This window comes from Coturnix japonica, chromosome 1, assembly GCF_054131305.1.
Source record: "Coturnix japonica strain WE chromosome 1, WE-NBRP24, whole genome shotgun sequence".
NCBI classification, from domain to species: domain Eukaryota; kingdom Metazoa; phylum Chordata; class Aves; order Galliformes; family Phasianidae; genus Coturnix; species Coturnix japonica.
Window position 1 is genome coordinate 100373858 of NC_140663.1, and position 70530 is coordinate 100444387.

The 70530-nt window shown below is 43.3% G+C and overlaps 3 protein-coding genes across 10 annotated transcripts in view; 1 reads left to right on the forward strand and 2 right to left on the reverse strand.

The window, feature by feature from the left end:
- The first annotated feature begins 4887 nt into the window (after positions 1 to 4887).
- Positions 4888 to 40827, forward strand: PKNOX1 (PBX/knotted 1 homeobox 1). 7 transcript variants are annotated; one of them, XM_085529719.1, is made up of 14 exons: positions 4888 to 4958; positions 14719 to 14802; positions 15542 to 15635; positions 19731 to 19832; positions 20434 to 20552; positions 22462 to 22589; positions 23794 to 23965; positions 33076 to 33246; positions 34033 to 34132; positions 34706 to 34803; positions 36110 to 36238; positions 37102 to 37178; positions 38523 to 38695; positions 39655 to 40827. In XM_085529719.1, the coding sequence occupies exons 6-14, from the start codon at positions 22462 to 22464 to the stop codon at positions 39864 to 39866; spliced, it is 1260 nt and encodes a 419-aa protein (XP_085385845.1). In that variant the 5' UTR covers positions 4888 to 4958; positions 14719 to 14802; positions 15542 to 15635; positions 19731 to 19832; positions 20434 to 20552; the 3' UTR covers positions 39867 to 40827. The 7 variants fall into 7 exon arrangements, with proteins under 7 accessions (XP_085385845.1, XP_085385824.1, XP_085385840.1 ...); XM_085529698.1 differs by lacking the exon at positions 20434 to 20552; XM_085529714.1 differs by lacking the exon at positions 15542 to 15635.
- A 9562-nt stretch (positions 40828 to 50389) lies between these two features.
- On the reverse strand, positions 50390 to 51895 carry LOC107323914 (fibulin-2-like). Its single transcript, XM_015883437.3, has 2 exons — positions 51826 to 51895; positions 50390 to 51394 (listed from the first exon to the last, which is right to left on the reverse strand). The coding sequence occupies exon 2, from the start codon at positions 51389 to 51391 to the stop codon at positions 50912 to 50914; it is 480 nt and encodes a 159-aa protein (XP_015738923.2). The 5' UTR covers positions 51392 to 51394; positions 51826 to 51895; the 3' UTR covers positions 50390 to 50911.
- Positions 51896 to 53688: 1793 nt separating this feature from the next.
- LOC107323903 (cystathionine beta-synthase-like) overlaps positions 53689 to 70530 on the reverse strand; it is a 17675-nt gene continuing 833 nt past the window's right edge. The window contains exons 3-16 of one of the 2 annotated variants that reach the window (XM_015883416.3): positions 67171 to 67277; positions 66276 to 66410; positions 65261 to 65340; positions 63692 to 63823; positions 62665 to 62734; positions 61350 to 61441; positions 60220 to 60345; positions 59841 to 59925; positions 58396 to 58501; positions 57943 to 58014; positions 57362 to 57496; positions 56769 to 56877; positions 56125 to 56209; positions 53689 to 54050 (exon numbers count right to left, since the gene is read on the reverse strand). In XM_015883416.3, the coding sequence (XP_015738902.1) occupies positions 53953 to 54050; positions 56125 to 56209; positions 56769 to 56877; positions 57362 to 57496; positions 57943 to 58014; positions 58396 to 58501; positions 59841 to 59925; positions 60220 to 60345; positions 61350 to 61441; positions 62665 to 62734; positions 63692 to 63823; positions 65261 to 65340; positions 66276 to 66410; positions 67171 to 67277 (1432 nt within the window). In that variant the 3' untranslated portion in view covers positions 53689 to 53952. Of the gene's footprint in view, positions 54051 to 56124; positions 56210 to 56768; positions 56878 to 57361; positions 57497 to 57942; positions 58015 to 58395; positions 58502 to 59840; positions 59926 to 60219; positions 60346 to 61349; positions 61442 to 62664; positions 62735 to 63691; positions 63824 to 65260; positions 65341 to 66275; positions 66411 to 67130; positions 67278 to 70530 lie in introns of both variants that reach the window. The other variant, XM_015883424.2, reaches the window with a different exon arrangement.

Consider the following 70530-nt stretch of genomic DNA (forward strand, 5'->3'; position numbering starts at 1 on the left):
TCCTCACAGTTCATGCCCTTCTCTGAACATGCTCCAGGGCCACATCGTCATTCTTGTAGTGAGGGGCCCAAAACTGAACACAGCACTCAAGATGTGCTCACCAGTGCCAAATACAGGGAGATGATCACCTCTCTAGTCCTGCTGGCACCACTATTTTTGATACAAGCCAGGATGGCATAGGCCCTCTTGTGGGTTCAAACAAGGGCACAAAGCCATTAGTGGTAGAGAAGTCTGCCTGTGTCCATTAAATATGATAGTCTGATTGCAATTTGTGGTTCAGAAAGGTGCTAAGCTTCTGATCCCCGGGAACAACTAAGAGACACAAGAGGAAGCCTCAGCCAATTGTTTCTCACCAAGCACTGACAACTGACCACAGTTGGACTCAGTGTGGAGGAAGAGCAGGACGACATCAGTGCAAGTGCTTGCTAACCCAGTCCTCATGGACCACATAATGGGACTGCTCCAAAGAGGCCCCATGTGGCAGTAGCAGCATGTGTCCCACCTGGCATGGCTCTGCGGCCTGCTGTGAGTACCATGGTGTGGACTAGCAGAGGAGGGTCTGTCTGCTTTCAGCCCAGGGGCAGGTGTGTGCAACAGCTTCCAAAAATCAATCTGTGGCAGAGCAGGGAAGGGGAATGTTTGTGGAACACTTCTGTCCTTGGCATTTCCTATCTGCTTTTCGGTCAGTGCAGATGTTTGTGAAGCTCAGCTTTTCTTCTGCTTTGTGCTCGGAGCTCAGGTATCTGGTTAGACAGTGGCATTAGGCAGCAAGACACCTAATCCTCACCAAAGGCCAACTAATCCTCTCAACTGAATGGCCTTCTGCTCCTTCAGACACTCTGTCTTTATATATATTTTTTCTCTCTATTATTTACTAAGCAATTGATTTCTTTCCTCTTCCACTTGCAAAACAGTGTCAAGAGCAAGCTGGCTGGCTGGCTGGCCATTCCCATTCCCCACTGCTAACACCTCTCGGTTCTCCTAGGCTCCAGAATGCAGAAACCCATAAAAGCAGCTGGAAGTAAATGAGTAATGGAGAGGAAAGACAGGTCTCTACGGACTAAAGAAAGTGCTCTGTAGACCACTGTTTGAAAACCTCTCATTAATGCTTCCTGGTTATTTTTTCTGCATTTCACTTTGCTGAATCCAAATCCTGCTCAAGCCAGTGGGAATTGTTCCACTGACTTCTGTCAGAGTTGGATCTAGCCCCTGGTCTGGAAGGTAAAACTAGTCTCACTGGTTTTCTTTTATTTCAGTTGGTTTTCACTCTGCTTCTCAACTCCCAGAGTAATGTGAATGCATTCCCTGCCCTCCACGGTGGGACTCATACCAAATGTTCTCTTTTCACATTTTTCTTAAGGACGTGTATCATCAGTTCCACATCAGTCCTTTGGATTTTGCTTTTCTGTTCTTTTTTTTCTGCTTTTGGGGGTATTTTTTGTTTCGTTGGTTTTTGTCCCCCCCGTGCCCTGAACCCTTTTCATAAATGGAAAAAGGTCTTTTTGAGTGTAACACATTTGGGAAGAAACTTTGCAGTCCGGCGATGATGAGATGCTGTCAACTTTTGGCATCGTTAAAAGCAGTCCCTTTGCCCTCAGAAGGTAATCTGTTCATAGCATCTCAAGTGGAAAAAAAGATATGCTGCATGGTGAGAGATGTTTGTTCCATCACCATGGAACCCCTGGTGCAATTCCCAGAGCAAAGCATTGCTTGAGGGGTGGCAATAGTGTTTTTCTACACCTCGATTCATTCTTCAGCTTTTAAGCATATGCCGTACTTCAGCAATAAGCTCTTTTTCTTAAAATAGCATTGTGTGCAAATTAACATCGCTGATAGCAGAAAGTGAACGGAGTAGAGCATGGCACTACAGAACGTACAGAAGGGAGCATTATCTTAGAGAGCTTTGGGGTTTTATCCTCCAGATCGCCTCAAATTCTTTCCAAGCAACGTGTTAGATATTGGTAATGCAGTGACTCAACCATATAAACAGATGGAGTGAGTAGTATGAAGCCAGTGATTCAGTTAATGTACAGATCTGGAAACTCAGATTAGATTTAAGAAGAGGATAAATGTTGAATAAGATATAAATAAGATACAGGCTTTATCACTTATCCCTTTTTGAAGGAAGCAGAAGGGAAACATCACACAATAACTCCTAAAGGGACGGACGGCATCATGATCCCGACACAGAAACTCCTCAGAGTAGAGCTGCACTGCAGTGCCAGCTCTTGGTCTGAGCCCAAGCCCTGCTGTGGGACGTGAGCTCTTAATTTCTCCAGAGGGAGTGTTCCCAGCTGAGTTACGCAGATCTCCATGATCTAGTTCAAGCGAAGCTTGACGTTTATTTAGACTGAGTTAACTCATTAATTTCAGCTTTAAAATCTTAAAAGCCATATCCACCATAAAATAAGTTGCACATTTTTCCCAGGCTCCTCCTATACCACGTAAAGTTGTGGCTGCAGATGTGAATGTGCTGTGCTTGCAAACAGGGCACACAAAGTTTGCTTTTTGGAATGCTCTCCGAACAGCCAAAGGACATCTAAGTAGCTGACATGTCTTATTACATACTTTTTCCCTGAGAGTGTTGAAAGAAGAAACTGGTTTGCTGTAGAGATCTCCTATTGTAAAGAGATTACCACCTAAAAACTCACCTGATTTTTATGGAAATCTGGCCAAAACTCTGCTCTGCTTAGATTATTCCAACTTTATCACTGCAACCCTGGTCTTCATTCAATGAGTGCAGATTGCTTTCTCCTACATAGGAGCCCATCCCTCCGCCTCTATGTGAATATTTCCCTTGAAAGCTTAATTAGGAAAGAGTTGCAAAGGGCACAATCAGGAATAATGTTGTGTATCTAAAAAGAGAAACCTCCTTTTTCTGAAGAAGTTTAATGCATATAAATATTGTTTTGTGCACACAGTTGTAATAGGACTTGGAAATGAGTAAAGGATGCCACAGTAATCTCAACCTGCCGAGCAGCTGTATATGGGATCCAGTTTTGCCTTCTGATACACGTATGCATTCCTGCTATCCGTAAACTGCAACTGAAAGGGTGTTTCAGAGAAGAGATTTGGAGAGTGCTTTTCTCATTCAGTGAGACAGGACCTTAACAGCTTAGTGTCTGCAAATATTTGGTCTGAGAGTGGGGATCTGGTACTGTTCTCAATAACCAAGTAAGGCTACAACCCTACAGACATATCCGTACTTGCTTTAAGTAATGAGTTGTACTTAGAGAGTGCATTTAATATGTCAAATAAGAAGAAAGTAACAGCAATTTGAGAAGCTGAGTGTTCTGTTACTTGCAGTTTCCACCCTGAATAATACTCAACCTAATATTTATGTACTTGTAATTTGTAGTTACAAAGGATTTAAATGATATTTTATTCAATTTTACATGTAGATTTTGTTTTTATGACTAGAAATTAAAAAGGCCACCTATCCTTTCCTCTGATTCATTTTCTCTTTTGTTTGTTTTTTGTTCACCTTTGAATTACTCTTCTCAGTTACTTCTTCATTCCTTTCCCTTGCTCCTGTCCTCCCAGTTCCTCCTGTTTGCCAAATGTTGCCTTGTCATTCATAGTGCCTTTCTTAAATCCTCATCTTCTGGAATCGTTTCGGCTGACATGTTTTTTAACAACAAGCTCCTTAGCTTCTGAGTCTTCGAGGGCTGTACCAGAGAGACCTGAAAGCAAAATGGAAAACAGGGACCTCTTAACAGCAGCTGTGAACAGAGAACTTAGAGATGGTCAATGGGGAAGCATGAGTTAGATCAAGGGTGACTTTTAGGTTAATTTTGTGTGGAAATGAAATTCATATGGCCATGTCATGCCCCATCCCTGGAGGCATTCAAAGCCAGGCTGGATGTGGCTCTGGGCAGCCTGGTCTGGTGGTTGGCGACCCTACACATAGCAGGGGGGTTGAAACTAGATGAGCCTTGTGGTCCTTTTCAACCCAGGCCATTCTATGATTCTATGATAAAGCTAGCTGACTTTAAGGCATACACATGTAGGCAATGAGTTTGGTATCATCATAGCATCATAGTATCATAGTCTCGTGCAGGTTGGAAGGGACCTTAGAGATCATCGAGTCCAAACCCTGGGATTCAAGCCCTGTGTAGCAGAGCGGCACTTCTACCACTTGCGCCACAGGGGGGGATTCGAACCCGGTGATTGAGAAAGGCCATGATTTTGGGATTGAAGGAGTTAGAATGTATATTTGTACTGCAGAAAATGTTAGCGACTGAGGAGAATACAACACAGAATAAACTTTATCACAAAGGAGACCATGAGACCATGCTGGGGCCCTGAGCAATATGATGTAGTTTGTTTAAGTCATTCCCATGAAGGCTGAGGCCCGATTCACACATGTGAGCACTGTGGATGGGCACTATGACACCAAGTACAGCTCCCTGGAACAGGCTGCCCAGGGAGGTTGTGGATGCCCCGTCCTTGGAGGTGTTCAAGACCAGGTTGGACGGGGCCCTGGGCAACCTGATCTAGTAAATGTGTATGTTTGGTGGCCCTGCCAGGCAGGGGGGTTGGAACTACATGATCCTTGAGGTCCCTTCCAACCCGGGTCATTCTGTGATTCAAAAGACACCTCTATTTCTCCGTCTCTCCGACCCTTACAACACTCCACCTCCATGTTACAACACTCCCCACCCCCACGTGCTGTACTCCCCCTCCCGCCCCCTCATTGCATATTCATGAGCAGTGCTCATGGCACGCTGTGTCCCCGCCTCCCTCCCCGTCGGCCGCCTCGGTGGGCGTGTCCCTCCCCGCCCTAAGCCCCGCCCCCTTCGCTGCATATTGATGAGGCGCGATGCGCTGCGTGCTGTCGTGTCGTGCAGCGCGGGCTCCCATTGGCCGAGCGTGTGTGTGCGCGGTGACGCGCGTCGCGGCGGTGCGGGTCCCGATTGCTGCAGCCGCTTGTCAGTGTGACGAAGATTGGCACCCAGGTAAGCGCTGTCACTCAAACCCGCTCCCAGCCAGCCAGCCCGCCAGCCATCCATCACGGCGCACCCGCCGCCGCCGCCCGCCGGGCCCGGCCGCTCTGCCGCCTCGCCGCGGGGCTGAGGGGGTCGAGGGGGGCGGCGGGCCCGGCAGAGCGGCACGGCGGGGAGGGGGAGCCCGCATCGCCGCTCGCCCCGAGGGGGGTCAGGGGCGGCGGCGGCGGGCAGGCGCGGGCGGGAGGGAGGGAGGGAAGGAGGGGGGAGCGAGGAAGTTTCTGGAAGCGCCAACGCTGCGGCTACGGCCGTTGTGTGGAGGCGGCGGGAGCGCGCCGGCGGGGGCGCGCCAGGGACGGGAGCGCGCGGGGAGGGGACAGGCGGGGGAGGGGGGGCGCGCGGCGGGGGGCGGAGGAGGAGGGGAAGGAGGGAAGGGGGAGGTGGCGGCTGCGGGGTCCTTAAAGGGGCAGCGCCGTGTGGGTGTGTAGGGAGAGCAGGCAGCGGGAGCAGCTGCAGAGCGGGGCGCTCACGGGCTTGTGCGAGTGGTGCGGAGCCATCGTGGCATCCGTCCATCGGGCCTTTGACAGCCCGGCCCCGTGGTGATGATGAAGATGATCAGGGGGATGGAGATGATCACAAAGATGATCAGGGGGCTGGAGCACCTCCCCTGTGAGGACAGGCTGAGGGAGTTGGGTTTGTTCAGCCTGGAGAAGAGAAGGTTGCGGGGTGACCTCATTGCAGCCTTTCAATACCTGAAGGGAACTTACTCCCAGGTGGGGAGTAAACTCTTGGAAAGGGCTGACAATAGCAGGACACGGGGAAATGGTTTTAAGTTGAAAGAGGGAAGATTTAGGTTGGCTGTTAGGGGGAAGGTCTTCACTAGGAGAGTGGTTAGGGCCTGGAACAGGCTGCCCAGGGAGGTTGTGGATGCCCCGTCCTTGGAGGTGTTCAAGGCCAGGTTGGACGGGGCCCTGGGCAACCTGATCTAGTAAAGGTGTATGTTTGGTGGCCCTGCCAGGCAGGGGGGTTGGAACTACATGATCCTTGAGGTCCCTTCCAACCCGGGTAATTCTGTGATTCTGTGAGCTCATTGCCTCCTCGTGTGTTTCTTCGCTGTCTGACGTGTGTGGTTTTTGGGGTGCTGTGGTGGTGTTGTGCCCAGGTGCATGAGGGGTGTGGGATGGCAGTCAGGTGCTGGGCCTGCCCCAGCCAGCCAGGCTTTGTGCTTCCACACAGATGTAATGCGGGCCCTGCCGCGGGGTGAGCTCCCAGCACTGGCTGCATCCTGCTGTGCGCCAATGGGGGCTGTATCACTAACAGTATGGCCAGGCCTTGATGGTGCTGGAGTATCAAACAGCAAGAAATGCAGCGAGTGCGTTTTCTAAATGACTGTAAAAGCAAATTGCACAATTATCCTTTTCTGGGTCTGTGTGTAACCATATATAGTCATTAAGTTTAGCAGTTCATGGTTATTCCATCTGAAGACTCAGTTTTCACTTTTCTTGGTATGACAATGTTTTAATTCTGGGGGTTATTCTGAATTTCTTCACATGTGCCCCGTTGGTTTGTTTTGTGTAGCGTATGGTGTGTACTCTCAGCAGACTGCTTGCTGCTCTGCATCAATCCGTGGCATCTTATGATGAAAATAACCCCATGAAAGCTTCAGTGTAGGTTCACACTGCTTTCCTCACGTAAACTTCAGTAAATGGTGGATAGAATGGTGCTGTCGTAGCCTACAGCTCCTCACAGGGAGCGGAGGGGCAGCGCTGAGCTCTGCTCTGTGTGACAGCGACAGGGCCCGAGGGAACGGCATGGAGCTGTGCCAGGGGAGGGGCAGCTGGGGGTCAGGGAAAGGGGCTGCACCACAGGGCGGTAGGCATGGAACGGGATGCACAGGGCTGTGGGCGCGGCCCCCAGTGCTGGGAGCATATGCACTCTCATTCCTGGTTTGATATTTGGTTGGTGGTGTGTGGAACTGGGAGTTGGACTTGATGATCCTTATGGGTATATTCTAGCTTGAGATATTCTGTGATGTTGTTTGTTGGGTATTGTAGGGGTCCTTACATTTTGTATTACTGCTAAAGCTGCTTTATTTATGTGTATATAAATGCATATTATGTATACACACACACATATACAAACTTCACTTTGTCATATTAGCTACAGTTGCTGCTGCAGCAAATGTGGGAGTGTTTGAGATGCAGTTCAGTTCATGGAGGGGTGTGATTCTCCTCCTGTTATTGAGCACACACCAGAAGTGAACAATCTGCAGGGCCTGTGGTAGCGAGGTGCTGGTGGCACCATTATGTCCCAAACAGAGAGAGGTGCGGCCCAAGCTGTATTTCATAACGTCGTGTAGTGCTGCGAGAGCCAAATGACACCTCTGCAATAGCAGCGCATGTGGAAGCTTGCAATAAAGCAGATGAATATTTGGACGTGAGGCCGGCTCATTTTTAGCGTGTGAAATTTACAATTCCGTGGCTGTGATTCCTCTCTCTCGCAGCAGCTGGTTGTTTCAGCGGCGCTTGTTGCAAGGTTGTAGGCTAACAAATGCGAAGTCTCACGGGAGGTTGTTTTACCACAGCTCAGCGCTGTACGAAATGTAAAACAACGTATTGTTCTTCTAAGCAGGGGAGTCCAGGAGCAAGAAGAAAGCTGAGAATGGAGTGCCTTCCTTGGCTTGTTTGCTGCCAGATGTTATCCAAGTGTTTTATTCTGCCCATTACGGCTCTCCATCAGATAATTAAATGCTAAAGGATGCACGTTTGTTGGCTGATTCTTCACTAAGGCTGTTTCGTATCATAGCTTTGTAACACCACAGTCGCAAATAGAGCTGGAAATAGGGTAAAAAACAGACAGTCTGGAAATATCAGTCTTTTTCATAGTGGCGCTTTACTGTTTGTTTATCAAGATAATAAATGGGGATAACTTTGTTTCTTTCCTTCATCTAGTTTCTTATCATCTGTATGTGAGCATGGGTCGTTGTTCTTAATATAGTAACTACTCCAGGCTGTAATCTCCTTTTTCTTCCTATATACATGTGTAAAAAGGAATATTTAGTATTAAAGAGGGAGGCTATTTCAGTGCTTACACACTAAAAAGAGATAATCATACCCTTAGCTGGCTACTGAGACAAAAAGGGTGTCTGTGATTCACTGTGAATATGATGACTTTTTGCTGAGAATGAGGGATACATTTTTCTCTGTACCACTCAACTTTAATTTATATTGTACTTGGGAGCCCTTTGAATTCCATGCATTTTATTTTGGGTACGGAGGGAATACGGAAATCTGGCTGTACTTCATATCCTGCTTAGGTTTTTTGAAGCAAACAGAACAACGGAAAAGGGTATTACTATACTTAGCACTGAAAAAAGTAAACTCCGAGTCTTTTATATTCAAAAGAAGCAGGTTTATAAGACGTAAATTGGAGTTTCATACGTATTTAACGTGCTTAGGGAATGGAGAAATGAATATGTTGTGTGATTTCATAGAGTCATTGAGGTAGGAAAAGATCTCTAGGTTCACCCAGTCCAACCGCAAACCCATCCCACCATGCCCACTGCCCACGTCCCTCAGTGCCACATCCACACGGCTCTTGAACACCTCCAGGGATGGTGACTGCACCACCTCCCTGGGCAGCCTGTGCCACTGCAGTACTGCTCTGAGAAGATTTTTTTCCTAATATCCAGCCCCTCTGGTACCACTTGAGGCCTATTCTCTATTACTGTTACCTGGGATAATAAGCCGACCCCCACCTTGCTACAGCCTTTTTTCAGGTGGTTGTAGGGAGCAATAAGGTCTCCTCTCAGCTTCCTGCTCTCTGGACTGAAGAACTTTATAACTAAAGAACCACCAGATCTGTCTATGGTCGCATAGTTCATGTGTTCTGGCCCACTTGGGTGTCTGTGGGTCATGACACCAGCAGTGGCAGCAGATCTATCCTGTGCGTTGTTTTTTCTTTTGTTTTCAGTAGATTATTTCTTAGTCATACTGAAATTTGCCATTATGAGTATGTTTACTCCGGAAAGTTTAGGTTAAAATGAATCAGCATTTTGAAAAAGACATTAGGAGAAAGTAAACATGTTAATGAAAACAGGAGGGAAAGTGCTTTTTTGGCTTATCTAAGAGCAACTCAGCACTTGGGTTCTAGAGCTTAGAATAGCAGAGGAGGGGGAAAGGGAGCATATGCATTGACATAGCACATATGGCTGCACCTAGAGGAACTTTCAGCCAATGACAAGCTCTCGGAAAACTGGATGAAGTACATAACTTGGCAAATGTTGATTAAATTGCTTTAATATTCCATGTATCTTGAGTGTCACCCTGTGTGTTGGTGGCTGTGCGTCACCTGACTGTGCAGTCATCATCTGGACTAAGCAGTTAAGCATGATGCCTCCTGCAGCGTTAGGCAATGGGTAAGTTTAATCCTATGTAGCCTTTCTCATTTGTGCTGCTTCTTCAACCCCAGAGTGTAGATGCAGCGGTAATGATGGAGTAGTGAAGGCTGGTCTTTGGGGAGGGTGGGAAGCAGAGGCTGGAGCCTGGAGGGAATGAAATAAGTCCAGGAGCCTGAAGAAATTACAAGTAGTCATAACTGGAGGGAATGAGAAGTCAGTTGGGTGAGGAAGAAAAGTGAATGAGGAATAAGTATGGTAGGTGGCTGGGGAGCCCAACGGGTGTGGATGGGAGAGCCAGGTTGCTCATGTTCAACCAGATGTTGGAGTTAAAAAAGAGAAGTTGGTGGAAAACTTGCTGGTCAGATTGTTTGGCAGATACAGGACTGGGATTTCATGTTGCTTTAGTTTATTCAGCTGGCCCAAGTCGGTGTTTCATTGAAGGGCTCCAAAATCTATTGAAAACCATTATTTACACGCAGTGGTGAGGTGCTGACACAGGCTGCCCAGAGGGGCTGTGGATGCCCCATCCCTGGAGGTGTTTCAAGGCCAGGTAGGATGGGGCCCTGGGCAAAATACTACTTGTCCTAGCGGCTGGCAACACTGCCTGTGGCAGGGAGGTTGGAAATTGATGATCCTTGAGGTCCCTTCCAACCCAAGCTGAGGACATAAAGATAAAACTATTGATACTGGAACATTCTAATCTTAAGCATTTTAAGTGTTCAAAATGTGTTCAAAGTGTTCAAATAGAGGGGTTTTTGCTTACATATTCAACATCTCAAGTCCATTTTAATGGCAGTTGTTAGTTTAATAAAACTCATCATCTTCAATCGTATGTCAGTATCATTATGGTTTGTCTGTCATGGAATCATTAGAAACATTTAAGAGTTTTGTGATAAGAACATTAGAAAACATCCGTGCCTATGAAATGACTTCCTACATAAATGTCTTGCTATTACTGTAAATATTTAATAGAAATAAAGACGTAGTAAGATTGGTGCTTATTTTGTGTCTTCTTTATGAAAATATCTATAAACACAAAACACGATTAATTTCAGTCACTGGGTGCTGATAGAAATCACAACTAAAAGAGCTTGCCAATGCTTTTTGTTTAGGTGAAAGGAGATGCTGCAGTGAGCATCTCCAGAAGTAAGAGCCATGACAAGCTTGTGGGGTTATCCCACAGGCTGCAGTGGCAGAGACACAGAGCTGGGTATAGCGCATGGGCAAAGATGGTGTTTGTCCACTCAGGGAGGTGGGGAGGGTGGGCTTCTGCTTTATTAATAAAATTGTGTTTGAAAAAGTGGTTAAGTATCATTAGTTAGGAGAGTTGTACCAGAATCAGTTCTGGCTGTGTAACTGCTGACTCAAACCCTCTGGTCTTCAAGGGTTCTTCATTAGTCTTTCTAATGCAGTACTCTTAATGCTATAGCAGCAAGTCAGATGCTGCGCTATCAATTTGATAGTAGGAAGTCTAAAATACTACGATGGCAGCTTGAAGGGGAAAAATAATTCTTTGCCATCCTGTGATAAGTAGACAGGTGTGAGGAGTTCATGTGGTAGGATACACAAGCAAGGACCATGGAACTCCTTCAGTTTGCAGTGTTAAGAAGAAAAAGTAGCAAAAGAGTCATCCTTTACAGTGTGGACAATTGGGAATGAATGAGAGTGGTGGGAAATATTTTTGCTTCCTTGTGCTCTAATCCCTTAGGAGTCTCGGAGCAATTAGGGAAAGAAGCTTTCCTTTCCCTCACATTTTGTTTTCCTTTTATCAGGATTTCTTTCTAGTCCCCATAATTCTTTCCTACTACTTTATGGAGCTAATAAAGCAGCATCAAATTACAGTGTGTAATGGGTAGGAAAAAACTGAGATGCTGCAGGAAGTTTCTTGGATTGGAAAACCTTTTAACAGTTGGAAGTATGAGGTTTTTGTGCCTGTGAGGATTACCTTCTGCAATGCCAAGAGCTACCTGCAGCCAGGATACCCAGCATGCTGAGGTGGCATCATTTTATGACTAGATTGGAATAGAATTCTTTCCCATTGTTAAGAAGCACAATGGTAAATAGGCAGTACAGCCATGAACATGAGCCAAGATGATGCATGAATCCACAGAAACATGCTGGTGCAAACCCAAAAGGTGCAGGCAAAATGAAGGAGCTGGAGTTCTGGACAAGACCCATCTGCTTTCATTGTTGTGCATTGAGAAATGTATATTGCCTTATGCATCCTTAATATCTACTTAGTAAGTAATTGTGTGTGCTTGTAAAGTGGCACCATCTTTTATATATGTAGTATTTTTTCATATTTAGTACCTGAAAATAGGAGAATTTCCAGAATCCCTTCAAAATACAGAAAGCAGTGTGTCCAAAGGGGCACACATCTTTTCATGAGATGCTCTGTTGTTCGCAATAGTGGAAGTTGGAAGATAAAACCTGTGATACAAATACATTGTGTGCCTTCTATCAAATGGAATGATATGAAGAAAAGGATGCTGTGGAGAATTAATGGAACAACAAAGCAGTACATATAGCATTGAAGATGTCTTGCTGAATAAAGCCCATATCATAGGGTTGGAGGAGACCACTGAGATCGTCTAGTCCAAATATTGGCCCATCACCATCAGTATTTACATCCAAGGTTCAACATGCAAAAAATGGTAGGTTGAAGCCTCAATTTCTGAAAAACACATCACCCTTAGCAATGGATTTTAATGTCATTTTAATTTTCAGTTTCTTAAAGTGAACGGTGCACTCTTCTTTACGTTTCTTCTCATCTTCATCCAGATTAATATATAAATAACTTTATTACATCACCAAACAATAAAGGGAAAAAAGTGACACAAAGTAAATCTCATTTTACTGCAGCAGAAAATTGGTTTTGTGGCTTTTTTTAGGGCTCTTCTCCCAAAGAAATCGACAGCGTAGCTGTTGTGTAATAATCGTTGAGCTGTATTTGTGTATTGTAACTCCCCGAGGCAGGTATTATACTCCTGAACAGGAACATAATCTCTCTGAAAGTATAATATTTCTAAATAACGACTGTACTTTGTAAGTACAGAAGATGGAGGAAATGAAAGTCACCTCTCTGCTGAGTAAGGACTGCATTCTCATGGAGTGCACTTGTAATAAACTTGGGTGCATCAACTTCACATTGATTTGTTTGTCTTAATTTTACTTAATGTCTCTTTGTAGGCAGGTCGATGGAGATAAATAACCACTGCAGCAAAGGTAGAATGAACCCCTGCTGGCATGTTGCCGTATCTACTCTGTGTTTTACTTTGTTATTTTGGTTTGAATCTGCAATAATGTAAATGTGTCTTGCCCTTAATGTATGTTAATATCTGTAGATCTGAATGTACAGACAGGTCTTTGCTTCTTATTGGCTGGCATGCAAAGTGAAAGTGGCTGAAGACAGGGCTCGTTTGTGCTTGAATGAACAAGGTTGTATTTTACTTCATAATAAATACCTAAGTCTTTAAGTGGCAAAGCAAGTGGCAGTTTGTTCTGGTTTCATAGTTAACTGTCTTCTTTGTGTTGATAACATGATTTTAAAGCTTGTCTAAAAGAAGAGTAAAAGGGAAAAAACAAATGGACAACAGTAATTCAAAGTGTGGGCTCCACGGTGCCTTGTCTCCATCCTTTAACAGGTGAGCTGCTCCCTGTTCTTGCCTCCTCTGAGGTATGTGGGAGGACATAACATGCAAGCTCAGATCTCTATCATTTTCTCCTCTCCTATGTTTTAGGGTAGGCTTTGTAGTCGTAATTGCTCTCAGTTGTCTTCTGGAAGAAAGCAACATGACTGCAATGTCTTCTTGCTCCTCTGCCCAATTTTATCCTCTGCGGCATCTTTCAGCTGGCCCTGCATTTCTTCAGTACTTTCTTCATTCTGCTCTCAATATCTCATACTCAAGGTCCTGCCTATTTCTGGAGTTTCAGGGAAGGCTTTGAAAGCAAGGACTGCTTTCTTTTTTGTACATCATATTTTTTCAGTGATCAGATCTGTAAGCCGTGATGCTCTGGGTTCTTGGCTGCCGCTGTTTCTGGATGGAAGAAACAGGCTTTTCAGATTCATGATGGTAAACCAGACGTTTTAGACACAGAAAAAAACAGATAATCCCCATTTATTTGGCAGTGACCTACATTCAGAAGATTCTGCAGAGAATGGGAAATGATTATTTGCAAGTAGCTGAGGAAAGTGAAAAGGAGTACCAAAATTACAGAAGGTGAAAAGTGTGCGAAGAAGGGAATAAGACAGAAATGAAAGCTGTTCTTGGGGCACACAGGTCTTAGACAGCTGAGGACAAAGAGAGATCTTCAAGGCTTCGTGAACAGGCGTGTCAGTGTGGGCTGGGGCTCCTAGGTCGATATTCCATCTCTTAACAGTGGCTAAATCATATAATGCCTCACTGCTTCCTAGAGTGTCTTCTCAGCTCTTTCAGAGTTTTCATGAGCTGTGGATGGTGTCTGTGTTGGCTGGCCCTTAGTGTTTTGTGTGTCTGTGAACTGACTTGGAAAACAGTATGTTATACACTATACACTGATAAATGTTGGTTCAGAAACGTAGATACCAACTTCATCTCACTTTCAGAAATGTTGGAGTTACTTTTGTTTCAGCTCTTACACACTCAGCAAAACTGGGAACACAAGAACTTTTCCTGTGTGGGGAACAAAGATAATCTGGTTTAAGAGCCAAACTGTGCGATAGTCGTCATTTCAGATGGCCTTTGCACAAGGTTAGCATCAGTAACCTCCAGTGAGAGTTTTGTAGGCATTCTGGAGTACTTTTCAGCTAAATATTTTTACAGTCTTTGCTACTTTGCTTTCACGGTCATTACAAGTCTTCTAAAGTAGCTTTAATGTATCAAACAAGTGCTGTGAAATTAAATAAAATTAATTGTAAGTGGTAATTTTTGTGAAGCTTTTTTAAACTTGCTGAATAAATGTAGCAGAACCCGCCTTCTCTAACCCTTCAATACCGATGATGGCACACACTCCTTCGTATGCTGCTGGTGTTTATCATGTAGAAGATTGCTTGATTATAGCCATCGCTGGAACACATTCCACAATCAAATCAAAGTGTGATTATGAAAGAGATTTAAATTGGGAAATGAAAAGTCTTTGCCCTTTCTTGGCTTCATGCTGACTTTTGATGCGGAAGGGCTTCCTTTAAAACTCCGAGCTGAGCTGTTCCTATTAGTTTTACCTGGGGATGTGTCTTGTCTTGTCGAAGCAAACAGAGAGTAAAGTATAAAGGCTCAAAAGCAAGCGAGTCAACTGAATGAGTGTAGCATTCTGTATTTTCTTTAATCATCTTCAGTCTCAGAAAGCATTTTATATGTTGTTGTCTCCTCTGAACCTTTTTCTGTTGGTTCCCAGGTTTCTGTCGTGCACCTGGTACATCGGTGGGACTCACTCTGCTGGAATGAGATAATGGTGTCCTCAACCCACTGAAGGAGAAGGGTGAGCAGGTTTCTCCCAGCTTATGTTTGACTTAGAAAGCCATGCACCATGGTAGCTATACCATTGCATATTGTGATAAGAAGTGAAGCAGGTTCTAGATGCTTTTCATATGTCAAGCAAGCTCCCTGTTTTAATTTTGTTTCTATTGAACTTTGAACGTTAGCTGTAAGAATGCTTGTTATACTCTACATGCTGACTGAAGTTAAGAATGAACGAACAAATAGCCATACGGAATCTGCCAGTCCCCCATTTCTGTCTGAAGTACTTCAAAAGAACGTATGTTGTGGGAAATTAAAAGGAACAATTATGTGTTAACAAGTTGGTTGGGTAGTTTCTTCACAACCCTAAGACAGTTAGTGGTTGGCTTAGGCCCTGAAGCATAACTATTTATATCTCTTACAAACATCTGTTGTAGCTTGTATATGTTAAAAATGATATTACTGAGCTCCAAGAGCTTACTTGCACCTCATGTTAACATTACTGGGTGGTCCCTGTGCTCTTAATTATGAAGGAATGAGTAGAGCAAGTGAGGAGTGGTGGGCATGAACTAATCACTTTTTCTAAAGTGTTTCAGCTCACCTTTGAGCTTCTTTCTTAGATATACTCCCTAATTTGCACAAAGGCTGCACGCTTTGAATTATGATCACCCCTCTTAATTTAGCTTCCTTTTTAGCTTACGTTTTACCTCCATATTCATTTCTGTTAAAGGCTTGAATTTTTGTTCCTTTCACTTTTGTAGAACGCAGAGGTTTTGCAAACTCTCTTTCATCACGGATGTCAGTGGCGTTTCTGATTGCAGTTCATGTGTCAGCCTCCAGTTTACATGACCTTAGGTATTTCCTTGGGTTTTCCTCACACTTTGTTCTCAAAATAAATAAAATGAGAGTTAATCCAGTTCAGCGTGAAGCAGTCTGGCAGACCCCTCTCAGCCACCATATATTTATTATTTGTAACTCTTTAAAGTATAGCATAATTTAACTCTCAATTTCTTTAACAAAGAATAACTGGAATTTTTAGGTCTAATTTGTCTAGAAGTCATGTGTGCTTAGGCCCAATTCAGGTACCTTAGGGCATATAGCACTAGGTATAGCTGTGATGGTTAAAGATGGTCCTGCTGTGAGCTGATAATCACCACACATGAACCAGGAATTACCACACGTGAGCCAGAAATTACCACACTAAGAGGTCAGCCAAGAGCAGGGGTTGTGTGAGTGCACAGTAATGTGCCTCAGACGATATCAGCTGGTTTGCATCATAGCCACCTTTAACAGAGAGTGGAATTAGCCTGGCTCACTTTATGTAGAAGGGATCAGAAGTCATTCACATGTTGGTGAGCTCAGGGTAGGGCTGTGGAAATAATTAGCTCTGGCAGGGTGGCAGTGATAAACATCTGGGAGTGATACCAGCTTCATCCAGCATCACTGTTTGCAGAATGAACATCTGCTTAGGCTGTGTATCTGCTAACTGGGACTGGATGCTGTATCCTAAATGAGCTTATAAAAGTCAAATGTGTAAATACTTTTTAAGTTATTTTTCTTCAAGTCTAATGTAGTTTGTTTCTAACCACTACTGGATAATGAGATGTTTCTCTTTAGTGAACTCAAGTAATTCCTCAGTTAATTGCCTTAATTTAAGTGTGTCATTAGCTCAATTTGTTCTTCTTGATTTGCAGTAGTTTTCTTCACTAAATCTCATCAGTTGCTATCTTGCCTAATAGCTTAATCTTCCACTACTGTAATTATAAGTCAGAGGAGAAGCTCTTATGGGAAATAACAAATCTACCCATGTAGAATCATTTCCAGCCATTCCACAGAGAGAAAAGGGGGCTAGAGCCCTTTTTGGTGAGATTATCTATGGATCTAGCTCAAGCCTCTGCACTTCTTTTTTTCCTTTATTTGAACTAAGGGATTTCTTAGTGTGGAATATCTTTTCTGTATGGAAATGTGGAAGGAAGAGTCAATCTAGAAGTTCTTATCATATCCTATTGTATTCACCAGTTTGAATGTGTTATCTTCGTTGCTTCTCTCTTCCTGTTGTTCTTTGTGTCACTAATATTATCTCACATCTTTGCTAACTCTAGCCCATTCCAAAGGTACTTTTCTTAATCTGTTTTACCTTATTTCCTCATTTTTAAGAGCTTATCTGTCTCCCACAGCCAAACAGTTTATTTAGTGACATTTTGCAAGGAATTCTTCAACTTGTAAAATAATCTTGAAATAGCGTTTACTATTTACTGATTGATGAATGCGATCTGTTCAAATGTTTTGATTTTGAGGATAGCCTCATCTCTGCTTCTGGTGTCATGGTCAGTAATGGAATGTGCGTCTTTAGGGAAAGAAAACAGGACTTTATATGTGCCTTTTGACTCTGTCAAAGTAGTCAGTCATCAATGTTGTGGTTGTAAGCTGTTCTGAAAAACAAAATGTTTAAACACAAGGTAAATGCCTACATATTTTAGAATATGTTTCCTTCAAGTTCATTTGAAAAGGCATCTACGCTTAGGTATCTGTTTCAACTTTAATATTGAATGGTTCACAGCTATAAAGAAGCAGTTCCGAGGTATTTCTATCAGTGAGTGTGTTCATGCCTTTTCCGTGTTGTTGTGTTCCTCTTCTGATGAGAAATTAGTGGGTTTTTTTCAGAGCTTTGAAGTAATAGATACTGTTGTCCTATGAAAACTGAAAGCTCAGGTGAGATTTAAGCTATAAAACTAAGTAAAATGTAACAAGAAGTTTGAAGTGTTTCTTGTTCTCTTTGGTTCTACAGTGTAATAGTAAAGGGCTAAATAACATTCATGTTACTTGATGTTACTTAATGTTTGGTTTAGAAATATTAAAAGAACTCAAAGAGTTGTTGTTTCTTTGGTTGGTTTGTTTTTTTGTTGGTGGTACTTCATTGTGCTTTGGGGATTTTTAATCTAAATCTTAAAATAATAAGTGATGGCTCATTTGAGAAGGTCTCTGTTCTTTGTAATCCTTTTTTATTTCCTCTTTTATTGGATTTTTTTTTTCTTTCAGTGCAGTGTTTAAATAAAATCCAAACATTTTTTTCTGCCTTCTGTTTTGAAAAGGAATCGTATACAAGGAGGAAATGTTGATTTACTTTTCCTCTTCTGTCCAGAGCCTTCTTTGTGATTGGCCTTCTCATTGTTTAATTGTTCATATTAATGCCAGCTATGTATTCAAGTAGAGTACAGCTTGTGTAGTTGTATATGAGTAATTATCACTTGACTGAAGTTCAAATTTTAGTACTGCACGTAAAGTCTTATTTATGAACATGAAATACTAATAAGAATTCATGTGCTGTATATAATTGTACAATATGTTGTATTGCTGAGCTAAAGCATACATTAGCATTTGAGAAAGTAGATTAGTGCATTATTAAAATGGTAAAGTATTTTGTAATGTGGATTTAGCTAATAAAAAGTTGAAGTTTTTCCTAAGTTGTTCCTTATATAATGTTTCATGTTTTAGAAAGCAAATGTGTTAGAGAGGAAACTGTAAGTCAAATGGTTGCAAAAGAGCATTGCATATTAAGGTAGAAGAGCAAATGTTACTAGAAAATGCAAGAAAGATCACTCAGTTGTTTGGGTGAGTTAAAAGGAGCTTTGTAACTCAAAACTGTAAGATTATGATGTCTTTTGCTTGGTGTGTTGTGTGTTGAACCCTCTGCCACCCAAAAGCAGATGGTGTGGGGATGATACCAGTGGGCTGTTGTATTAGTCTAAGCAGAAAGCCTGATTTCATAATACTTCTATTAAAATCCAAAAATGTATTCTTTGTGTTAGTATCAAATTGAATTTAGGGGTCACAGGGATTGGAGACTTTGTTCTGTTGATGTTTTTTCATACTTCATTAATGATACAGTGAAGTATTTGTCATAGGGAAACACAGTGAAGCTGTACGAGAGAAAGTTAGTTTCTTCTCCAGTAGTATTTGTATAAACAAAAAGTAAAAGCAGTAGAATGGGAGTCATGCCCACTGGATTGCGATAAACTTCTCTGGTCTTCAGGGCTGGTTTTTAATAAATAAATAATCAAATTAATTCCAGTTTGATTAGAACTTTGTGCAAAGTAAGGATAGAGGTTAGTCCTGAGGAGTTATGATCCATCTCTGTGCCTGAAACCGTGAAGTAATTGAGGAAGGGAATGCTGAAACTTGCTCCGTGTTTCTAAATTAAACCTGTACTTGTGACTGTTGTGATCTACAGGGAAAAATATCTGAAACTGTAGAAATTACTCGTCAAAATGGTCGTATATTTTAGTACTGCAGCAAGGCGAAGGAAAGATTTGAAAACAGTTGAAAAGTTTGTAGTGATTGGATCCATTACAAAGGAAATAGTTTTCATTTCAGATCTTAAGCTGGAGAAAATTCTTATATCTCATTTTTCAAGACTGAGAGTAGTGGAAGAGAGCACAAAAACTAGAAGGAAAACCTGGATGAAATCTTCTTCAAGACATGAACTCTGGTTTTGTTTTTTCCTCTCTTATATCAATATTTTTATAGTAGCTAACCATTAAGACTCCTGCAGGTCAAGGAAAATGGAGTTCTGTGGTGATAGTTAATGTTAATGCCTTAATGGACTTTGTGATTTTTATTGTAGTGTCTGCTAATCTGACAAGGAAGTGAGAAGTAAACGAATAGTTTGATGGATAACTCTACCTGGTGTTGATGATATACTAAATATTGTCTTTCTAAAAATAATTTGAACTCCTCTGGGTAGCAGACTCCAACTAATGCTTAGAGCACATGACAGACATGAATTGATTTGTGTCATAAATCACATGGAAATGAATATTTCCCAAAGTATTAAATGATGAAGAAAATGATGCTTCTGAATTCTGAAGTCCCTTTTGAAAGTATCTTTTGCAATTGGATTCTAAATGGTCTCTTCTGTAACACTACTTTTTTCTTCTTTTTCTTTTTTAGAGTATTTGTTTGTATTGATGATGATTTGATGCAATTAACATTTTCTTAACCATGATGGCAACACAGACATTAAGTATAGACAACTATCAAGATGGACAACCGGTAAGATTGGTTTTCTTTCTCTATGAACTGACTGTTGGCAAGAGAAAGAAACCATGACTTTAATGCCTGTATTGGCATTACTTAAGTATTTATTTTTGTTTGTAAAACAAGATATTTGAAGAGATGAGCTAATATTCTGTAATACTTTTAAATAATTAATAAAGACTTTGTTGATCCTTGTGTGACTTTGTGTAACTTCTGTTGGATTGGTTAGATAAGGAATTTTATTCCAGTTCTGCTCTAGGCGATTTGTGCGCTTCATGTTCTTACTTTTAGGAAAGGCAAGTTGGGTATCCTTAATATTTTGTGTTTGTGATTCTTTGGTGTTCTTTCATGTATGCAATTATAATAGCCAGTTGACATTCAGGCACGTGTAGACAACTTGCTTTCAAGGAATCTAGAATTATATGCTAGTTTGAATTGAAGCAATTATGCAGGAGTCTGGTAAAAGACTTAGTTGCTGTAAGGAGGTTGTTGGTAAGAATGGATGATTCCGAAGCTGATCAACGATACTCTGTTTTTTTATTTCTGAAAACAGGCAGATGAAGTAACAAAGCATGGTGGGTTATGTTTGGTCACAATGTTTCTTTTTGTACAACAGGAAATGTATTGCAACAATTTGAATTTCTAAACTAAAATACTGTTAGCTGGAAACAAGTCATGCCAGTGGCCTGTAACCTGAAGACCCATCTTTATGTTACTACGTGTCAGCCCTAAGCAGTAAATACAAGTACTTCTGTCAGCAGATGGCAACAATGATGAACAGAAGGAAAAAAAAATGGCAACTTTTTCCATTTTACGACAGAAAAAAAATGTTTATCTGAATGCAGTCCTGTATTACTGCTTTCATTGTTGTTGTTGTCTGCTGCTTTTATTGCAGTTCTGATTTCTCTCTCCTCTCACCTGCCTTACCCCTTTCACTTTATTCCCCTGGCGAATACATGCCACCCTGTGACACTTCAGTGAAAGTAATGCATGTTTTTGTAAAGAACCTACTGGTTGTTTTCTTTTGATTTGTTTCATGACTTAAGCTCTCAGTGACCATATAAGCAGGTAGTTTTGGTGCCTACTTCTTTTGTAGCATTGAAAAGACCCACAGAAAATAGCTCTCGGTTTGAAGTGAGCTATTTCCTCCCTCTAGCAAGACAGAGCCCTCACTGAGCATAATCTCCACCTTCAAACAATGCAGATACGTGGGTCAGCGTTTATAATCACTTATATGAGTCACCTCCTTCTGTTTTGCTCCTCCCCCCTTTTCATTAGCCAAGAAGGGAGTTCATTAGTTGCATCATTTTTGCAAGCATTCTGGCTCTAAGTTCACCTGTGCTTGCTGAGGAAGCTTTTTAAGAGGCAGGATGCTGTCTTGGGCTGGATGCTTTGTTGCTTTCTCAGTTCTCTATTTTTCTTGAAGGTGGGTGGTCCTGACAGGTAATAAAGCACAAACCCTTCTCTTCTCTCAGACCCTCACTGGAGGTAGTGCAAATGCCTTTTGCTTCTGTCGTGTGCAAATAGGTAAAATTGTATTAGTTTCACTGGAGCCCTCTCAGAGGGTTCCTGTCGGGGCTGTGCTATATGTAAAAAGGGCATTGCACTCTCTATATACATGGCGGTGTCAGTTCTGAATATGGGGGGAGACAGGTAGCACCTGTCTTCTATTCCAGACAAAACTTCTTAGGGTTAAAGCAGAAAAGGCTGCTGTGACTCCTTGTCTTTTATGGAAGTTGCTATTTCCATCATCAGTAACACCATGATCATGTAAGCAAGGCCTTCAAGGCACTGCCAGCCAGCCAACACAATGCAGGCCTGGGTAGAAGCTGTGGCTGTATGTTGTTTTTTCACCAGGGGCAGATTGTGTTACTGTGCTCTGAAATAGAGTTGGTGAAGCAATCCATGCAGTGTAAGCAAACAGTTGAATGTGCAGATACTAAGGTGGGGGCAGTGGGCTGGAAGAAGCCATAGGGAAGCAGAAAAGCTGTCCCTTGGAAGACAAGTGTTCAGCTGCAACCGTGCAGCTAACAGAACAGCAGTGTGGGAGGTAGCAGTTGTTGCCCCCAGGTGGGATCAATTGTGGTAATGTGAGGAGGTATTTCACACTGCCAGGGTGGCTGTGGAATTGTTTAGTCATTTAGGTAGATTTGTAGGTCTTAGTGTTCTTTTTCAGTAACGCTTGAGATATTTTTTCAAGCTTCTTTTCAGGGGAATTACTGCTACCCCATCTTTTTTTTTTTCCTTTCTGCTTTATTATTGGAGTTCTTCCTGTTGTTTTCATCCTAAATGCTTTTTATGCAGACATCCTCATAACATTTTTGGAGCAGTGTATTCTAGCCCTTCTAATCTACTCAAAAAACAGTTGCTTCAGAGGTGAAATGCTTTAACGTTTTACTGATATCTGTCATTCCCATTTTAAAGCTGAGAGCTGTAACTTAAAGTGACCTTTACACTACTCATCAAAAAGTCTCAAGGAGTAAAAGAGGTTTTTTGTTCCTGCCGTGGCTTCTTGTGTTATTGCCAAGTCATGCCAACCTTCTGGCAATTTAGTAGCCCTTTGCATTGCTTTTTCTTTAGAAAACAGTATGCTTATTTTACGTCAAGCATGCAGATTTACTAATAACTTATCCTTTTTCTACAGATGCAAGTAGTAACAGAGTTAAAAACTGAACAAGATCCAAACTGCTCTGAAACTGATGCAGAAGGGGTGAGTCCTGCCCCTGTAGAATCTCAAACTCCAATGGATGCAGACAAGCAGGCCATTTACAGGTAGTAATGGACTTGTGCTCTGTCTTTTGAGGGGTAAAGAAGAGAGGAATTCCTATTTTTTAACATATGCTAATAGAAGGCAGCTTAGAAACTGATGATTTCTTGGTTATATGTCTCAGTAGTATGCAGGGAAGGGAGGAGATCAGTTTAACTTCACTGTTGATTTTTAGCCGGAAAAAGAAAAAAAAAAAGAGCAAAAAACCAGCAACCTTCCTTTTATTATGGAATTCATTCTAATCCAGCATAGCTGTAAGGATGTTCTAAGCTTGGCTGCTTTTAAAGAGCAAGTGTCATTTAGCATACTATTCAGGCAGTTGAGCTGCGCTCACTGTAGAATATACAGTAGTTTTTATCTTTAATGTGGGATTTTTTTAATTTTTATTTTTAATTTATTGTAATTATGTCAGTTTTTACTCACTTTTTTCTAGGGATAACAATCTAGAGTCCAGTAATTGACTCAAACTGGATTGAATGTTGATGTATAAACACAGTAATTGGAGATTTTTTCCAATGTTAAGTGCTGTGCTGAGTGATACTGTTCTCTTTTTATGAGGTTGTGTTCTTTCAATTTTCTTTCATTTTAAGTGCTTTATAAATACGTAATTATTACCAGTTTGCAGTTAATTTAAAAAAAAAATAGAAAGACATATCCACTCATCTTTATAATTGTGCTGACAAAAGCTGCTTCTGCTCTGAGCCATCCTAAACACTTTATTGGAGGCCTCCAGGTATAGTCTGCATACTATTGCCAGTTCTGTGAAGTTATTTGCGATGAGTAAGTAAAGCCCATGTTGAAGAATAAATGAATTTTACCTAAAATAAATGACTTTAGACTTAAAAGAAAACATTTAGATACGTATTCATCCTACTTATAAGTCTAAACCACTGTTTTAGTGTGCTGTATTTAACATATCTGCTTATTTACAGTGAATTATATAGTATTTCCTAGCTCTTTGTTTTGTGATTGTTATGTTTATTTAGATAAATTTATTTTACTGCTTTACTTGCCCGTAGGTTATGTGGTAATGGAAAACGGAATAAAAAACTTTCATTGTGTTCCGCTATAGCCAGCGGTGCTATGTGCTGTCTCATCTGAGACTTGACTTCTGTTTCTTATGACTGACTGTTACCCTATGTGAGCTAGATACATGACTTTTCAGTATTGTAACTAGAAGTGACTAGAATATTTTAACTTCTATTCTAGGCACCCTCTATTTCCCTTATTAGCACTATTATTTGAGAAATGTGAACAATCTACGCAAGGATCGGAAGGCACAACTTCTGCAAGCTTTGATGTAGATATTGAAAATTTTGTAAGGAAGCAGGAAAAAGAAGGAAAACCCTTTTTCTGTGAAGATCCAGAAACTGATAATCTGGTAAGTATAAGCTGTTTCTTTCGTGTCTGCAACAATCATCGTGTTTGCTTCATTATTGTTTCGTATCTCAGCTGATGCTTATAGTTTCTCCTCTGATGATTCTTCCTACAAGTGATGTTCCTTCACGGTTGCTTCCCTTATGTGTTTCTAGTCTGTCTGAGATCAATGTGCTGGGGATCACCAGAAACATGAGCTTGCCTTAGCCATGTTGACTCTGCAAATTAATTTTAAGGTGTTAAGCATGTGACCTGTGTTTATGATAAATGTGTCATCGGCATAAGTTTTTCTTTCCCAACTCTTTTTCAAATCCGGATTCATGTAGTTAATGAAGAAGATGTTATAAGCTTAGAAAATGTAACGTTTTGACTTTTCTCTTACATGCCGATGTTGTCTTTGTTTTCTGTATCTTCAATTCTGAAGATTTGCAGAAAGTGATCAAGATGTGATTTCTGTGCTCCCTTTGTCTCCCTTTTGAATCACATTCCCTAGAGAAAAGCTCCCTTGCTATGTTTGTACCTAAACCAGCAACCTTCTTGTCTTTGGAGTCAATTCGTAACTCAATTTTATGCTTGAGAGCACTAAATTTATAGGGGTCAAGTGTTAATCTGCAAGACTTTTAGTTTTGGAAGACTAGTTCCTTTATGGAGGCTGTGCAGTAAAACAAGTCTTTATCTTTGAGTCTACCTCATAGTCAGTCTTCAAGCGTGCTTCTGTAAGACTCTCTTATCACTTGTCTTCTGGAACTGTTGATTTTACAGAGACTTTTATTTTCAGTTTGGAAACGCTATGAGGCTCAGATATGCCCTTCTGGTGGGAAAGTAGCTGAAGGAGAATGTGTAATGTGATACGAAACAGTACTCTCAGTATTAGTATAAAGGCTTTCGGTTTATAAATAAAGACTCGGCATTGGCCACGTACACCCAAGTTTATAGCTATAACAGAATTGAAAGCCCCAACATTTCATTTTCATATCTTAATGATTAGATCTTTGTAGGCAAATTTTGATGTAGCTGGATTGATAAATATTTACTGGTAGAGGCAGTGATTTAGTAATTTATGAAGAGATGGGTATTAACAATATACGTAGTAACGCAATTCCACGCGTCAAACCCTGTTGCAGGATGATCATTGCCACTGCAGGAAATAAAAATAGAATACAAAAGAAGAAACATTACAGCAAAAGGAAATAAATGATAATTCTTTTCTTTAGTTGCTTTCCTAGCGTAAGAAACAGTGGTATAGCTTTTTAACTTGAAATGTCAGTGGTATAACACTGTATTTATGAAATACTTGTAGAACTATGATTATTTTATAAATGTAAGCAGAACATAAATGTTTCAGAACTGTTATAATAACACAGCCTGTCTGTGAAGAGTATCACCCTTCCATTAGGATGCAGAAATCCTTGGCATGCAGCTATGGGGCACTGGTAGTACATTTCAGATCATTTTTCAACAGGAAAGCATTTGTGCAAATTAAAATAATAATGTTTTGCTTCAAATGGGCCATTCCTTTCTGGAGAGGACTAAATGCAAGCTAAAATGAGAAAATGATTAAATAAGGACTAGTTTAATGGGTAGTGAAATGAACTGGAATCGTACTGAGCTGCTAGATTCAAAGGATTGCAACCAGCAGCATGAAATCCTGTTGGAGGCCACTCATGAGTGGTGTACTTCAGGGACTGATACCACGACCAATATCATTTAACATCTTTGTTAATGACCTGGGTGATGGGATAGGTTGTACAAAACAAGGAGGAGTGGCTGGTGAAAGGGAGCTGTGCCACCTTTCACAGGGACTTTGACAGTTAGAAAAAGATATGGCAGCAAAGAGTCTGAAAGAGAATTCTGCAAAAGGAAATGCCAAGTCTAGGGAGAAATAACTTCATGTGTGTGTTTGTGCTACAGGGTGACCAGGTGGAAAGCAGCTTTGCAGAAAAAGATCCTGAGTGCCCTGATAGACACCAAATCTGATGTCCATCAAATACAAGCCATATACCAGATAGGGTTTAACAAAAGCAAGTGTAGAGTCTTGCACCTAGAGAGGAATAATTGCATACACTAGTACAGGTTGGGGAATGACCTGCTGGAGAGGAGCTCTGCAAAGAGGGACCTGGGCGTCCTGGTGGACGACAGATTGACCATGAGCCAGCAGTGTGCCCTTGTAGCCAAAAATGCCAATGGCATACTGGGGTGTATTAAAAAGAGCGTGTCCAGCAGGTCGAAGGAGGTGATCCTCCCCCTCTACTCTGCCCTGTAGTACAGTACTCCTCATCTGGAGTACTGTGTCCAGTTCTGGGCTCCCCAGTACAAAAAAGACAGGGAAAGAGTCCAGCAGAGGGCCACAAAGATGGTGAAGGGCCTGGAGCATCTCCCCTATGAAGAAAGGCTAAGTGACCTGGATCTGTTTAGCCTTGAGAAAAGAAGGCTGAGAGGAGACCAGGTCTCTAAATATCTAAGGTGTGGGGGGCAAAGTGGTGAGGCCAGGCTCTTTTCAGCAGTGTGTAAAGACAGGACAAGGGGAAATGGACAGAAACTGGAGCATAGGAAGTTCTGCATGAATGTGTGCAAGAACTTCTTTATGGTGAGGGTGACGGAGCACTGGAACAGGCTGCCCACGGGGGTTGTAGAGTCTTCTTTTCTGGAGATATTCAAGACCCACCCTGACTAACCTGTTTGTGACTTCAGTGGTGACAAAGTCTCTTGGTTTATGTGGTATTTACTATTATTGATGGGCTTTGCAGATCTGGTTGACTTTGCTTGAAACGAGTGAGGAAGTATTTGTTTATGTCTTGTGTCCCATGGCCACTGAGATCAGTGCTGTCTGTAACTGGAACCACATTGCAAAATCAGCTTATCTTTGGCATTGAATTCCTGATGTATAGTTGCATTGTTAGTGATGACTTTCTGTTAGTAGATACCAAATGTAATCTGAGTGTGGCTTTTCCTCTGCCTGTCCAGGGGGCCGGGGTCTCTGTGTAGCTGGTATTCTGGCAGGCAATTCACTTTGTCAAGGGCAATGGGCAGAGGAACAGAAGGGTTTCTGTCAAGTTTTGAGATATCTGGTATGTTCTTCAAACTCTTTTTCAGCTTGAAATGCTGATGGTTGGACAGAGAAGTCTGTAGCTGTGTTTAGTGGCAGATTTTTCTTCATTGTGTCACATAAATATATGTTTTTATATAGGTTAAAAGTCTTTTTTGTGTAGATTAAAAATTACGTTGTAGTAGGGAGGGGTTCTAATATGGGGCACCTTTGTGGTATCTTTTTGATGTACTTCCCTTTTTAATTCTAATGATAAATAAACCATTCACTTGGGAGGACAACTTAGCAGAGAATGAAGGGTGGAGCAAGTAGGCCAAATACTGGTTGTCCAAATGTGCTCTTATCTCACTGCAGCAGAATCAAGTTAGTAAGATGTATATGTTTGCTTAGTAGCAGTCATTCAGATTGGAGCCAGAACTAAACTGAAATGAACTGAGCATTACAGTGCTCTAAAGACTCATGCAGGTCTTATTAGAACAAGAGTCACAGGCCTGCCTTAGGTAAGGAAATGTGTCACTTATTCAGCTGGTTCATTTCTTTTTCTTTTTTTTTTTTCTTCTTTTTTTCTTTCCCCAACACAACTGCTCCATGTAGGCTTTGTGACAGAGCTTTGAGCCAATGGGTTCAAAGTGACAGAAACTAATTTCAGTGTTTCTGCCAGCCTTAACACTCTTTGTTTCAAGGATGTTCCTGGCCCGTATATTGCTAAGTCTGGCTTCTCAACCAAGTTTCTACCCTTTTTGATTATTTAAAGGGAGAGATTCTGTTCTTTAACCTTCTTTAATCTTCATTAGTAAGCTCTAACTTTTGGTTAGCCCTGAAGAGGTCAGTGAATTGGACTAGATGATGTTTGAAGGTTCAGTTGAACTATTCTATTCTTTCTCATTAACCACACAAACAGCTTCAGTTGGTGATCTTAAAACAGCATGGCAAAGGGTTATGATCACAACATAAAAATAGTAAAAGATCTAGAAACACTAGGTCTTTTATTTTCATAGTAGCTCGCCCAATAAAGGCTTTGTCAGATGTGTTGTCAAAAAGGAGCTCTGGCAATGAAATAAATGGAGAGCATTTCCATTAATATTGGTGGCTTTTGGGTTAGGTCAAATTTTGACATTTGGCTTGAGCCTACTTAGAAGTACAATAATTTCCTGGAGAAGCATTTGGAAAGAGTGAAGGAATAGCACTTTCTCATGTAATGTTTTTTCAGTAAATGAATTTTTGAGGTACTCTGTGAAATGACCTGGAATTAAGCACACTTGAGTTTGCATAGCTAGCGCAGTGTTCCTAATCTTTTTCTGTATATGCACCATGTAACAGAGTCCGCAGCAATTTGTGTTCAAATACCACATAGCTAAAAAATAAATGCTCAGGCTGTACTGTGTCTTCCCTGACTTGCAGAATGTCAGTTGTCTCTTCCTTTGTCTGAGAGATGTGTGAGATAGATTTCTTTATTCCAAGGAAGAGTGTGTCACTGGAAAAAGCAAAGTTTAGTTCTGAGATCTCTTGAAAGAAACTCAATAAGCTTTAGTGCCAGCTTCTGGATGGCTCTTTTCAGCTTGTCCTCAGTTGTAGGATGTCTTGACATTCTGTTTGTCTTTACTTTTAGCACAGCTTCATCTTCCAGTCATTAAAGGTAGTTGTCTTTGGACTGAAACTCCCCCAATGGTTCCAGTCCATCCCTATTGAAAACATAAGGAAAGTGACTCTTCTTTGGTCATTTGTGTTATTGCTCTCTTACAAACGTTGTCCTCAAGTAGAACTTAAAAACTGGACCCTTCCAACTTCATTAGCTCTACACAGGTTAGACTATTTATGGAGGTAGAAGAGAGAAGTACAAGGTGATGATTTTGTGCACTGTATATTTCTTCTCTATATATGTATGACACAGAATGTTGTTGAAGCCAGAATTGAGCTCTACACTAATTTTCAGGTTTTCAGTAGTTTTGTTCTTTCTGATTCTTAGTCATTCATTCTGTCTGTTTCTTTAGCAGGCTTTCTTGAACTTGATTTAAGTGCCAAATAGCTACAAAAAGTGCGGCAGACCTCTCCTTTTGAAAACTATTGATAGTTGATAGAGGTCGTTTCATGAGAGTTGATAGAGGTTGTTTCATGACAACCTCTTGCACAAAGTAGGTTCAGCTGTAAGGTCAGAGCAGGTTAAATAGAGCTTTATCAAGCCAGAAACAATATGAAATAAGGTGTCTTGAATATGCTCTCCCTTTTGTATTTGACCAGGACACTGCCCTTTTTGAAGACCCTTGGTTTTTTTTGTTTTGTTTGGGGTAAGGATTTTTGGTTCAGTAGCCTCTTCAGTCAGACTACCCTGTTGAATTCTTAGTTGTGTTAGGTAAACCTGTAGTGATGAAGAAGACAAGGATGTCATTTTGACATCTCTGTATTTTTCTCTGTGTGCTCAAACCACATTTTTGAATTTCCAAAAAGTGTTTGTACATCTGCAACATTTCTCAGACCTCTGATCTCACAGCTGTGGATTCAGTAGGCGAGAGGTTATCAAAACCAAAGAAGTGAAGACTGAATGGGCCTTCTCTCAGACTTTGTGTTTCTACCCTGAGGACCTAACGCCTTGTGTGGGAATTTGCTTGAGGAGGTAGATAAACAGTGAATGGCTGTATTTGAGTTGTTTTTGAAATGAGAAGATTACGTACTGTTATACCAGAATTTTTAAGATGTATTGTCCACTTGCATTTTTGATGTGTGCCTGTGCTGTGTCCCTTGAAGTCCATAAAATGTCATGGGTGTGCATTTTAACTGAACAAAGGTGAGCTGGGGAGTATGACTAGCATGCTGCATAGTGTATTCCGTGCCACTTTGTACCCTAAACTCAGTATACTGAAAAGATAGGACAAATGCATGATTCAAAGCGTTTTAGGGCTAAAGACATCTCCAGATGGAATATATTTGTATGTGAACATAGCTTACTTTTATTTATGTATGATACCAACAATATCCATACATCTAATGGTTACTTATGTCTTTCTGCATCTCTCTGAAGTGATGCTCCAGAGCCGAAAAGGCTGTACGATGTGGGTTATAAAATTGGGTAGTTGTGGGGCAGATTCTGCTCAGTAGGACTAAATAACAAAACCATGTTTTTTGTAGACTTCTAAGCTATGGATCTAAAATAATAATAATATTAATTTTTTTTAAAAAGGGGGGGGGAGGGGAGTAATAAAATATTGCTACTGCAGTTTTTGTTTTGTTTTAGTTTCAAGGATAATATGAGCTTCAGTCAGCAAATTTCACTTGGTCTACCCGTGCCATGGGCCACAGTGAGCCATATGTGACCTCAACAGGCTGGAAAGCTGGGCTCGGGTGAACCTAATGGGGTTCAACACGGCAAAGTGCAAGGTTTTGCACTTGGGCCAGAAGAACCCCAGGCACCTGTACAGGCTGGGAGGAGTGTCCTTGAGAGCAGCTCGGCAGAAAAAGACCTGGGGGTCCTGATAGATGAAGACTCAACATGAGCCAGCAGTGCGCTCTGGCAGCCCTGGATGCAAATGGGATCCTGGGCTCCATCAGGAGAGGGGTGGTCAGCAGGGATAGGGAGGTGATTGTCCCTCTCTACTCTGCTCTTGTGAGGCCCCATCTGGAGTACTGTGTCCAGGTGTGGAGCCCTCAGTACAAAAAAGATATGGAGATTTTGGAAAGGGTCCAGAGGAGGGCCACGAAGATGATCAGGGGGCTGGAGCACCTCCCCTATGAGAACAGGCTGAAGGAGTTGGGCTTGTTCAGCCTAGAGAAGAGAAGATTGCAGGGTGACCTCATTGCAGCCTTTCAATACCTGAAGGGAACTTACTCCCAGGAGGGGAATAAACTCTTCGAAAGGGCTGACAATAGCAGGACACGGGGAAATGGTTTTAAGTTAAAAGAGGGAAGATTTAGGTTGGATGTTAGGGGAAAGTTCTTTATTGGGAGAGTGGTTAGGCCCTGGAACAGGCTGCCCAGGGAGGTTGTGGATGCCCCATCCTTGGAGGTGTTCAAGGCCAGGTTGGACGGGGCCCTGGGCAACCTGATGTAGTAAATGTGTATGTTTGGTGGCCCTGCCAGGCAGGGGGGTTGGAACTACATGATCCTTGAGGTCCCTTCCAACCCGGGTCATTCTGTGATCTGTGATATGGCTGCTGTTACTGTGACATGCATGGTATATTTACAAGTTTTATTTGCCTTTCTAACCACAGTAGCACGGCTTCCTGTAAGCAGCATCAATGGTGGGAAGGTCTATAGAAATCTGTCTGTTGTTATTTAAACCTTGGTTTATACTTAGTTTTGATATTAGTTTAATTTTCATGTTAGATACCAACCGCTAACTTGAATTTCAACTCTAATTTTGGTAGATGTTGTTTTGTTTTGTATTCCCACAAGAGGATGGGAGAGGTTAAAAACAAAATCTGTGATCTGTGTTGTTCCGCAATGTGTAAGTAATTTTATAATTCAGGTTTTTGGTTTCTGAAACTGTTTGGTTATTGAAGCACTACACAGCAATCATTAGCAATTCTAAAGGGAGCAGACTATATTTAAGCAAAGAAGACCTCTGTTTTGTGTTAAAATCTAGTTAAATTTGTAGCATCGTTCAACTTAATTGTGTTTAAAGGTACTTAAATGCAGCTTTAAAGGCCGCCACCATTGAGGTTTGCTCTAGAAGACTGCAGATTGTGTACCTCAGTGCTGGGCCACTGCATTTAGGATTTCAAAGGGTTTTGATGTCAAAGGTCATCAGAGTTACCAGTTTGTAACTTGAATTAATTGCTTCAAGTCTGCAGCTCAGATTCTTTTTTTTTTAATCTGCAGCTGTGCTTTAAAGTTTTTTGGTTTTTTTTCTTTTATTTATAGCCCTTAGTAGGGATAAGATTTCCTGCTTTGTTATCATTTCAGTGTTCTCGTGGTTATTTTAACGTACCATTTTCTCAGTTGGGTCAATGTCAAACAACAGGAATATCTTCTACTTAAAGAAACATGGGGGAAAATGTCTGTTGTAATGAAAGCTGAAGACATTTGGGAGTGTACCCAAAAGCACCTACTTTAATCTCCTTTGGTTGCTTTGAGTAAAGGCTCCTTCAGCTCCTGGCCGGCTTCTTCGCTTAAAAATAAGTGGACAACTGTTGTTTCTGGTTATTACCTTCAGTGCTGCAGCTGGGTACACGACCCTTAATGTATGACACATTTTTCCAAATAATGCTAAAATTTGCGTTGTGATTCCAAGTTACAATCTATTTGAATATTAAATTTAAATATTGAATTTAAATAGTAAGTAAATGCTGGGGGTGGCACTCTGTATTGGAAAAAAAAACAAAAGCAACAACATTTTTTGTCAATATGGTATGTGCTTAATTGAATGTCCCGGATTTCCTACTGCATCATCAATGTTTAGACCATCTGGATTTGATTTTAGCTTTTGATCTTCTGCCATGACCCTTGCGATCACCTACGCTATTTTTATGCTGCATGAAAAACCACTAGCTTCCCAAACTTAGGAATCTTTTTCTTGCAGCAGGGATGAGTATTCTCACAGCATACATATCTCCTGTACTTTAATTTTTGTGTAAATGTGGATATGTTGGTTGGTTTCAGTGCTCTCTCGTTCTATTTCAGAAACAGTCTTCGCTCAAGAGATTCTACCCCAGAGTTGTTTGTATTTGACATAGAAATGCAGGTGCTTCAAAGCTGTAGGACAGAAAAACTGTTTTGCTACTTGAAGCTTTGCTGAGCAAAATGATGAACTTGTAGGAAGGCAGAGTCCAGTTAGGAGGTCTAATCTGACATGGGACAGAGGCAGAGATTATACTGTAGTTGTGTTCCTCTACATCAGTTTACTTAAGCAGTGTAATGATACAGATTTGTATGTAAACACATTCCTTTGCCATTTTAGGAGTGTAATGATCAAAGCTTGACAAGCCTAGTTCAGCGTTCAGCATTCTCCATTAATTGGATGGTCTTTCTTCCTGGAAAGTAGTGTTTAAGTTTCACAGTGAAATGTTTTTGAAATTAATAATTACTTTCATTTTTTTTTCCTCTTTTTTTTCTTTTTCCCCACAATTTGTTCCTAGATGGTAAAAGCAATCCAAGTTCTACGTATCCATCTGCTTGAGCTAGAAAAGGTTAATGAACTTTGCAAGGACTTCTGTAGTCGCTACATTGCCTGCCTGAAGACGAAAATGAACAGTGAAACTCTATTAAGTGGAGAACCTGGAAGTCCTTATTCACCTGTGCAATCTCAGGTGTGTTTCAAAACCAATTCTGTCTATGTCACGGGGCATGGTCCTCCTCAGATTTATGAATGTGTTTGATGCCATCTGTTTCTAAAAAACCCCGATGATTCTTAAAGTTCAGCATCTTACTTTATGTAGGCTTTATGTGGAAGTGTGGGAAGAAGAGTCTGAAATAATAAAAATAATTTAAATAAAGCCTTTTAAGGCTTATTTTTGTATGGCTGTTCGAGCCTTACTTCTGCTGACACAGGAGGGACTGAATATTACATTTGGTAACAACAGAAATTATTCATACATCTTAAGGAATTCATAAGGGTTTGCAAGGTTGGGACTGAATAAGAACTATCCTGAGAAGAGCAAAATATATGAGATACTTTGGGTAGATAATATGTTATTTTGAAATAGGAAGGAATTAAAATAATAACTAAAATTCTGAAGCTTTGATGCTTGTAATAAGAGCATCAAGGATCCATTTTAAATGTCCTTTATCCCTTGTGCCTTTGGAAACTTTTTCTCGTAGTATTTGTATACCTACAATCATTTCTCTCCTGTAATTACTGCAGATAGTTTTAATGTCTTTTCTAACAGTTGCAGTCATGAAGGTTTTCAAAGACAATGATGGGTGATAATGCGGAAGTTAATGTAGGTAAACGATGAACTTCTAATGAAGCCTCTCTCTTTGAAGCTAATCCTGTGTTTAAGCTCGCAATGTATTTTTAGAGCCAAAATGACACAAGCTGCTTTATCTCCTTGGAAAGAAAAAAGTTTGACCAACAAATTGTTTTATTTTTCTAGCAAATGCCAAGTGCCATTGCAGGCACGCTCAGTCCCCAAGGGATTGTGGTGCCAGCATCAGCATTGCAGCAGGGAAATGTAACTATGGCAACAGTAGCAGGTATGACAACTAAAGAAAAACTGGCACCTTGCTCTTCATTATGGGTTCTTTTAAAGTTGTTACAAAAAATACACAAGTATTTCTTCACATGTTTAAAGTTTAAGTCCTGAAAAGTTGTTGGTTTAGTACCAGTGCCTTTATGGTTTCTGCATATCAGTTTAATTTCTGTGTATGCCAGGTATGTGTATGTGAGTGAAGGTTACAGTTTAAGTACAGCATTAACAGATCTTGTGCTTTGCACAGTCTAGAACTATCCCTAGGAGTCCTGAAATCCTTCAGGTCTGAGTAGGTGTGCTCCTTCTGTATGGAGGTAGCATTTGAACACTTACTTGACCTAAATATCTAGGTGCCACCCAGCTGATGGCCCCAAACTGCTCCACACACATTGATGTGGCTTTTGTATCATGCGGCTTTTGTATCATGCATCTTATATGACTGCTGGAATAGATTATGGCATATTAAAATAATTGATACGTTGTCAGAACTGTGGTATTGTCTACAGTCATTATGTGTTTCTGTGTTTAAAGAGAATATTTAGGGGCTTCTACTTACTGAAATGTTTTGTTTTTTAAGGAGGGACAGTATATCAGCCTGTTACTGTGGTCACTCCACAAGGTCAAGTGGTGACGCAAACATTGTCACCTGGGACTATTCGGATCCAGAATTCTCAGGTGTGTTTCATGGGCATCACAGAATAGTTGCCTGGGTTCAAATAAATCTTTGTTTTCAAGAGTTTGGGTTTAAATGTAATACATCATAGGGTTTACAAATTTTATAATAGGGCATGATATCCCAAACAGATCTGCCTTGCCACATCAGCCATTGTATGTCATACTTGTTAAATATATATGTATTTTTCCCCTTTTTTTCTTTACTGATACATGGGTTAAACAAAACCAGCCAAACAAAAAGCCCTCTGAATTATATGCTAGGTGACTTTCCAGGCATTATAGCTTTCCTACTTGTTGAACTGGGTTTATGGCAGGATAGAATGGAATGTTGCTGTACAGTGTTGAGCTGTGTTGTCAGAAATTTGTCTTCTTAAGATGGCAACCACCAACACTGTGAAGTTGTGTGTGTCCCAGAATTTATGTACGTTGAGGAGCACTTTGCCATAAAACTTGCAAAATTCATGGGTTTGGGCCTGTATCTCAATTATAGGAAATACTGCTTGAAATTCTCAGTGTTTTGCAGTGCTGTGTATGTAAACAAGAAAAACTGGTGGATAACTATTGAAATTTCATTATAAAGCCTTCACATGCAGACAGATCACTTAGAAATTGAAATGTTGTTTTGCAAATAAAAGTGTGCTCCAAATATGCGTTGTGATTTGATGACTTGAACCTAGTTCAGGAATGATGTTTAAAGCTTGTTTCGTACCAGACGTAGGCATAATGACTGGCCTGAAGAAACTGCTCTCTATTGTTTTGAATAACCTGATTTTGGAATAAGTTATAATTGTCTGAAACACAATCTCATATGCAATTTATGTCCCGTTTCTTATTATCTCTGCCTAAGCACTTGAGAACGTCTCACCTGATGTTCGAATAACCAAAGTGCAAACAATCCGAGGTAGCTGGAGAAGTGAAAAAGAAGGCAAAGCTGTGAAAGAAACTGGAAATTTTAGGAAAACAGGGCATTGTAAAGTGAATTCAGAATTTGATAGTAGCCAGAACCTTTTCCCCTTTCTAGTCTCTTGCATATATCTTCCCATTTCTTGGAAATTCAGATGAATTTATTTAGCGGGACCTTAAATACTATGGTTTGTGAGTCTAGTGTTATAATTTTAAGTCCTTAATTATTTTGGATTAATAACTTTGAAATGCTACTGTAGGTGAGCTGCTATTGTAAGCCTTCCCTAGCAAATAAAGTAGCTTTTTTTTTTTTTTCCTAATCTCTTTTCATTCCTTCTCTTAATAACTTAATGCAAAATATTGCTATTACTATGCTAACTTTCTTTTAAAATTGTACATGCAGCTTCAGTTGCAATTAAACCAAGATCTAGGCATCTTGCATCAAGATGATGGCTCATCAAAAAATAAAAGAGGAGTTCTTCCCAAGCACGCCACAAATGTGATGAGATCTTGGCTATTTCAGCACATAGGGGTAAGGACTGAACATGATCGGGAGTCAAAAGATTTTTATGTGTTAAATTTGTATCCCACAAGCTCAATAAACATGGTTAAAAGGGATCTTCCTTCATTTCATTGTGTTGAGAATGTAATGCTCTCTCCGCCTTGTTCTGTGGCACACAAAGAAATAGTTCTATTTGTGGCTATGAGGTTTTTTGAGGGGGGTTTTGTTTGCTTCTGTTTTAGTGGAATTTCAAGCTTTCTGTCTTTCCTGCTCTTCAACAACACTTCCAATATGTACCAAGTATGTTGCTATCTACTCTTGCCTACAGTACAAGTCCTGCCTTTGTGTACATATTTATTCTTGAAGAATATTGCAGCGTTTAATCTATTGGTATTTTTAGTCATATAGCAACTATTTCAAAACAGACAAATGATGGTGGGAAAGCACGTGTGCACTTTAGCACTTTTTAACCCTTTTCATCCATTTAGTTCAGAGTGGCTTATTTTAACTAGAAAAGGCTTGTCAGTACTCTCATATGACATTGCCTTTAGAAAGCATAACTAATCAGGTCTTATCACATGCTAGTTGCCCGGAGATCACGCTGTTTAATAAAGACTGTCAGCCATGAGAATCTCTTTTGCTGAATTAAACATCAACAGCCCAATGATACGATGCATATTTTCAAGGATAAAACTGGTTTTGCATGGTGACACACTTTTTATTGAATGATCTCTATCTGTAAAAGTTTGTGAGGTTTCTTACATTTGTTCATAATGATTCGGATGGCCTTAGCATAGCATCTTTGATCACTTGTAATAAAGGCGTACTTATTTTTTATGAGGAGACGAAACAGAAGCTTATGCCTTTCTTATTTGCTTTTTTCTCTTGTTTAGCATCCATATCCAACAGAGGATGAGAAGAAACAGATTGCAGCACAAACGAATCTTACACTACTCCAGGTTAACAATTGGTAAGACCAAAAACTCTTCCATAATCTCTGTTTTTGTCTCTACATGCTCGCAAGATTGAGAAGTAGTTAAGAGTATGGCTTGGATATGTGGAGCTGAGCTCACTGTTCTATGCTACATTTTTAAGGAGAAGAATTATGCACTGATACACAAGCATACTATTTATATCCTTCTGCCACTTTAATTATATAAGAACTCCAGATAACTTTGCAGCCATAAGAATTAAGTTCTCTTCTGCTGCTGGAAGAGATGGAAGCACTCACACCAGTTCAAGCTTCAAGGGATTTAGTGACCTGAGGCTCTGAAAAGTGCTCCCAGTGTAATTATGGCTGCATTTTGCAGTTTGTTACTGTCAACAGATCATCATACTGCTCTTCTACCAAATGACACAGTCGCTAAACAATGATGTCCAAATGGAAGGTGTCAGTATCTCAATCACTGCAGTTCACAGCAGTATGCAGTATGTCTTAAGTACACTACAGGTTTTAGGTGAGAAGCCTGATCTTGCAGAAGAGGAGCAAGGTTGCCAGCTTATATTCTACTCTACTCATGGTATTGTGTTCCTGAAATCACTGCAGTGATCTTCCTTGGATTTCAAAATGGTGCTGGCTGCATGACTGCACAAGAGTTCAGTGGGGAAATACACAAGATAGTGGCAGTGCAATGGCTTCATAACTGCATCAGTATAACTGTTTTCATGGTGTGGCAATAACGGAGCTATATGGTACTGAGATTTGGCTGATGTCTGTACAAGGCATTGCATTATGCTGTATGAATCTGACAACTTCACTCTTACTTCCTTCTGAAAAATGAGTTTAGCATTGTCTCCTAGATCAGGAACCAGGCCTGGAAAAGCCTGTGAGTTTTTCAGATAATTAAAGCAGGCAGGAGCTTAATGGAGTAAATGAAACCAGACCAAACAAACTAGGCTAGACAGGGATAAAATTTAGGTGAGCCCTAATAAGAGGAGTGTCAGCTTTCTGAATGGTACTGTCAACAGCTTTTCTGGTGCTTAGTTTATAATAAGATCTTGAAATGTACATTTGTCATGCTGTCTGGAAAGTTTTTTGTTGGTGAGTTTTTTTTTTGGGGGGGGAAACACTGTTAGCAGCAAAATAAGAGGAGTACTTGCTTAGCTAGTTTGCTAATATTGAAGGCTGTCAGTATTCTAGGAGTTCTGGTTTTACATGCTAAAAGGAATGTCAGACTGAGCTGGAAGGAAGAAGTGATGCTATGCAGCTTTTCTACTATTGTTTGTTGGGATTTTTTACTGCATGCTTTGTGAATCCAAGAGACAGACTGTTAATTACCTTCAGCTCATAAGTATTTCTTATCATTGTGCTTAGGTTTATCAATGCTAGAAGACGAATTCTTCAGCCAATGCTGGATTCCAGTTGTTCTGAAACTCCAAAAACAAAGAAGAAAACAGCTCAGAACAGACCGGTTCAGAGGTTCTGGCCCGACTCCATTGCATCAGGAGTTGCTCAGCAGCAATCTAATGAGCTCACGATGTCAGATGGTAAGGAGAACTGGTTAGAACAGAGAAAGCAAAGTTAATTCCTCTGTAACAGAGAAATGGAGGGTTTGATACATCTGGTGAGAAAACTGCTTGATATTTCAGCATGACTCTTAATCTGGAAAAACACAACAAAAAAAAGTCATTTTTTCATCTTCAGTTTATTTTTGGGAAGAATATTTTGTTGAAATAGATGCAGTGAGACTGTTGCTTTTATTTCAGGAGTTATGAAACAGTAGGAGAAAGGCTAGACGTGCAAATAAGTTCTCCAAGGATGTGTATACACACCAGCCGCATTCTTTTTGATTGAAGTACTGGGCTGTGCTGTCAGCTTCACAGGTCCCCATCCTGTTCATGTTCCTTTCACCATTGCTAGATGGGTGTTAAGCATCAGCGCTTTTATATGTGCTTCAGGTGTTTCAAATCGATCACTGTGTAGGAGAGAAATAGAATAATCTCCAAAAATATGACTGCAGAAACTTGCTTAGCATCAGATCGAATAACACTTCACTTTCTTAAGTTGGATCTGTTTTAATCTCAGAACAGTCTGCACTTTCTTGCAGCCTGCTGCTTTATTCATTGCAATGTTTTAGCAACCTTTTTCCTCGGCTTCTGCTGGGTTTGATAACAGCTTTATCCATTTAAGTCACGTTTTCTCTATGAACACTGCAGTTTTTCTGCTGTGGGTTAAGCTGGTGTACCTTGCAGAAATGATCTTGTGATGTCTTGATTGGAGAATTCTGTAATGAGTATCCAGAGCACAGATGAGCTTAAGATTCTAGAGCAACATAATCCTGCCATTTCCTAACATTTAAGTGTCTAGCAAGTTATTTAGCTTTTATTTTAATTTAGTTCCTTAGATTTTCTTCCTGTTGATCACAAACTCTACTGCGCACAAATATGTCTCGCTCAATCTGAGAAACCAAGAAAGAAGCTAAACTTGTATGATTGTGCTTCTCCAGGTGCTGTTGTAACAATTACAGCTCCAGTAAACATGAATGTAGACAGTCTCCAGTCCTTGTCATCCGATGGTGCTACGTTGGCCGTTCAGCAAGTTATGATGGCGGGGCAAAGTGAGGATGAGTCTGTAGACAGCGGTGAAGACGATGGAGGAGATCTGTCAACGACAAACATCAGTGGGCTGGTTTTGGATAACAGTGATTCTCTGCAGTAGGAAGCATGAGAGTGTGACGCAACGTTTAGGAAAAAGAATGGACTGACTGACTGTTTTTATAGTTTGCACAGCAAACATTTTACACAAGTTTTATTTCTAATATGTTTTATATGTAGATATAGAAGGGTGCACTTTTTTGTATTTCATAGTAAGCTTAAAGAGTGTTTTTGCAGGTGCAGCAACTTCTTTCAAATGTGGTTTGTTTGTTTTTGTTTTGTTTTTTTCCATTTCATTTTCTTATTTCAGAAAATTTATCTAGTAATATAAAGAACCTCGTAAGCACCCCTTTATTCTCTGAATTGGAAGTGCTGCCGTTTCTAAAGAATTATGCAGTTTCAATTAGCGCTGTTATTTAACACAGCTCTTTGGTGGGCAGACAATGTACATTTAAAGCATGTGAGGGACTTGATCATTAAGTTCGAGGCGTATATTTGAAAGATGCTTCTGCACCTTAAAAACTGCTAGTCTGAGGTGGACAGCAACACACATAAAAAGAAAAATGTTACGTGTGATTCGGTAGCGAATGTATGGCAACTTGAAGAAGTTTAGTTTCTCTCATAGTCCATGAGCCTGTTTATCATTTGCTAAAAGAAAAAAAAAAAAAAAACTCCTATTTTTACCTTACTTGGGATTATTGGATAAAAATATTTTTATAAATTCATTAGGAATTGGGATGACGACTGTATTGTGCAGGAGTTTTCAAAAAGAAAAAAGAGAAAAAATTTCCAGAGGGGAAAAAATAAATGTTTAGTATTCCTATTTGGAAGGTCTGACAAGTGGCCAAATTTAATAAACAAGCCTACGCTAGCACTCTGTGATTCTCGGCTATCCCACAGTGATAGAGGAAACGTATATTTGATAATAGCAGAAGAAGGGCCTGCTGTTTGATGGGGTTTTGATATTGTCAAACGTTGATTTATATTATGTGTAATATTCCAATTACATTAACTCTGCATCTAGACTCGTATCTGAAGATATTTGCTAAGTGAATATTCAGGTAAGTAAATTCAAATACCCACCGCGTTTCCAGTTATTGGAGGAATTTAAGAGTTCACAGTTTGTAGACCTGATTCTGAAAAGTTAAAAGTTGTGTACTGTACCATTATGAATTTGCTATCACTCCATTGCATTGAAAATATGTCCACCCCCCTACTACAAAAAGAAGTTATTTATGGGTTTCTATAAAATTCCTTCAAATCTGAAGGTCACTACTGGGGTACACAGCAGGCTTTATTAGAGTAAAAGATCCTCGTATGTCATTTAAAAATGAAGAACTGGTGATGAAAATATGTTTTGTGGTAACAATTAATTTTATCCTGTCCCCACTCTCTCCCCTACAAAGTTTGGAGTCTCTGTTTATCCATGAACACTTACTTTTGGAACTTTGCATTTCAAATAACAGACTCCAAGAGTCACAGTATGATCGATGTTCTCTTTTTGGCCCAATCCCTTTGTCCCTATGATGGGTTAGATCAAAGCCAGAAATCTCCTCTCATTAAGAGCAAATCTAGTTGCGTTTCTAATGTGACAAGGAAAAGGATGTTAGCTTGCAGAATCTTCAAACATCATGTTTGAGCAGAACGCGCTGCCAATATTTGAGTACTTAATTTCTGCTTTCCAAAATACTCAGGCATGTGCTTTAAGTCCCATTGATTTCTGTGGGATTAAAGCATGTAATTTTTATTTTTATGCTTAAAATGCTTGGAAGTAGGTCTTTAAAGACTGCATTACAAGGCAAGTTTAAACTGGTATGAAGAAAAAAATCAGAAAGAAATGCCAGGATCAGTGGTACATGTACAGTAATACCAGTTTTAAGTGATTGGTAGCTGTTTTGAACAACTGATGTTGGGACTTACTCAACAGTAGTGATGTTTCTGCAATAGCTTTCATTTATTACTGGCTGAGGATTTAGCTTCTGAGTTCAGCTCCTGTCATCATCTGCTGCAGCTGGAGTGATATCTTCTAAACAATTTTGGTTTGCTTAAGTTCTCTGCTTTGCTGCTTGTGCACCACATTTGTTAATGGGTGCAGCAAATGGCTGACGTAAGATAGCATGACTGTCCCAAAACCTATTGTCAAAACCATTTTGAACCCCAAAATATTTTAAAAGGCTGCTATCATGTACAAATCATGCTCCTCTGGAAACGTTCAACTTTAAAGGATGCCAGAGTTAACTAGAACTGAGAGATATGTTCTGTTGTTCTTAGTTGTCTTTGTTTTAACTCCATAAGCGCTTCCCTTTATGTAACAGGCCATGCCTCCAGTTTCTGTGAGGGGATTATTCAGCTACCCTTATTCGTATTTAATAATGTCTCTAATTTCTGTACTTGTAGCACGTAGGCAGACAAATAATGACTTGTCAGTGCATACAGAGCCACGGTAAAATCTGTTCTTCCAAATTGGCCTAGAAGGAAATTTGTGCTAGAAGAACAAACCATTTCTCACCATCTCCTTCCCCTCCGTGGCAAGTTGTTGCTCCCCCAGATCTACCAGCAGAGCTTTGCCTGTTGGCTTCTCAAGGCAGGCAAGGAAACAGCACAGCAGTGGAGCTGGGAGGGCAGTGATTAGGCAGCAGTGAGAGGAAAAGGGTGAACTAAAGCAGGACTAAGCTGTAAGACTATTAAAATGATTTAGTATCTGTACAGCTGGCTGAAATATGTACAGTTTATTTGCCATTTTGAACCCAGTTGAAAATAGGCATCAGGGCTTGCAAAAACTACTTTTTTCAGAAAGAAAACATTACCAGCTTGGCTTCTCCACTCCTCTAACACACCTCAGTCTTTGCAGGTTTTCTCCCAAGAATACTGTGACCTTCTGTTTGTATAAACAGCCGGCAAGTGAAACTGACAGATGCCCCTATGAAAGGGAGAACATGAAATAGTTCTGTTGTCAAATTAGAAACAGAAACAGTTACTTATTAGAACAAAAAAGGTTTACCCATATAATTAAAGGTATTACTGAGCATACAGAACTGGAATTGGTTTTTAACTTGGTGAGAATTCTGTAGTAGGTACGAGCTGCATAGAAGTGTAGGGGGGCTTTCCTTGTTTTTGGTTTGTTTTTGTTTGTTTTTTTTTTTTCACAGTTTAGGGGGAAAAAAGTCGTGTTCTTCCTTATTTGATGTGTAAGATTGCTGGTTTAAACAAAGCATTACTATTCAGGAAAAGTGTATGTTTACATTAGACAGTTATTTACAAAGTCTTTTTAGGGAACCTAACATTAAACCCATGTATAATTATCCCCTGTCTCCAATTTGCAGGCAACAGAAGAGCTCGCTTGGTTTTGTTTTTTTCAAATCACTGCTATTCTTCTGCAATTGTGATTATTGAAACTCTTAATACTTTCCAATGTAATATAGATCATTAATGCAAAACAAGAGGTTTTAGACCACTTGTCCCAAGACTTTTGTGATAAGCAAAACAGATTTCATAATCGCAGAATGGCCTGGGTTGAAAAGGACCACAATGATCATCCAGTTTCAACCCCCCTGCTATGTGCAGGGTTGCCAACCACCAGACCAGGCTGCCCAGAGCCACATCCAGCCTGGCCTTGAATGCCTCCAGGGATGGGGCATCCACAGCCTCCTTGGGCAACCTGTTCCAGTGCGTCACCACCCTCTGTGTGAAAAACATCCTCCTAATATCTAACCTAAACCTCCCCTGTCTGAGTTTAAAACCATTCCCCCTTGTCCTGTCACTGTCCACCCTTGTAAACAGTCATAACCCCTCCTGTTTAAACATTCCCTTTGAGTACTGGAAGGTCACAATGAGGTCTCCCTGGAGCCTTCTCTTCTGCAAGCTAAACAAGCCCAGTTCCCCCAACCTTTCCTCATAGGAGAGCTGCTCCAGCCCTCTGATCATCTTAGTAGCCCTCCTCTAGACCTGTTCCAAGAGCTCCACATCCTTTCTGTACTGGGGGCCCCAGACCTGGCACATTACTGCAGATGGGGCCTCACAAGAGCTGAGTAGAGGGGGACAATCACCTCCCTCTCCATGCTGGCCACCCCTTTGTTAATGCAGCTCAGAGCATAGTTGGCCTTCCAGGCTGCAAGCACACACTGCTGGATCATGTTCAGCTTCTCGTCCACCAGGGCCCGCAGGTTCTTCTCTGCAGGGCTGCTCTCAAGGAGTTCTTCCCTCAGTCTGTATAAACACCTGGGGCTGCCCAGGCCCAGGTGCAACACCTTGCACTTGGCCTTGTTGAACATCATTAGGTTCTCATGGGCCCACTTCTCCAGCTGTCTGGGTCCCTCTGTATTTCCCATTACTTTTCAACTTTAGAAGCTCTGCATTTGGGAAATGAATTTAAATTGATCAGTATATGTATTTCAAACGGCTGTTCCAAAAATAAAAATAATTGTACTGGAACACATTCAGCATTAATAGGCATGGCTTTGGCTCTGCAGAGACTTTCCTCAGTCTGGTTATTGGGTCATATTGGAGTCCTGCTCACCTCAGGGAAACTCCATAAGGGCTGCATTTGCCTGTGTAAGAATTTCTTCCCTCTAACGGTCCCTGATATTGATTAGGAACCTATTAGAGAACCTTCCAACCCTTTGTTGCATGACAAAGTTTTCTCCCAATGGAAACCAGTACACAGGTGAAGGGGTTGGAAGGGAAGGACTTTATGTGGACCTGATGTGTGCCACATGTTGTTTCACATCAGAGTGTGTCCAGAAGGCAGACCTGCTGTGAAGGGCTAGAGGTCCCGTTTCCTATGCTGTGAAAGTAGTTTCGGGTTTATGGACCTTCTTCTGGTGCAGAGACCTCATGTGCGAATCATGAATCGATTTGTTTCTCTAATCATGTGGAAAATGAATTAGAAGGCAGTTCAGCTTCCTGACTTTATGAACTTGACAGCACAAAAGGGTGCAAAAGTCTTTCCAAGAGATGATAGTTTCTTAAAACTATTGGACTTGTAGCAGTTAACAAGGAAATAAAACAGTGTATTTTGAAGAACAGAAACACATGCATTTAACTGTAATTAAAGTTGGTTTAAGATTTATTTTCTGAAGCAGAGTTGTCTGGGGGGAGTGGGGGGAAATAATGAATAAGCATTTGTCTATGCAAGACATGAATGTCAAAAACGTGTTGTGTGACTCTTCCATTTTCAGGTGCTATATTGTTGTCTTCTGGCTCCTGTTAACTTTGATTTATCTTTTAAGCCTGTCAGCCTTATCTTCAGTTTGTTTCTGAGGGTTGAATACACACACAAAAAGAAAAGAAGTAGCTCTGGAATCCTGTTGGAAATGTAACTAAGTTTCATTCTCTCATGAAAATCTTGCATGTTGAACAATTAAGTGAAATGTTCTGGTTTCCTAGGAATAAATTCAAGCTGTCGCTGCCTCCCAAGGACAGAGTGTATCCGTGACAATGCAAGCTGAACTGTAGTATGCAAATAACAAAGCAATCGACCTTGTGTTGAGTACCCTCAGCTCTTCGCTTGGCACAGCTGGAGGAGAGCAGTTGGCTTGGCCAGACTCACCCCCGGTCTGGATTCCACACATGCCTTTCTTGGCTTTGCTGAGCTCTTTCAAATAGGTTCTGGATTGTTTAAGCCCTAAAGTAACTTGTCGGTCCAGTGTAATGCGTAGTGAATTTGGCACTGACGCGCTCTTAAAGAGATTGCCCAAATCATGTTATTTGTTCATTCTTGTCACATGGAAATATAAAATGGTTTCTTTGTTTATTTGTATTCTGTGACTTGGTTATTTAGGACCTGCTGAGTGATCATAGCGGTTTTTGCCAGGGAAAAGGAACGTGCAAGAAAATGGCGGAATGCTTGTTAACCTTGTTATCAACCTTGTCAACTACTACAAGCACGTATACATTGCGTTAATTGAATCATGCGTTTCAGATCATGACAGAAATGGCCCGTAAAGCTGCCAGTGAGTTAGCAGCATTCAGTCTATGCAGCTGACAGTCTTTAAAACGTGGGCCCGTGACTTTTTTTTCCTCCCCTTCCTTGTTAAGCAATTTTTTGAAGCAACCCATCCATCAGAGAATAGTTTGCAAAGTCATGGACGACTTGTTTTTGGTCTGCTGCTCTCTGTGAACTGAAAAAGCACATATTTAAAGCAAAGCGCTCACATTACTTCAGCAGTGTTGTTTGGCTGAAAGACGCATTGGTTTGGGGCCCGGTTTGTTTTTGGGGCAATCTTGAGCTAAGTTTCAAACTTGTTAACCATTTTTGGGGCAGGGATGGATGGTTTGGGCTTCTGTTTGTTTGGGTTTTCTTGTTTATGCAAATGAACGGTGTGGGAGTTTTTATTACGCTTTTGTAACGCAGGAGCAGCTTTGACTAAAGGAAGAAATAGCATATAAACAGTCCATAACGTGTGTGACTTTGGGGTTTATTTTTGTTGTTGTTTCAAAATTGTTGATTAAAAATGGCATGGACATCAAACTTCCAATAATGGTTCCAAGCATATATGGTAATGATTTATTGGGGAAGAACTCATTGGCACGAGACCCACGTGCTGACTGGTGTAGCAGGGTAAACTGTAGTGCATTTCTGAAATTACGGTCTTCCGCTAGGTCAGGAATCAGGAGGTGAGCAGCCTACATATGATGCAATAGCAACTCGTTAGTATGGAACACAGACTCAGCTGTGCCCTGCTTGCTGACACATCCCTTCATGTGGCAGCTGGATGGAGGTCACTGCAGGATGCGGGCACCTTCAGAGGTTCCTGGGTATCTCACAGGCCATGTCAAAATGGCTCATCAGCCTTCTGATCACCTTTATAACAGATGTCCTTCTACTCAAAAGAACATGCACTTCTAAGCATAACTGACTGTTTTCCAAGTAAGTGGTCTTTTTACAGCTATCTACTCACTCTAGAACGTGTTCCCAAGCTGTTTTGGACCATATTTTGTTTTTAAAGTGTTAATGTGTGATTAACTGAACAGTACATGCTCTTGACACAGATGTATTATCATAGAATCATAGAATTGCTTGAGTTGGGAAAGACCTTAAAGATATCAGAACTGTTCTTTGGTATTAAAAGAATGCCTGTATGTATTGGTGTCAGAGTTGGGAAGAGTTTCAACTCAGCTCCTCCTGGGGGCCAACTGTTTCCTTATAGAGACTAAAACAAAACCATACAAACTCCAAAGCAGATTCTTTCACCTAAATTCTGGCCCAAATAGCATGTTCCTACTCTGGTTGGTCTCAAAGGCCCCTGGAAGATGAATCCCCTTCTTTGAGAAGGTGTTGAAGGGATTGGAAACTTAATCACAAGTAAGTGATTAGCCTGTGTGCTGTTGTGGGGCAGCTGTTTATAAGGTGCTAATCCTTATCATCCAGCGTCGGGTTGTTTCTAAACACCCTTCTGCAGAAAAACAGCAACTTCAGAGTGCTCAAGGTACACAGCATCAAGTGTATTTAAACATGTATCTATATATACCTGCATTTTAAAACCAGGGTTTTAACAAACCACCATTCCCATGCCCTTCTACAATGTCAGTGTGATCTTCATACATCAGGCTTGGTTTGTCTTCCCAGTGCAACTAAGATGTGATCTGAAGCTTATGGAAGTAACTGGGGAAAAACTCTTCTGGATATTTATCTTTTCTGTTGCTCTCTCAGCTCTCACATTAGCAGCAGCACCACAGGGCAGAAGATTTGGCCTGCAGCCCTATTCATGGCCAGCATCCCCAGCATATTTTTTGCTAATTTATCATGGAACCCAGTGCACACGATCAGTGTAAATGTCATAATAAAATTTAATCCAGAGACAATTTTCATTAAAATCCAACTTTATTATTTTTTAAGATTAGATTTGCAGTAGTAGTAAAAATTATATGGATTGTATTGAAGAAATCAGTGATTTGCTTACTTGCTGTTTTTCCTGTGCCTCCCACTCCCCTTCAGTCTCTCATTGGGAGCTACCACATCCAGAGACTCTGCAACATTTTAATGTCTGTCAAGTTACCTTTGTTAATACAGTTCTGACTTTATAAGCTTGTTTCATCATTAAGATTTGGATCGCTCTTTCAGTGGGGACCTAATTACAGGTGTGATTCCACAAGCAGCATCCTCCAGTACTGTGCAGGTGCTGATCTTTCACAGAGGACACAGAGGAGTACATGCATTCCCATGGGTAAGATCCAAATTAATGCCAGAAAGAAAAGCAAGAGAGTATTTCTGTTATTGGTGTCTCAGTGTATTTTTGTCTGTGATTTATATATATATGTATGTATGTATATATATGTATATATATATATGTATATACATGCATGTAGGTCATTCTGAAAGCAATGCCCCCTATTTATTTCTCTGAAATCCACCCCTTTCCGATCCCAAAAGACTGCGCATTGCTTTGTCTTCAATGGGGAATTCACATGTCACCACTCCACGGACCGCCATTTTGACTCTGGCTCATAGTGGTAACACCACATCTCATCACTGGTAATGATGTGATCCAGGAAAGTTGGGGCCTCACGAGGGCAGAGCAGAGGGAGACAATCCTCTCCCTTTCCCTGCTGGCCACCCCTCTGTTGGTGCAGCCCAGGGTGCCTGATAAGGTGAAGGAAGGACTTGGGCAAGTACTTCAGCTTCTTGGCATCAGGTTGTGCCATGAAAATGCTCAAAGGGATGGAGCACCTCTACTACAAAGACAGGCTGAGGGAGCAAGGCTTGTTCAGCCTGGAAAAGAGAGGGTTCTGGGAACATCTCCTCATGGTCTTTCAGGCATGAATACTTCCCTGGTATCTTATGAGGCAGGCAACGTGCAGGCATGCTAAAAAGGTGTAGGCCCAAAATGCATTGCTATGTGAATCACCGATATGTGGTGAAGGAAAGCCCCACTGGTTCCACAAATAGTGGCAGTAATGAGCTTTTATGAAGTCAAAGGATGCTGATAACACAAACAAAGCCCACAGACTTGATTTCATTATAAGCAAAATCGATTCTTTTCAAGGGCTGCAATCTTTGGGGCTCATTTTGCCACAGCTGTCTGAAGATGGTGGCTCTTTGTTCCCTCGCTGACCCCAGTGTTTGCACAGGGAGCATTCACACACAAACAGCATTACTCAGCCTGTCATTGGCCTCTCCTTTGGAAAGGTTATCGGTTACACAGGAGGGGCAGATAAGGTGCCAGGTGAAGGATAAGAAAAGCTCAGCAGGCCAGCACCCTCCCCAGAGAGTGCATAGTGCTCGTGGCTCTAAACAATTTGCTCTGCACTGCTCTGGAGGAGGGCTTGAAGCAAGGGGAATCTCTTCACTGTGCCCAAATCTCTCCTGTTGCAGGAGCCCAACATAGGAGAGACACAGACATATCAGAGAGAGTCCAGCAAAAGCTACTAAGGTGATAGAGGAACTGGAGCACCCCTCCCGTGAAGAGAGGCTGAGAGAACTGCAGCTGCTCGGACTGGTGATGATGAAGCTTAGTCAGGGGGTCCCATCAGGGCCTATAAATACATGAAGAGAGGGTGCAAAGGGAACAGAGCCAGGCTTCTTTGAGGGGTGCCCAGATCCACAACAGGAGGTCACAGGCACAAACTGGAGCACAGGGGGCTTCCTTTGAGCACCAGGCAACTCTGCTGTGCTGTGCCCTGGCGCATGCTGCACAGAGGCCAGATGTTTCCAGAGAGCTTTTCTCATCTCTTTGTAGGAGCCTACATGCCTTTCTGTTTTTACCCTTCAGTGTTAGTTGCTGGCAGGGTCTGATCTTACGCCTTGAACAGAATCATTTCTGTCACCCTTCCCATGGCCTAGCTGTAGTAAAATCAGCAGGGGAAGAGGCACATACAGACCACTGCATGATTCATGCTAAGAGTGTTTCAGCACTTCTGAGCATTACCTTCTACCTTCTCTCACAACACCTACCTCAGAAAACCACTGGGAAGCGAGAGCTGTTATTTTCTAACTTTGTTCGTCGTGACACATTTCTCAACTTTGAGCAGCAAGGCAAGCAGCACAAAAATTGCTGACAGCTGTCTCATCTCCTCATCTCACCCAGCCCTTGGCTTTGCTGTGGTCTTGAGCAGAATGAGCAGTGGGAACCTTGCAGTGCCTGTCTGCTGCTGCAGCTGCCAACCACCACCCAGGGAATGGCACCCAGAGAGAGCTGGGGATAAAGGCATCCCCTCCCTCTCTGCTCCCTTGTTCCCCCCATCTCCACAGCCGAGCAGCAGGGAAAATAGTTATTCTTAAAAGTAAATGGGGTTGCTTCCTCCTCCAACATTCAGGTTGGATATTAGGAGAAGATTCTTCTCAGACATAGTGGTGAGGCATTGAACAAGCTGCCCGGTGAGGTGGTGGAGTCACCATCCTTAGGAGAGTTCAAGAGCCGTGTGGATGTGGCACTGAGGGACATGGGCAGTGGGATGGTGGGGGTGGGCTGATGGTTGGACAAGGTGATCTTATGAGTCTTTTCCAACCTTAATGATTCTATGAACTTTTCTTCAACCCTCTGCTTGAGTGCCCAGCAGTAGAGAGGACAACAAGAGGCACACTGCGTGCTTCAGGCCTACCTGAGGCACAAGTGACTAATGTACATTTACCAGGAAAGCTTTCACACGTTCATTGGTAACACTGATTTTATTCAAACCCATGAAGGAACACAGCCAACATTTGTTAACGCATCAGCCTGATGGAGCTGTGCTTGATTACAGTATCCCTGCATATACATATATAACGATGTAAATCTATACAAACGCACACTTCAGAGGATTCAGAGCACACATTCTACAGTCTCCAGCAGTGGGAAGGGGAGAGCTTGTCTCCAATCTGTTGACTTACTCAAGTCACACTTATCCACACATTATATAAACATAGACGTGCACAAAAGCACAATCATCTCACAAATAAATAAATAACTGCGGTTTGGTTCATTGCAATGCCATCAGCAACCAACACAACCTCTCTGCCCACCACCAGGCAATAAATCTTGCCAGCAAGAAGATGCTTAGATGCAACAGCACAGGATCTCCCCACATGATGGGACAGTTTGAAGGCCTCGAATGCATTCCAGTGAATAGGCCTGGAGGAGCAGAAGGCCTCCCGCTCCTGCAAGCCTCCAGTCCCACTGCCCTTGGAGCAGCTCATGCCTTACCCCCATCACTGCACTGCAGTTGGCCGCCCTGGGGAGGGCAGGTGCAGAGCTGGCCACCTCGGGACACCTCGGAGCCAGCGAGCACCGCCACCTCCTCCTCATCGTAGCAGACACAGCTGGGACAGCCATCAGCCACTGGGCTGCCCACAGCCTGGCAGGAAGCAGGCACGGGGTCACAGCGCGAGCTGCAGGTGATGTCCCCACTGGGCTGGCAAGTGCACAGCTTGCGGGCGAAGTCGATGTAGAAGGAGCTGCCGGTGGGGACACGTCCATCACTGAAGCCTTGCATCTCACAGTCATCCTGCAGGTAAGGTGGGCAGGCACAGGCTGGTGCACACGATGGGCAGCAGCCCCCAGGTCCTGGCTCGGGGCAGGCCGGGCAGGCACTGGGGTCACAGGTGGGTTTTGGGGCTGCAGCACTAAGCAGCAGGCAGAACAGACACAGGCGGACTGTGCTGGTGGAATCCATGCTCTGGGGAGAAAAGGGGATGGGTGTGGAAATGGGCACATCAAGCCCTTGATAATTCTCATCCTATGACTCTGGTTGCCCCAAGTGCCTCCTCTGACTGCAGTGACATCCTTGCCCCCATGCCCTGTTTTACACAGCTTTCTCCTGCAAATATGCAACTGCTCGTCCTTTGTTAGTGGCCCTGTGTGGAGCCAGGAGGTGGGCTCAGTGATCCTTGCGGGCCCCTAACAACTCCGAGATATTCTGTGATCCTATGTCTTTTGATTCTACTGGACCCCATTTGCTCAACAGAACCCACACCAGCCAACCCAAAACACCACGTTCCCCATTTCTTAGCTGCATAGGTAACAGCCTCCCACTCACCCCAGTGCCACTGTCCCCAAACCCCTGCTGGTCTGGAAGGCCCCCCTGCCCCCTGCCCCACTCCCTGATACCTGCAGTATGGCCGGACAAGGTGGCTGCTGGAGTGCTGAGGTGCTGCAGGACCCCAAGAAATGCCCTTGTGGCTGACGGCACACTGGCCCTCTATTTATGTGTCTGTGGTGTGAGACGGGATGAGGGAGGCGGGGAAGCCACTGCAGCACAGAAGGTGCAGGGCAGGGCTGGAGAGATGTTTATCTTGCTGACATCTTAGTAGGATGAGCAAATGAGCTTGTTGGAGAGGTGCTCCCACCTAGCAGAGTAATGGAGTGAAGAGCAGGGGTGTATGAAATTTATTGCATGGAGTTTAATAGTAACAAGTCCCATATTCTGCATCTGGGATGGGACAACCCCAGATCTATGTACAGACTGGGGGGCAGAGATAGAAGAGCAGCCCTTCATAAGGGTGTTCTGGTTGATGGCCCTGTCCCTTAGCACATTTGCTTTCTGCAGAGTGGAAAGAGGAGCCCTAGTGGAGCAGCAGCTCTGGCTCCAGCCCAGGTGGAGAAATCCCAAAGTAACCGGAGCTTGCACTAGCCTGGTTCTGGCAGCATACAGGAGCCATTGTAAAAGCAAAGTTAGCACTCAGCTTTGCATTACTCTGTGCTGTATTGCAGCTGCCTCTTGTGTAGCCCCTGCTCAGCTGTCAGCCTGCACACAGGGGCACAGCAGCTGGCGGCACTGCTGTTGTTTGGGCTTAGCTGCAGGGACTGTGTATTACAAGAGGTTTCAGGGAGGCAGATCTGGGCTATCGCTGTGTTCACATAATGAGCAGCAACAGCCTGGAGCTCTCATTCCTATCACAGAGCTCGGCAGGCACCTCAACTCCTCTGGGCTCCATCACCCACACAGCACAGCAGTGTGTGGATGCAACAGAGCTGCTAAATAAATACAGCACAATAAGGTCCATCTGATTAGTTTTTACTCTTTCTTTGGACAAATACAGTCATTGCTCAGGCGAAAACTCACAGAAGATGCGATAATGTTTGTGTAACTGAAGGGAGCAAAAGGTGGCAGAGACGCTATTCCTAAATATAAATACGTCAGCATTCCTTAATTTAATAAAAACCTCATACAAACTAGATTCAATTGCAAGTACGGACCAGCCACTTAGCAGCAAGCCAGAATCAGTTGTTGTCCCCTCGGAGGAGCTCCCGAGATGCAGGGATGAACTGCAAAGCTCAATGCTTGTTTTGAGAGCAGCTCTCCCAAAGCAGGTTTCAGCAGCAGCAACTCAGCTTGTTCCCACAGCATGGGTTTCACATTTGATTTCATTTACATTTTCAGAGCCATGACAAATGCCTCTTTTGACCTTCGTTATCAGTTCCTGGAACACAATATTATGACAGCAACAGGACCCCTTTCCACTTTGCTCCCTTGAAAATGAGCTCTCGGGCTGAATATTCATGAGCTGAATAAGACAGGAAATTGGGACATAGCCCTGTCTCACGGCCCTGTTATCATGTCGTGAGAATGAGTCTCCGCTCCTCAGAGGGGTGCGGCTGGCTGTCCCAGCCCAGGGGACGTGCGGCCCGCACTGCTCCCACCAGCCCTGCAGCCCCACAGGAACCCCACACACCCTGCTCCTCCTGGCTCTCTCCCTCCTGCTTGCCCCAGTCTCCGTATCCCAAAAGGAGTCAGGGTAAGGAGCAGGGTCCCCAGGGAACTGCAGCCTCTGTGAGATGCGATGAGGGTCAGGAGGGCGCAGTGTGACATGGCTTGTCCCCAGCCTTCAAGAGGAGCCGAGAGGAGCTGAGCTGCTCTTGTTGGAGATGGGCTCCGATCTCAGTGAGACCTCCTTCTTCTCCTGAAGGCACTAAAGCCTGCATCGGGAATCATCTGGGCAACAACAGCAGCAACCTTCATCCCAACCTAACCCCTCGTTACCTGTCCAGCCCTAGGTAGCTCCATGTAACCACATACGGCCATCAAATGTAATTTCTTTGTTTCGCTTCTCTTTAGCGATGCTCTGGCTGGCATCTAGCAGACACACGGTTATTACATTACAATTTTCACATAGTCATTTTGAGAAACCATCAGCTGGATTAGACCACAAAATATCCTCAGCCACGTGTTTCATGCTCAGGAGGAGCAGCTGACCCTGCTGGAGACACGGGGCTCAGCACGGCCGGGCTCCTTCCTTACTTCTTGTCATTTCTGCTGACAAAGGTGAGGAGGTCCATCGCAGTGACCACGCCAAACACCATCTGTTTCATGAAGGAACTGCCATTCCCACTGACTGGAAGCACAGAAAACACCAGGTTAGTGGAGGAGAATTTAAGGAAAAGAGGAAGAAAAGAAGAGAATTTTAAAAGCTAAAGCTATTCAGACTGAGGCTACTGTTTATTTTTTAAGAGAAAACCATTAACTGGGACTGCAGCTGTCTCTGCCATATCTCAACTGAAATGACCAGGGCAGCCTCAAGTCAGGTTACTGGGTCACATCAGGGAGGTTTAACCCATGGAGGACCCATGACTTCCCCATTGTTTGTAGCCAGCCGCCATTCTGGTTCTCCTTCTATCACTACAAAACTTTTTAGGCCGAACTAATAAGACTCTTTGGAGCAGCAATGAGATTCTTTAGAGATGCTTCCTATTCTGCTCTAATAATGTCCTACACCACCATTATTAAAATAACACCGCAGCAATTACTTCAACTATCTGATAAATGTTTCCCTAAAGGGAAATAAAATTAGCCGCCAGCGTCCAAACAAGAGGAAGAAGAACAAACTGTGAAGATGTGGCAATGAGATACCAGGGACTAACCGTGAGGGCATTAAAGCAGCAACAACTGCTGAGAAAGGAAAGTTAGCCTAAACGTGTTTTTTTGGTGAAAGAATTGGAATTGTGCACCAAAAGCAGACTTGAAAAAGAGCCTTTTGCTTGGCCGGGCTTGCAGGTGGCTTTGGAGCTGCAGGAGGATCTGCAGCAGGCCACGGGGATGCAAGCAGATGGGTTGTGCAGCTGGCATACAGCAGGTCTGGGGCTCCCAGGTCAGCAGCAGCCTGCTGATGGCAGTCAGTAGAACACAATAGCGCACACCGCTCACCACAGGAACGCCTCGCGTGTTCAGTGTGTAATCCCATAAAGTCAGTTTAATTGCAGCCTTCAGCTCTAGTGTCACGCTAAACATGGGCCTTATGGTTTTGGTTTGGTTTTTTTTTTGTGTGTGTATGTGTTGCTATATTTTAAACAAAGAACCTCCCTCAAGATAAGGTCAAATTCATACCTTTGCAAGTCTTACAATGTAATTGTACCAGAAAGATGTGTTAGGCCAGATTTGCAGAACTGCACATACCGCCATACCTGCTGCTGTCAGGGCAATAGCTGCTGCTATGGATGCTTTATTGGACTCATCAAATGGTTTTTCTTCACTGGCAGAGCAACCCTATACCCACCCCCAGACCAGGAAGGGCTTATAACAGGGTGCCTGAAGGTTTGGTTCTCACAGTCCAAAATACAGTCCAACACCCAGCCATGAGTGCCCTGTAAAGTGACTTTTTGGCTCAGGCCCCTCAGGGCACACAGGAGGACTTGGCTGCATCCCCTGGGCTGGAAGTGGGAACAGAGGTGTTCAGAGAAGATGGCACAGCCTCTGTGCATACGGAAAAGGTCTTTAAGCAGTGGGATGCAGACTGAGTATTTTTTTCCCTTGCACTTACATGCCTGAATTCCATCTAAGACTTTTCTAACCTGCCCAAACTCTCCTTTGCCCCTGTCTTCAGGCTACTAATTCTGCAGCAATCCCTCTCTTCCCTTGTTTCCTCTGTTGCTCACAGCTAGCAAAGCAGTGATCTGAATTCAAGGCCAAGAGACTAATTGGGCACTAAAAACCTGAGGCTACAGCTGCACAGCAAAAGCAGCACACCCCAGATGCTACCTACAGTCTGCCTTGCTTGTCATGGGAGACCAAACAAACACCTTCCTGTTCTCAAAGCTGGGTTTCCATGAGAAATTATGAGATGAGGAGCTGATGTGTGCTTCTGTGTCATTTTTTCACTGTGGGAACAACACAGATCCCAAGGGCTCCTGTGGGACACAGCCAGTCACATGCTGGTCCCAGGTTCCACTGGCTAAGGTTTCCCCTTGCTTCTCTCATCCCTGCAGCATCAGGAAAGGAAATGGATGAATGATTGGACTATTTCAGCACTTGGCAGATCTGTGAGGTACAGCTCCTTCCTGCAAAGGTGCAGATGCTACACGTGTGAAGCAGCTGCACTGATCCCTCTCAAGTTTGGTTTGGGGATTTCCCTCTCCCCTCTCAGACATTTGTGCAAAGCCTGGACGGTGCTTCCCCTTTTTACAGATACCTACACTGCATTTGCTCGTGCACAACAATAGCAAAGTGGTCATTCTCTAGGATGCAGGAAAGCTTCCCAAGGCTGTCCTCCAGGCTGATCTAAACAGGACAGAAAGAGACATTTTACAATTCACATTTACAGAACAGAGGTGAGGAACCTGCCTCCCACCTCTGATTGTAGCCAAGTGAGCAGAGCGGACCCAGATTAGGCATTCCTTACTCACCGGTACTTGTCTTTTTGTCTGTGGGAAACCTGCAAGGCTGGCTTTGGCACAGCTGAAATACAGTGCTGTCTCCCTGAAAGCTTCTGTGGGCCAGTGTGAGTTACCTCCACCACCAACCATATACCTGGGGTGCACTGCCTCAGACCTGTGAATGTCTGGGCTTTGCTCTCAGAGGGTTCTGGCCAAATGTAAGACTGGGTGAGGATATTCAAGTGCTTTGCTCCTGATGCTCCTGCATCTGAACTCCACAGGGCTGGCAATGTTTTTGCAGTTGCCTTCCCTATTCTCATCTCCAGGATGGTCACCGTCCTGATTTCTCTCCACCTTCCCTTCTCTGCCCTCCTCTCCCAGATGCTCTCACCACCTCAGGGTGGTGGAGCATCTCCCCCCCACCCCCAGACAGCAGAAGACAGCAGCCACAACCTTAGCAGTACCTTGGAGAACTGGTCGTAGATTACTTTTGTAACGGGGTCTGAGAACTGTGCGCTTCCAGCCAGCACTGAGGTCAGGGTGTTGCTGAGGGTTACCATCCCCAGAATAAGTCTGCAAAGGAACAGAGCTTTCCAGAAAGCCAGGCCTAAGGTCAAGCACACATCTTATGAAGTCAGATTCCTGCTGCTGTGAGTGAGAGGCACCAGCCTTCTCCTCACTTGAGTAAGGATCTTTTGTAGGCAGGGGTCCTATGGTGGCAACCCCCTAGAATGACCTATCACAGAGAGTCCCCTTGATGAATCGTGTCTGCTGTTATTGTTAGCAAAAATAGAGGCGCTAAACTTCCTAGTTATTCTGTTCTAGGAAACACTGAGCTCATGCAATGGCTGTAGAATTTATGGGGTAGAACATCTCCAGATTTTGACCCATCTGCTTATTCTTCACAAGGAGGCGGATGGTATTTTAAAAATGTGCTTCTCAGAATTCAGCACAAGCGTTCTGTCATTGGATAAGTAGATGGGACTTTCTTTTTAGCTTCATGGTGGCTGTTTTTCCTGTTGGAATGGCCATCTCTGTAGCAAGTAAAAATAGTTACCCTGATTCAGCAACAACGGGAGCCTGGTCGTATCCCTTCTCCCGGAGGATTTCAATTGCCTTTTGACAGCTGACTTCTGGGAGAAGAATGAGAGGGGCTGAGAGATTCAGTTTCTGCACCTTGATGTTCCACCACCTGTTGAAAGACAAATGGCAGCACCAAGATGTTACTCAATGCTGCGCGGCTGTGGGACGTGCTCAGGGAGGCAAGGACGGTAGAGATAAGACCAACTGTGCAGAGATATTCTGCCTGCCTGCAAAGCTCATGCTTTAAGCTTGTAAGCAGAGGCTGACCAGCTCCCTCTCCATCATTCTCTTCAGTGGACTGGACAACGACTATCACATAGGATAGAACAGCATCTTCAGAACAGAAACGGCTCCTTAATTAACTAATTGGAGAAGAGGGATATCTCGTCACTGAGAATAGAGGAGCTGACTTTACAGCCTTCTGAGAGGGATCTGGAGTTAATTGCATTTTTTAATTTAAATACTAGAAGATAAAACTTTCCTTTGAAGATAATCATTCCCAGACTCAGAAGCTTGATTTCCTAACACAGTTCATACTGGTGGAAGTTGCCTTACCAAGGCTTGTGCTCCTGGACATCATTTAGGAATCCGTTTTTTATCATCCATTTATCATTCAGGAACTTGGACCTAGAAATCACCAACAAAGAATGGGTCTGTAAGCCTTCCACAAGCAGTCGTGCTTTGCTCCATGCATTAGACCGCAGCACTGCCTCAGGGTTCCCATGATTTTTGCAGCTGGCTGCTTTTAGCCCTTTTTAAGGTCACTGGGAGCTGCAGGTGTTTGGTGGCTCCTCAAAGCATGCCAGATATTTGAGTTCCTAACTTGAAGCACGCAAGTTCAAAAACTTTAGGTTGACTAATTTCTGCTCCGTGCAGTAAGGCAGTGACAAGAGGAAATTAAACCCAAGCGGCCCAACAGCCGGTTTGTGCTGTTTATTGCTGTAGTGTGCTGTTTCTTCATGTCATTTTCTTCCCTCTGAGCTGTTTGAAGGGGAGTGGGAAACTCACATGTAGTTCCTGACAGAGTCGGGCAAGATGACGACGCAGCGCTGACCGTCCTTCAGGTCCTTGGCAGCCTGTACAGCAACAGACATGGCACTGCCTGAGCTGCCACCTGATGGGTACCAAGAAGAGAGAGACAAGCGTTGGGAAGGGGGATAGCCTCACAGGCTTTGAGGGTAGGAAGAGACTGAGTAGGGACTGACTGGACATGCTCCTAGGATGCCCATATCGCACCCTTTATTTGGGTGAGGAGAACACTCTGCCAAATCAAGACCTTCTGGCGAAAGCATTTGTCAAGCAAAGATTTGTTTTAAATGCATTGCAAAGATTGGGAGAAAAAAAAACAACCCAACTACATAAACATTACACTCATGCTTGGAATACCAGGCCGACGTGATGGAAAGACCTGAACAGTGTATGTGTGTGTGTGCATGTGGTTTGCTGCACGTAGGGGAAGCAGGTCACTGCTTTACAGAGGCAATTTCTCCATGGGTAGTTCGAGGACTGGAAGTCAAAGTCATTCCACTATCTGCGTGCCCATTACACACCACACTCAAGGCAGCACGTAGTTTACTGCAGGTTAATTAGCACTGGGTCACATTTTTCAAACTAATGGTGAAAGTCTCTGAAAAATGCAGTTCTGGGAACATGAAGCTATTCAGAATTTATAGATGAGTTCAGCAATTGGTTCCCACTGAGACATAGTGACTACGTTTGCTAAGTTAAATCGACATAAATAGCCTGATCTCTCTCAAAGTTCCTGGGATGTGAGTACCCAGGACTTTTACCAGCTGTACCTACAGACCTCTATATCTTCTGATCCTGAGCACAAAGCTATAGCTATCTGCTCAGGGACAGGCAAGGCTGAAAAATGCTGATGCTATGTAGAGGCTCATAGAGTACAGGCAGGGTTTGCCTGAGGACATCTATTCACTTTGGGAAGCCCTAAGGATCACTTCCAGTTTGTTGGCACAAGGAGAAATACTCAGTAAGAACACCTTACGCTTACTTTACTTTCAAACTTTCCTGGTCCAAACCTGGCACCTCTAGTATGGCAATAGTTCAAAGACAAAGATTATAGCCTCGCACAGTTGCTAGCAAGAGAGACAGTTTTAGTCCACCTGTCCTATCCTGAATCCTGGTAATCCTTCCCTTCAGCCCATGTAACACTACACCAAGCAAAATTAGGCCAGAAGATCCATGTGCAAAGGCGTTACAGCAAGCGGAGAGTTACTGCTTCTATAATTATTGTTGACAATGAGCCAGACCCCAGACCACTGTAACGCCTCTGATATCTACAGAGATCTACATAATAGCCACTCAGCCTCATTAACCTAGCAGACACAAAACACACAGAGCATCTACCCCTGAGCTGCTTTGGACCCAAAGCGATTAAAAGATGAGGTTGAAAAAGTTTGTTAAGAGAAGCAGCTGTTGTCATCGATGCTTACCACACAACAACCCTTCTTCTCTAATCAGTCTGCGAGACATGAGGAACGAGTCTCTGTCGTTGCATTTATACCACTGATCAACCACCTGAAGAGAAAACAAGATGGTCAGCTCCTGGAGGAGATTTTTCAGGCTGCCCCAACCCTCTGACACCCGCCATGGTGCTGCTGCCTACAGCACCTGGCAGCTTTGAGCTGTTTTCCACACTTGATGAAAACAAATGCATTTATCAGAACACCCTTTCTAGCCAGATGCCTTTCCTTGGAGAATGGAGGACTGTCTGACAGGTCCAGAGTCAGGATGAGAGAGAGAAAATGGTGGAAGTAGGTTGGATGCAAAGACAAAGATATGGCAGAGGCCTCTTATCACACAGCTACTTACTGATCTGTCCAGGACAGTAGGGATAAAGTCATGCCCGATGCCCTCCACCTCTATGGTTATATTGTTTGTCCTGTTCAATTCACTGGGCAGAGCTACGATGGAGCCTTCAGGGTCTACACCAATTATCTGCAAGGGAAGGAAATATCAAAGAATAAAATACACCTTTATCAGTGACATTTTTCCTCCCAGTGTATTCATTAATATTACTATCCTCTGGCAGTGTGGAGGTTTTCCAGGATAAAGAAAACCACAGTTTCCTACTTTTTTCTTTTTCTTTTTTAAATAGAGAAGGTTCAGTTGCTACAGAAGTGACAGCGATGGCTTAAAATGTTATCACTCTCCAGGTGTTTGTCATCACCATTTTGGGTGAGGCCGATACTTCCAATGTTCAGCCCTTAGGAGACAAAGTGAGAACTCTTTCATCTACACCACTGCAGTGCCTGCCAGTTAGCTCGAACTCTGGAAGCCTGTGGCTACAGACTGACATCCTATCTGGATCCAGTTTTGCTGGCTGACAGTGGCATCTCTCTAATTGCTTACAGCCTTCCATCTGTTCTGAGGCTACTTCCTTCAGTGCTCAGCTTCGGAAGGAATCACAGCACTGCTCCACAAACAGCTCCAAGCAGCCTAAGAGCTTATCTCATGCCCAGGTCCACCAGTGGCTTGGCCTGTACCACCATCAGAGTTTGCTCATGTGCTTTCTACAATAGGAGAGAAGTAATTGCCAACCATTTGGCATGGTATTTTCAAAGGCAGGTGAGAAGCACTGGCACAGCCAGGGTGGTACCTTCCAGCAGCCAGTTACCCAGGAGCAGCAGCAGCATCAGTAATGCTGTCAGCTGGGCCAGAATCTTCTTCAGGAGACACCTGACCATGTCCTGCAAAGGCCAGGATTAGTAATGGGGCTGTGGACCCTTTGACTTCCAAGGCATTTGAATGAATCTAGCTCAAGCTGAGCGTAACAACAAATTGTTTCCAACAAAAGCCAAGCTCAGCATGAAAAGGTGAACAGACAGAGACAACAGGTGTTAGTTCAGCCCTGCCACACGTGAACCATAGCATTAGTTTTGATCAAAAGCATAGGCAGGAAAAACCAGGGGAGCCAATGGGAACCCTGTCTCCCAGCTTACTTTGCACTCGGGGCACTTCTCCTTCAACTTCCTCGCAATGCCAGTGATGGTGCCCCCTGTGCCAGACCCAATCACCACCATGTGGACTTTGCCTGCAAATCAGAGAAGAGAGAGGCTCACAGGGACTCAGCCTGGCCACAGCACTGTCTTTCTTTTGTCCAAGCCCCATCTCCATCAACTACTACAACCCCGTATGTGGCAAGGAAGGGCAGGGCTCATGCTAACAGGCATGGTGAGGAGCTTGGAGGAGCTAGCTGGATCTGAGCACAGCTGGTCCTTCCTCAGCACAGGGGGTTGAGGATGACCTCCAGATCTCCCACTGGTTTCCATGGTTTCTTCACACTTGGCACCTACTGGTCTGAGCAGGAGGGAAGATCTCAGCACCTCCAGCCCTTTCAGACTGCACCACATTGGAGCAAAGCATGCATATGAATAATAGTACACATCAACAGGAGGGACAGCCTGTCAGATAGTGTTAGGACGCATGGAGGTTGGTGGTACCAGTGTCAGTCAGCTGTAGTGTCACTGATTTTGGAGAAATTATAGTGGTTTAGGACTTGTAGGAGCAGAATCCATGCCAGGCCTTCAGAGCCCTGTGATGCAACTACACTGGGGCAAAAGGACTCGCAGTTCACTACTGGCTCCCAGCAGGAGCAAATCTAAATGTAGTGGAAGTAAGGGCGAGATTTTTGTTTCTGTTGCTACCCAACCACTGTGCTATTCTGATAACTGCTCTCCAGACAAAACCCCTGATTCTTGTTCACCTTTTGCATTGCTCCCAGTGCTGGCAATAAATTTCTATCTGTACAGGCATGGACTGAGATAGATAGTCCTTCATCCTCCCCTGGCTGTCTCATCAAATCTCATTAGTTTGTTAAGTTACAGTCTGATTTGATTTGCAAATGAGATTTCAGGATCTGATACAACTCTCCATGCCCTGATGGATGTGTCCCCCATGGTGAGGCCTCCTGAGCCATCCTGTGCTCTCAGGTCACGTAGGTGTTATATCAGCCAAGAGATGGCTCCTCCTGCTTCAGGAGAGCCAGGTTCTGTTCACTGTCATGTCTCCTCCCTCAGGCTTTTGAAATCAGGAGCTGTAACAGGGAAGACCTGCAGGCTTAGGTGGATCTGGAGTGGGTCATGTGAAGGTGCTACACTCTACGTGTCAGTGTTATCAAGGATATCTTCCCTTACAAAGGCCCTCTTGGCTACATCTATACCTTTCACTCAATAAACTACGTAAAATAGGCCTCTCCCAAAGGGTTGTAGCCCTCCACACATCTTCAGCATGTAGAAATAATGGTACAAATGGTACCTTCACACTGCTCCAGGATTTCCTCAGCGGTGGTGTCGTAATGAGCCAGAGGGTTGCTTGGATTTCGGTACTGTTTATTTCAACAGAGAACAGCATGAGTTATGGGGTAAAGCATAGGTCAAATACCGAACTAGCAATAGCTCCTGATGAGCCTTGTCCAAAACATCCAGCTGCCCCTCTCCCCTCTGTGGCAATGGCTGCCAGCTCACAGGTATTCCTCCTGTTTGTCACCTTGGGACAGGTTTCTTAGAACACTTCGAACTTGTCCACACTGGAAGCCTGAATACTGGCAGCCTGTGAACACTCACTGTCTGGTATGCGATGCCTCTGGTGTGAGGACAGCATGACAGTCCCACACTCTGCACTGCCAGCTTTTGTGGTTTTGTTGATGGCTTTGCTGTTGGAGGCAGGAGTCCGTCAGCATTGCAGATGGCTGTTATTAACCTTTCCTGTTGCCTAGAAGAAGCTGAAAACACAGCCCTACAATACTCCTAAAGTGTTCAGAAAATTATAAAAGAAACAAACTTCCCTCTCAAATATCCTATTCAATTCTTTCTTCAGGATTCTTTCCTGCGGTGGGGTCTGACCAGAAGGAAACGCACCCCCTGTATAAGACCCAGTGCTACGGGAACCACTGCTATGAATCATCAGGGTTTGCCCTTTGCAGCACAGTGCTTATTTCTGAAGCAGGAATGAAGCCGCTAGGTTGGTGTGAAAAGTGATTTTCAGGTCAAAGGTAAACCTGAAGCAACATGAGGAGCCTTTCAAGTGGGCAACAAAACCCAGCCTCTCCCACCTCCCAGTGCTGGCAGAAACGTTTCAGGTTTGGAGGTGCCCCCGATTTTGTTTCTGCTACTCTCTGCTTTACAGAACAGTGATTATGTTTCATGCGCCATAAAATGGTAATTCCACAGTGGTGAAATCTGCCTTTGCTGCCAGTTTGAACAAAGCCCCAGATGCAGGCTGACTTCGAGCACACTCTATGAGCTGTGTTTGGGAAGTGAGTCCATGAAAGGACTGTGTTTACCTGATCCAGGATGTGAGAGTTTGGGATTTCATTTTTCAGCTTCCAGGCGACACGAATGTTAGACTCCGGAGCATCGAAACGGGTGCATGGGGTCCTCACAATTTCAACACCCAGTGCCTTCAGAATATCAACCTTTGGGAGGGAAGAAAGGAGATTTAAGGCAACCAGTCCCATGCAGTGCTGGTAATCTGAGCCCATGCATTCATGGCAGCGTCAGATATCAGAGAAGCTTTGCATGCAGGAGACATTTAACATTTGGAGATACAATGTCCAGCTCTTGGTTATGCTATCTTTGACATTCTTCTGGCACCAAGAGCCTTCTGCCTGCAGCTGACACATGGGATCGAGCTTGGCTTCGTGCCTTGTCCTACTTGGGGACAGTCTGGGGACACAGAGGAGGTAGGTAACACTGTGCCACTCTGTGGCACACGGGAAGGGGAATCAAGGCAGAGAACAGTGCCTGGGAAGCAGCTTTGGTATGTGCTGTGAGCTGAGACCCTGCATGCAAATTGGAGCTCAAAGCTGTCTTTGCCCCAAGTTCCCTTGGGGGAAAGAGCAACTACCATCAATCCTGGGATATTAATCCACTGGGAGGTGCAGCTGTTGGCAGAAGATGGGGTCAAAGGAAAAAAGTGGGCATGTGCCACTGCTCCTGGAGGTGAAGCTCGTGGCAGCTGGATGTGGCATCTGATCCAGACTGAGCTTATGTGAGATATATGTTAAAACAAGGGTGGTGCTTTGGAGAAGGGTTGAGTTCAGAGACAAGCCAGGGTCCTGAATGTAGTAATAGGTAATTAAACAGGTAATGAATCTGGCTTCATTAGCATGAGTTCACAGGGGAAGGAAGGGATGCCATTCAGAGGGACCTCAACAGACTTGAAGGGTGGGCCCAGGTGAACCTAATGAGGTTCAACACAGCAAAGTACAAGGTTTTGCACTTGGGCCGGAGGAATCCCAGGCACACATACAGACTGGAAGGAGCTGCCCTTGAGAGCAGCCCTGCAGAGAAGGACCTGGGTGCTCCTGGTGGATGAAAAACTTAACATGAGCCAGCAGTGTGCTCTTGCAGCCTGGAAAGCAAATGGTACCTTGGGCTCCATCATAAAAGGTGTGGCCAGCAAGGACAGGGAAGTGATTGTCCCTCTCTACTCTGCCCTTGTGAGGCCCCGTCTGGAGTACCGTGTCCAGGTCTGGAGCCCCAGTACAAGAAAGACAGAGAAATGAATCAGGGTCAGCAGCCCCAGCACCCAACAAGCCTCTCCTTTCCTCCCTCCAACCCTCACCCTCACAGAGCATGGATAGCTCCACATCTCTACAGACAAACACTGTGTTCAGCTAACACATGACCCAAGCTGCATTACCAACACTACATAATTAGTTAGATCACTGCAGCATCTCCATGCTTTTTTTGTCAAGAAGAAATCTTCTGAACAGCTACAGATATATGCCAGTACCCACAGTGAAGCTCAATGCCCTTTAAAGAAGAGGACAGTCTATCTTTTGACAGGGAGAGGCAGAGAGAGACAGAGATGTTTCCAGACTGTGGGTAATACCGTACAGAGCTCTGACCTTCTCCATGCTCATTTTCTCTGGCAAGACAATGATGCAGCGGTAGCCTTTCACTGCAGCGACCAGAGCCAGCCCGATTCCTAGATGGTGGGGAGGAAAAGTGGATCATTCAACAACAGCATTTGGCAAAGCCAACTGGCACACATTCTCTTCTTCCAACATGCCTCTCTCCCACTGGTGAACACAACCCAGACGTTTTCACTGCCAAGCTGCATGTGAGAGCATCTTCTGTGAGCCCTCTAGGATGCACTCAGAGCACCATGAGGATGTTGTAATATGGGAGATGATCTGTGATAACGCTGGTGTGGCACAAACTGCTTGGTAAGGCTGGGGAATACTTTCCTCCTGATACAAAGCCTAGTCTCTTTCTCCTTCCAAAGCACAGGAGAGAGGGAATTTGTTTTCAGGAGTACCTCACCCTCAAATACTCTCAGTCATGCTCTGGGGGGGGGGGGGGGGGGGCGAGGGGGGAGGTGAAGCTGCATATCTCACCCTATGGCCAGCAGGCCAAAGGGATCTGTATGCCAGTGTCACAGTGGTGATGGATGGAGCCAGCTGCTCTCCAGCCAGATGGGGCAGCAGGAGCAGTGTGTCCCCAATGGGAGGGCACAGCAGCAGCTGCAGGGATACGGTACTGCCCCATGAACAGCAGTGGGAGCTGTGCATGGGGATGTGGAAACATTCTCAGAAGGTCCAGTGCAGAATGGGCAGGATGGGGAGACTCTTCTACAGTCTCCCACCATAATCTGGTGCCTGAGTAGCATGATGGTGACAAGGAGTGAAAAAAAAAGATTTGTTTTCCAGCCCATGAGGGAAACCCTCTTTGGGAACCTCTGAATATTCAAGCATGGGGTTGCCCCAGGTTCTCCAGCTCCTCAGGCTTATCTGCATTGCCCCCATGCCTGCACAGAGATCCAGAGGTGCTCAGGGATTTCAGAAGTGAGTCTGCCAGGAGAGACGGAGGGAGGGGAACTGAGGTAAGGACAGAGCAAGTGCCACAAGCTAACCATGCTACCTGTGTTCCCCGAAGTGGGCTCGATCAGCGTGTCTCCTGGTTTTATAATCCCTGCTCTCTCTGCATCTTCCACCATCCTCAGGCTGATACGGTCCTTCACGCTGCCTCCTGCGTTGAAGTATTCGCATTTTGCCACTGAAAATCAAAGGTGATGCTCCCTCAGGGACAGAGCAGGATAATCACTCTGCACCACAGCCCCCAGCTCCCAAAGCCCTCGCCGCTATCACAGATATCCTCAATAACACAGAGATTTCAAGGTAATTGCATCTGACATTAACTGCTTCCTTAATGCTGCAGGCTGCAAGCCTTTGTTTATTTGCTGGGTAAGAGGCCCTGTGTTGACCTGCAGCTCAGGAACATACAGCTGCTGGGCGTCCTGTTCCCTTTCTTGTATCCAAGAAACATATGGATGTGGCACTTATGGACACAGTCAGAGGGCATGGTGATGATGGGCTGACAGCTGGACTAGATGGCCTTAGTGGTCTTTTCCAACCTTAATGATTCAGCGATTCCTTTGCTGCACCATGGGAGGGAGACAGCATCCCAGCAAACGAGGCTTTGCCTCACTGCAGCTTGCCTGGTGCAGTCTGCACCAGATCCTCCCAAACAAGGAGGAAGGCCCCACTGCTCTGCTTCCAGCTGCACTTTGACAAAGTCCCCAAGGGAAACAGAAAGTGAAATTCCCGGAGGAGAAGCTCCTGCTCAGCCTGCAGGGGTGGTGCAGGAAAACAATGACTGCCCTGTAAACTAATAAGCAGGAGTACCTAACACGAGCCACATGCGGCCCTCCCATCTGTTCTTGCTCTCCATAGAGTGTCTTCTGAAGCCCCCTCTAATGCTGCCCCTCAACCTCACCTCGTGGCCCGGAAAAACCTGGTGCAAAGGGGAAACTCACAGAGCTCACACTTGAGCCCATAGGACTTCCCAATCTTGTTGACTCGGACCATGGGGGTGCTGCCAATTTTCTTCAAGATGTTGGGTAAAATCTTTGTTTCTTCTGATCTGTATTAACAGAGGGGAGAAAAAAAAATAAAATTCAAATCAGAGCAACCATTACACAATATGAACCAAGATAAAACCTGAATAAGGTTCTGGGAAGGCCAATAAGAGACAACCCAGAACCAAGAGAAGATGAAACCATCATCAAGTCATGACAAGAAGAGTTAATTGTTGTCTTTCACCACTTTTACCTCAAGTTAATTATTCCTTTACACAAAAAAATAGTTTATTTTCTGAAATGACTTGTTCTATAAGAACAGATCTATAACTACGTGAAGTTAGAAGAGCAAACAAGCCTCAAGATTATACAGAGTCCACAGAAAGCCATGCACAATACGGACCTCTTCCTCTTTGCTCCATCCTGCCCAATTCAACCTCTGCTTTTTAGATTTTCAGCCATCTCTGAGCAACCTTTTTCTTGCCTTGCTCCTGTACTTGCTAGGATAGCTCCAAGCCATCAGAAAGGTCCAGCTACTCCAAGGCTCTTCAGTCTCAGACTGACAACAGAGGCCGCTCTCAGCATGATGTGTACACCAGCATCAATTGATTGCCATATTTCAGGGTATGAATGACCACCACTTGCTTTGGAGTCTTGTGCCCTTGAAGTGATACTCACAGAATCACAGAATGACCTGGGTTGGAAGGGACCTCAAGGATCATGTAGTTCCAACCCCCCTGCCTAACAGGGCCACCAAACATACACATTTACTAGATCAGGTTGCCCAGGGCCCCGTCCAACCTGGCCTTGAACACCTCCAAGGATGGGGCATCCACAACCTCCCTGGGCAGCCTGTTCCAGGGCCTAACCACTCTCCTAGTGAAGAACTTCCCCCTAACATCCAACCTAAATGAATCCAACTCATGATGAATTCTGTCTGAATTTTATGCACGAACCCAGCAACATTTTCAACCAAGGGCAAGAGTTACCATCTGTGTTTGCCAGTACGTGCCCAGAGTAAAGAAATGAAATATCAGTCAGGATGCTTCTCCTCAGGCCTATAGAGCCCTACATCAGTGGGCTCTCACACAGCTGTGCTCCCATAGAAACTACAACCAAATTGATACATGCCAGCTTCACCTGCAATGAATTAGCAGTGCACCTTGTTTTTTTCAGAGCAGCCTTATTATGTAACTCAGAGCTTTCTCACACTCCTGTGGGCTGAGTCAATTCTGCCATGAAGGAGAGGACTCTGGAGTTTTTTTCACAAATAATTAAACCGAGCTTTTGGGTCAGTTTAATTCAGTTTAATTCAGCCTTGTGGTTTTGCAAGGCTCTGTCAGCCTCTTAGAAGAAGCCAAGAAACACGTCACAGTGATTGCAACTAAGATGAAGAAGATTTGTTTGTCCAACACATAGCTGAATGCATCTTGCCACGCTAACAGGGAACTGCTGTCCTTGAACTTTTTAAAAGAAGGAAGAAAAAGATTGATGAGGGCTGTGTTTATTGGGGCCACAAATGTATTGCTCCTGGCTGATAGTCAGCATGTCTCTCTGAGTGGGGTGACAAACCCCTACCCCCTCATTGTTCAGCACAGTTCTTGCTTACTATCATCCTTTGAACCTTGAACCCAAGTTATCCTTGTGTGTTATTGCAGCCATGCAGGCAGGATGGCTGTCTGCTGACAGAAAGTCCATATGGTACAAGGATGACACGCTGGTTTACTTAAAGTCACACACCTCCCTACAAGTTTTGCAAGCAGGACAAATACACTTCTTGGAAGAGTACGGAGTAATGTTTTATTGGAGGCATTTACTGCCAAAAGGAGCCCCACTTCTTACATCTCAAGTTCAGGAATTGTGGCGTATTACACACATGCTACTAACTCTCACTCCATGGAAAGTGTTAACATCTACTGTGTGCTGGTGAATGCGAGGCAGTAACTCAACAAATGAGTTTTCCCCACAGCTGAGACATTTTCCATCTGCCATAGGGCCTCTGAAATGCTTGTCTGGTTCTGTAAAGCTGAGACACAGCATGAGGGGACTCCAGCTCCCTCAGGTGGCCTTTAGCTAGAGCCTGCCTTCCAAGGGAGTGACCTGAGAGCTACACTACACATCTAGACTGCGAGAAGACAGTTCAAGAGTAGAATGCAAGGCTGTTTATCTACTGTGCCCAGTGACTGTGGTAAATGAGATGCTTCCATGCTACGTGCACTCCAGCAAGGCAACCACAGTGAGCACTCCCCCAAAAGAAAGGCTTCTCTCACACTGGAGCAAGGCACCGAATGTTTATCAGTTCCTGTCAAATGACTTTTCTAATCACTACCATGTTTTTCTACAAAAATAATGCTAGCACAGTCAGCTTCCTTTGTCAGCTATGTGAGCCCTGTTCATGTGCCCAAAGGAAGCAGGTCTGTGGATATCAAGGCCTGTAGAAATGTCTTTGGTGCTCCTAAAGGATGTGGTGGGGATGTTCTTGTTTTGTAGCAGTTATTACAGACTTAGAATAGCAGTGAACAAGGATGCTTTTTCTCTAGGATTTCTGCTTTTACTCGTGACATGTTATTCAATAAGAGGTCCAGAGGATAAGCAGTCCAGCTTATAGCAGATCAGAACTGGATTAAAGACTATCAGAATTAGTCTATCTATCTCTGTATACCTCAGGGAGACTGTAATTAATATCCTTAACCAAAATAACATTTTGCCTTCTTTCCCTGATACTGTCCATTTCTGCCCCCAAACTCAGCTAGGTGTCATCTCAGAAAGTCCTTTTTCCCTATCGGCCACCATCTACAGTTCATGCAGAAAAGGGAAAACAATCAGCTCATTCCACATGCTTCTGCAAAGTAAAGTGTTGTGATACGTTCCAGTGCTGTGTGATATGTTTGTATTTTCATCAGTCTTATGCAGTGGACTGTGTTTCATTCCCTGAATCAGTGATACTGTGTGGGCCCCAGGTGGGCTCCATCCAGGCTGGCAGTGTTGTACCTCTCACAGGCTCTGGTTCCTCACATGCTGGACCTGAATTAGCGCACAGACACAGCAGCGATGTATCTTCAGTTTCCCTGACATTTATAGGACAGCCTTATCTGTAATAGCCTGTCTGAGTTTAGTTTGCAGGGCCATTAAAAACACTTCTCGTCTAGTCACTTTGGCAGGCTTGCCTCACCCTGGGAGGAAATCTGCTGCTCAGTGGACGCAAACAGGTTCAGAGCAGTCACCTCGCCTTGCACTGAGCTCTTGGGTCACTTACAAAGAGTGGGCAACCTCTGAATGTGCCACTTCCTTCTTGTTTAAGAGCCCAAGCCATAGTAA

Coding starts and splice junctions, on each gene's coding strand:
- LOC107323914 (XM_015883437.3), bottom strand. CDS start 51,391: ATGGATTCCACCAGCACAGTCCGCCTGTGTCTGTTCTGCCTGCTGCTT.
- PKNOX1 (XM_085529698.1), top strand. CDS start 19,782: ATGATGGCAACACAGACATTAAGTATAGACAACTATCAAGATGGACAA. Junction 22,590..23,793: donor GACAAGCAGGCCATTTACAG/GTAGTAATGGAC, acceptor CTTCTATTCTAG/GCACCCTCTATTTCCCTTAT. Junction 33,247..34,032: donor ATTCACCTGTGCAATCTCAG/GTGTGTTTCAAA, acceptor TTATTTTTCTAG/CAAATGCCAAGTGCCATTGC.